The sequence below is a fragment of the Camelus dromedarius genome, unplaced genomic scaffold, assembly GCF_036321535.1.
Source record: "Camelus dromedarius isolate mCamDro1 unplaced genomic scaffold, mCamDro1.pat HAP1_SCAFFOLD_180, whole genome shotgun sequence".
Lineage (NCBI taxonomy): Eukaryota > Metazoa > Chordata > Mammalia > Artiodactyla > Camelidae > Camelus > Camelus dromedarius.
Window position 1 is genome coordinate 264,268 of NW_026989839.1, and position 62,560 is coordinate 326,827.

General features: G+C 46.0%; 1 long non-coding RNA gene and 1 pseudogene across 1 annotated transcript; both read left to right on the plus strand.

Annotated features, from left to right (window-relative positions):
* Nucleotides 1-15,050: 15,050 nt before the first annotated feature.
* LOC135320894 (uncharacterized) lies at nucleotides 15,051-18,658 on the plus strand. Its single transcript, XR_010380238.1, has 3 exons — nucleotides 15,051-15,205; nucleotides 18,084-18,211; nucleotides 18,556-18,658. It is a non-coding gene; the product is annotated as an uncharacterized LOC135320894 (long non-coding RNA).
* Nucleotides 18,659-22,864: 4,206 nt separating this feature from the next.
* LOC135320897 (melanocortin-2 receptor accessory protein 2-like) lies at nucleotides 22,865-23,247 on the plus strand (annotated as a pseudogene).
* The last annotated feature ends 39,313 nt before the right edge of the window (nucleotides 23,248-62,560 follow it).

Below are 62,560 nucleotides of genomic sequence, written 5' to 3' on the forward strand. Positions count from 1 at the left end.
TTGGATGTGCACAGGGGGACACTCAGATTTCACGTCCGGGCTCTGCCTATAACCTCCATGCAAACAGCTGCCCTTTAGTCTCTCTGTGAGTCCTGGGTATCTGAAATCCGGGGAGAGCCTGTGCAGGCACTAGAAATGGGTCAGGGGCTGCTGAGGCAGGGCATTCGGGGTCCTGGTTTTCTAGAGCACGGGGTGGAGCAAATGACCATGTCCCCTTAGTCCTGCTGACGCCACCCGATGGAGGGAGTGGCCAGAGAAAGTATCAGGGCCAGGGGGACAGTCTACAGTGCAGGACCGAGGGCAGCGTGTCCCCTTGCAGGGGTCTAAAGCGAGAAGCCCTAAGGAAAGTTCTGAGGAGGCTGTAATGTATCATCATTCCCATTAATTAAAAAAAACAAAAGCTTACCACAGGCGTGCGTGGGATGGGTTTTGTTCTAACAAGGGAATGCACTTGCCAATGTCTGGCCATAGAGGGCTGGTGGGCTTGCCAGGTTGACGAGGAACTGAGAGGCCGTTATTCTCCACTGGGTCTAAACACTGCCTGAATTCCTCCAGGTGACACTTAAATGCAGTGAGACATGGAACCCTCTCAAGTTGTTAAAATATTCATGGTGAGCCATTCAACTCTCTCCTCATTCTTGGCTACGAAAGCACGATAAACACAGGTGGGAATCTCATCAGCCTGTTGGTTGGTTCACTGTCCATCTGGCGCCCCCTCTTGTAGGAGGCTTTATCACATCACCCAGGGCTGACCCATCTCAGGATCACAGCTGATTTTCTGCAGGTGGCATCACTTGCTGGTGACACGAAGGAGACATGTTAGCCACCTCCCAAACACTGAGGCTTCTCCTGGGAGGAGCCTGCAGACCACCAGTCCAGCCTCTGCACAATGATGCTCCTCAGTGTCACTCCCGGCTTGCTGCCCTGGCCTCTAACTCTGGCCAGAACCTCGCTGGATTGTCGATAAATGTCAGCCATGCACCACGTCTAAGCTTCACGTCCAGATGAGACCATGGTTCTTCTTTACTTCCCATCGATGGATTGTTTGATCTTTGTGTAATCGTGTCGGCAGGAAGGCCAGTACCGCCCTCTTGAGGTCTCCCCGTACCGCCTCTCTCTGTAACTGTCCTAGCGCCCCAGGGGATCGGGTCTGAAGCCTGGCACTCAGACACGAGGATGACAGCTGGAGAGACAGGAATCCACTCCTGCTGTGGCTTCTACTGAGGCTCGATGTGGCCATACAAATGGATCCCACAGGCCCTGACTTCACTTGACTCACTGCAGGGATGCTCCCACACTGCCCCGTTCCACCCAGAGACCGAGGGCTTTCTGCTTGTTCCCGAAAGCCCCACCCCCGAGGGTCACTGGGTCCAGTGGAGCGTCCAGCCTGGTTCCCCGCCAGCCCTTAGGGCTTTGGTGGGGCCTGGAACATCAACTACCCTCCCCTTAGGGGCCCGTTTGTCCTTTCCAGCCAACAGACCTAGGTCATAAGCACTTTAACTCACCTGAGGGTGTTTTCCTCACTTCAGGGGCAGTGAGGACGGGGCTTCTTCACACTCCAAGTGCCCCCGGTCTGGATGCAGACAGTCTGGCTCTCCCCCAAGTCCTGCAGTTCCCGGCCACACCTGCTGCTGGTCACATTCTGTGCTGTGTTCTCTTCCAGGACAAGAGGTGCACTCTGCCCCCAACCCCGCCCCCACCAGCGGTGGCAGAGTCGGCGGACAGGCAGGTGAGCTTGGGCCTGAGACAGTGCCCGCAAATCAGTGCCCCAGAGGCCGCTGGTGACTAGAGGGACCACGCGGCAGAAGCCAGCATGGGAAGGGAGGAGGATGAAGGTTCAGGATAAGGAGATGAAAGGGGGAACGGATAGCACTGTGAGTACCTCGACCATGAAAGGGAAGAGAAAAGACAGTGACAGCTGGAGCGGTGTCGGTGTTAAAAGCTGAGGGCTTTTTATTTAAATTTTATTAATTACCAATATATATTGATAGATTTCTTATTTTATTAAAGATTATGTGCCATGTCATATAACAAGATATAGAATGATATTATTTATTAAATAATACATAATAGAAGATATACTAGCATATTATGTTCTGTTTATTTATTAGCAGATAGTATATAATATATATGTAGGTGTTTATATACATAACATATAATTCATGCATCTATGTAATATATAACCCATAACAAATAATGTAAGATTATGATTAATATATAATATAACAAGATTACATAACAATTATGATGTAATATTACCCATTGTATGTCTTGGTTCATGACACATTCTCATCATAGGTGCCTGTCAGAGGTATTTATGTATTAAAATTAATATTAGAAGACACAGTTATGAACATATCACCCAGCATCATAACAGGAATATTGACAGAGTCATACTGTGTCCTCTTTCCCTATCCTGTACTTGGCCTCTTCTCATAGGAAATAACCATCATCCTGAATCCTGGCTTACCCTTCTCTTGTGTTATTTTCACACACACAATATTTAAGATCAGTTAAAACAAATGAACTGCAGGTACATGCAATGAAATGGATGAATCATACACTCTATGTTAAATTGAAAAAGTAAGCCCTAGAAGGTGGCCTATAGGGTGCTATGCTTTTAACTGTGTATATATATGACAACTAAACTCACTAAATTAAGAACAACTACAGTTAGAGTCCAGGTGGGAGAGAGACAGATAAAATTTGAGGTGAGCATATTTGCTGCAGGTGAGCGAGATCCTTTCCAGTAACATGTCATTCTCTCTGAAGCAGGAGGCAAGGCCATCTGCTGGGAGTCAGGGAAGAGGCAGAGGGAAGCTTCAAGGTGTGCAAAGAGCAGAGAACGTTAACACCACTGAGTGATAAGTGGGGAAATGTGCTCACTAGAGAAATCCTGGAGGATTTCCTGGCAGCGGCAACATGGTGGGAATTGATTTGTAGTCTTAGAAACCTGTGCTGGGAGAGCCTGCGGCCTGCAGGCTCAGAAAAAGTAGAGCTGGGTGAACCGAGATGGAAGTCGGCCTGGTGAGGAACTGAAAAGTTCAAGGCTCAAGGGGGTTTTTTTTCTCACAAAGAGAGTGCTGACTGTGGATGCAGAGCTGGAAGGTGGGGAAGTGGAAGTAAGAGGAACGTGGACAGGCAGGAAAGCAGAGTCAGTGCATGATGCCCCAGTGAGGGTGAAGGAGTGCCAGGGAGGCTGGAGGAGAAGCAGCTTGACGGCTAGAGGTGGGCACTTAAAGGAGAGTGCAAGGAACTTGGGTGGAGACACGCCCGGGTATGAGCCCGGGGGGAGGGTGAATGGGGGGTGGCTGGCTCAGGCTGACGGAGAATGAGACCCTAAAATGACCACACTGGGTGGAGGAGGGAGAATGAACTTTGACGTCTTGATGGTAGGAGGCGAGGCAATACAGAGCTGGTGGTCCAGGTGCTCCTGACTGAGGCAGATGAGCAGGGAGGCCAGGGTGGCAGGCACTGATAGGAAAGGATCCGTGTTTTCCAGGTGCTCCCACGAGGGGAGGAGCAATCATCTGAAGGTGGAAAGTGAGCACAAGGAGGCCAACCCAGGCTCCTGGTCAAACTGGGGTTGTGAGGGGGCAAAGTGTCAACTCCAGAGATGGTTACCCAGGAAGCAGGGACCACGGGTGAAGTGAGGGGACACTCAGAGAAGAGAGGGAGAAGAGTCTTCTGGGTTTAGGGGGAAGAGAGGCCCCAGGACAAAGGAGCACAGAGGCACAGTGATGAGGATGGGCTGGCTCTATGGTGACAATGAAGGGATGGCTGGATCTTTGTCCTGAGGGCTTAGGTTGGGGGGACTACTGGCCTCATGAGGATCCCCTCTCAGCAGCCTGGAGAGACGCTCCCGCTCCTGAGGGCTGTGTGGCCACCACTGTTCCCGGAGGGGCACTGCCTCCATCTTTTCTTATCAGACTTTCCTGCCCAGCCCCCTACTGCCAGCGAGGGAGCCTGGGCCTCGAAGCTGCTTCCCGTGGAGGGACACAGGCTCCTCGGAGAAGCAGGCTGATCTTACTTTTCTCCATAACCCAGAGCCTAGCAAAGCGCCAGCCCATGTGTGGGCCATGTAGGGGCTCGGATACTTACTATACTAACTCAAAGCAGTAGAATTGCAGAGCTGGAGGAAGTGACCACTGAGCTCACAGAGTTCACTGCCCACACCCCCATTCTACAGATGAGGAATCAGAGACCAAGCGGTGAAGCAGCCTTGGCCAAGGTCACGCTGCTCTTAAATGCTGGCCTGTGTCGGGCATGCCAAGTGATGTGCTGCAGTGAAGGGGCTGAGAGGGGGCTCTGGGGCCAGACATCTTGGGTTCAATTCCCAGCTCTGCCATTTATTAGCCGTGTGATTAATGAATGTCCTTACCTTTAAAGTGGAACTCATAGTGGTGCGAACTCATTGGGTTGTCATGAACACAGCGTTCATGGTACAGCAGGACAGAGTTCTGTAAGGGTTTGCTATTGCTTTGGTTACTATTATTATCACCAATTGAACCCTGAAATGAAGAACAAAGGCAGCAAGAATTTTCATTTTAAAGGATTTTAAAATCCTCTGATGAATGCTTCATTTCATCTATTCAAGTTTGCATTTGACACTTATTAACACCTACACAATGGATGACTTTTGAGGCACTCTTGCTTCATGTCTTTAATTCTCACTAATGACACAGGCTATTTAACAGGCAGCAGTTTCTTTTCCAGGAAGAGGGACAAAAGGTTAAAATGTCTCAGTGCCTCTCAGTCCCAAGTGAGTTGGTTGTGACCTGTCAACCCAGCTTTGGGGAAGTGCCCGCTCCCCCTGGGCTCGCTGAGCTGCCCCGCAGCCTCGGGGGTGCCGTACCCCCACACGAATCCAGTCTCTTGGTTCCTATCTTTGCTTCAGATCCCTCAAGGACTGCCCATGCCCCAGGGCCCCATCTGCCCCACCAGCCTCGCCTGCTGGAATCCAGGACACTATCCTGGGTCTCAACCATCCTCTGTTCATATGACCGCCCCACTACTCTACACTTTGTCCTTCAAGTGTGGGCTCCTGTGGCTCGCCACACAGCAGGGGTCTCCCCGTCCTCCACGTTGGGTAACTGCATTGTCCTGCACAGTGCCTAGTGAACACGTGTGGAGGCAGGAAGAATACAGAACAACAGGTGCTCAGAGGGGCTGCCTTTCCCACTGCAGGGACCCTAGAGAGCTTTCTCCCAGCTGGTTATTCACAGGCGCTGAAGCTGTGGAATCTCGATCTCACCAATTTAAAGGGCACCATCACTAATTACAAAAGCAATCATTTCTTCAGTAGCCAAAGGAGAAAAGACTTTGTTCCCCACCTCCAACTTTTTTCCTCCACCTTCAGATGTTTCTCATCTCTGGACTAGGGTAGAAAGCAACTCAAAGAATATTATTTTTCAACGTATTTTCCCACTCTGAAAATTGCTTTCCCAGAACCGATGAAGGCTAGAATGGACTTAGCTTTCCTGGACCGAGTATTCAGAGGCCTGGGGTGGAAAGGGGAGATAACTCAGCAATATTGAACCTAACAGAGACATTACAATGTTCTATTCTAAACAGAAAGGAAGCACGGTGCTGTAGAAACAGGAAAACCATAGTTGGAAATGCAATAAAGAGTTACAAGAGAATAAACATAAAGATGTAAAAATGAAAAAGGATATCAAAATAAAAAAAGGTGGGAATGGGAGAGGGGAACAAGAAAATATAGATATTTTTCTTTCTTTTTTTTTCTTCATTATACTTAGGATGTGTTGGAGCCTACACGATTATCAGTCTAAAGAAAATAGATATAGTAATGGGTTGATATATTTGAAGAATAAGGGAACCACAAATCAAAAGCATACAATACAGTCACAAAAAAACCAAAAAGAAACAAACTCAAAATGGCTTAAAGACTTAAATATTAGACAAGACACTAAAAACTTCTCTCAAGAAAACATAGGCAAAACATTATTTGACATACATCTCAGCAATGTTTTCGTAGGGCAATCTAAGCAACCCAAGCAACAGAAATAAAAGCCAAAATAAATAAATGAGACCTAATTAAACTTATAAACTTTTGCACAGCAATAGAAACCATAAGTAAAACTAAAAGACAACCTATGGAATGGGAGAAAATATTTGCAAAAGATGAGACTGACAATGGCTTAATTTCTAGACTATATAAATTGTTCATACAACTTAATAAGAAAAAATAAACAACCAAATCCAAAAATGTGCAGAACAACTAAACAAGCAATTCTCCAATGAAGACACACAAATGGCCAATAGGCATATAAAAAAATGCTCAGTATCGCTCAATTATCAGAGAATTGCAGCTCAAAACTACAATGTTATCATCTCACACCAGTCAGAATGGCCATCATTCAAAAGTCCACAAACCATAAATGCCGGAGAGGCTGTGGAGAAATGGAAACCCTCCTACATTGTTGGTGGGAATGTAGTTTGGAGCAGCCACTGTGGAAAACAGTATGGAGATTCCTCAAAAGACAAAAAAAAAAAAAAAAAAGACTTATTACCTAGTCCAGCAATCCTGCTCCTGGGCATATATCCAGAGGGAACCTTCATTCCAAAAGATACCTGCACCCCAATGTTCACAGGAGCACTCTTTAAAATGGCCAAGACATAGAAGCAAACTAAACGTCCACTGACAGATGACTGGGTAAAGATGTGGTATTTAGATATAACAGAATATTACTCAGTCATAACAAAGAAGGAAATAAAGCCATTTACAGCAACTTGGATGGAACTGGAGATTATCTCACTAAGTGAAATAAGTCAGACAAAGACAAGTATAATATGATATCATTTATATGTGGAATTTTAAAAAAAATTATACAAATGAACTTATTTATAAAACAAAAACAGACTCACAGACTTATAAAACAAACTTAGGAGTTTGGGATTAACAGATACAAATTACTATATGTAAAACAGACAAATGACAAGGATTCACTGTAGAACACAGGGAACAGTATTCAGTATGTTCCAACCTATAATGGAAAAGAACCTGAAAAAGAATAGACTATGTATATTTACAACTGAATCACTATGCTGTATACCTGAAACTAACAAAACAGCACAGGGAGTGAGTCCTTCTGGGACAAGGCCTCTGTGGCAGTGGCCTCCTTGTCACCGCTCCATCTCACCAGGAGGCCAGGGTTTTCAGAGCTGAGCGGACATAGAGCTCATACACTTCAAATTGATTTCCTGAAAAAACTATGGAAAAACCAAATTCACCTGCAGTGTGGGAAACATGAGCAGGGCCACTAAGCAGACCGACAAACCCAAAGTAAGATGGCCCGTTGTTCAGAACGGAAACAGAAAAACGACCACCTGACCCCAGTTAAATTACCACCTCACCTGCAATGAACTGCTCGTACTCAATGTCAGGGATGTTTCTGTTGAGACTTGGGAGGTCAAAGGAGTCGGACCAGGGATCGGGGCTCTGCCAGTGGTAGAGGTGGCCCCAAGGGAATAGCACCAGTACCGGCTCCTCCATCTTCAGCAGGGTCTTCAGGAGGAAGGCAATGTGGATGCAGATGTTCCTACGGAGGCTGAAGCCCTCTGGATTGTTGACGTCACACAGAAGGTACCTGGCAGGGAGCAAAGGAGAGCGGGTCATCAGGGCCAGGCCTCTGCACAGGAATCCCGGCTTAGATAGAACAGATACAACGGGAATCCCTGCACAGCCCATGGCCTACAATCCAGACACATTCAGCAGCTTCTGGTTTGTAAAGTGGAGGCACTGCCCACCCATCTCCATGTGGCCAATTACTTCAAGTCCGGGAGCAGTTATGGAAGACATCTTGGCATCCGTCTAACACCACTAAGCACCTGACTAGCAACTGAGAACCAGTTCTCCAGGGGCTCTCAAACTTCTTGTTCTACAGAACCCTATACACTCTTAACAATTACTGAGAACTCCAAAAGGCTGCTATTTATGTGAGTTTAATCTATCAATATTTTCTGTGTTAGAAGTTAAATAAGAAGTTAGAAAAAGTGTATGAATTCACTTAAAAATATTAACAATCTACTGTATGTTACCATTAATACTCTTAAATAAAATATAATTCTATTTTTCAAAAGAAAAATCATTAGTGAGAAGAATAGCAGTGATGTTAATTTCTGCAAATCTCTTTTGGACTGGTGAGAGCTGAATTCTCCTATCTGCCTCTGCATTCCCTATTTTGTGATATCACAGGCCAGGTTTTCCCTGGAAAACCCCACAGGAACTCAGGAGAGCAAAAGTGTGCAAAAGGCAGGTGACATCCCGGCGTTTCTATGAAAATGGTCTTGCACCTCAGGGGCCTTGGATACACTTTGATAACTGCTGCCCTATCCAAGGCGAGACTCTTCTACACAAGAGCCAGGCAAGGGTCCTGGATTCTGTAATGAGTTACCGCCACCACACCCCTCCCTTCTCTGTGTGTTTCTCACAAGCTCCATTACTGCAGATGAGGATGTAATCCTCAACTGGGGCCTCTAATCCCAGAAGACTGCTAACTTCAAGAGGGAGGGTCCCATCTACCATCCCTACACCCCGCATAGTTTATTTTGAGTCAAGCCCTAGATAACTGCTTATCGGCACTGACCCTTGTGTCTTATTCCTGAGGTTGACTGAAGGAACCAACATCTGGATGGAACTGAAATTTCCCTGCAGATAAACAAGGCTGATAAACCACCTCATTCCAACATCTGACTCTGGGGCTCTTCAAAACCCGGGTAAGGACCTGCTTCATGTAAGAGGGGTCCTCCGCCTGCCCGTCCCGGTGGGTTCTGGGAGGCTGCGGCCACCAAGGGCGACCCAGACTCGCGGCCCCAGCCCCAGGGCCTGAGAGTGAGGAAAGCTTGAGGCTGTGCCCAAGCCCTGCCCCGCCCCGCCCCAACACGCTCCCCGGCACCACAGCCCTCCTCGGCCACCACCCCAACACCGATCCCACCCTGGTTCATGTCCACCGGCCCCGCCGACTGCGCGGATGTACGTTTACCATCTGTGAGACGCCGCCCCAGAAAAGATGTCGGCCGCCTACTGACCAGGCCAGAACTAGTCGCCCGGCCGAGCAAGCCGCCATCCCCAGCAGCAAACACCGCCATGGTCCCGGGCAGCTGCACACTTCCGGAGCCCGCTGCACGCCCCAGAAGCTCAGGCCAGCCCGCGCGGAGCGCGGCGCCTGTAACCATGGCAACGCCGCAGGGCCATCCTCTAGCGCTTGCGTCGTGTGTCTTCCCGAGTCTAGATGTGCGAGGGCAGAACTTGCGGAGCCAATGAGAGCCAGGGCGCGGCCAGGACGGAGGTGGGGGAGGCTTATGTGGCAGCCGGGCGGGGCCGGGGCGGGCGGGGCCGCGCGGAATTCCTGACCTGCAGGTTGCGCCGGGCGGAGGCTGGGGCGGTGCTTCCACCTGTGGGCGGGGCAGCGGGGCAGCAGGGCAGCGGGACGGGGACACCCTCACCAGTCCCTGTGTGGGGATCAGCCTGGGATCCGTGGCCTCCGCTTGCACCGGACGTGGACCCAGTCTACCAGTGGGCAAGATAGAGGACTGAGCCCAGGCACACAAGGCTGGCCAGGTAGGGCACCTGAAGTGCAGATCCGCCAGGCCCGCTGCCGGCCTTGAATACGCGCTGCTAGGCAGTTTCCAAGAAGACGGGATCTGTCATAAGAGGGGAGGTAGGGCTGGGGTGCCAGATGCCGTGTTCGGTGCAGTCTGACAGGAGAGCCATGGTGAGAGGAGGCAGAGCGGCCCCTGTGTCGGCGGGGCTAAGAGTTTGGGGTATAGGGTGGGGGTGGTGTGTGCCTTGCTCTGTGGTCTCCCCAAGAACCCTCACTCCAGAGCAAGGGCCTCTGCTCCCCCCACCCCTCACTGCACTCCCTGCCTTCCCCAGCACCACCTGGGGTGTGGTCATGTCGGGGCAGGGAAGGCCCAGGCAAGGGACTCATTCAGGGACAGGGGCCAATCTGCAGGGATGCTGGACCTGACAGCGATGTGGTGCTTCGGAACTCCCCTGGGATGGGTTTCTAACCAGTGGGATGGAAGGGCCTCTCCTTCCTGGGGTGCAGTTGGGGGAAATAGATCCATCATGAATGTCAGCCCTGAAAATGGAGGCCGCGCTACATCCATTCCTGGAAAGAAAAATCAGGCCCCTCCAGCCCAGGTGACTCAGAAAGTCATTCAGCAATGTTTGGGGTCCCCAGTTTAGGGTTTCAACTAGAGCTGAGCTGCTCAGGAGGCCAGATCTCTGTCCGTGGCTCCAGGAGTAGGCTTTCTGCTGGGGGACAGGATCCTCACAAACACCTGCTTCTTTGTGGGTCACTCCCCTCTGACAAGCTGGGAGGCAGGGTGCAGTTGTGGGAAATCGTGTTTCCATGAGGAGAGGGCCACCAAGTGGTGGGGGCACAGGAGACAGTGTGAAAGAGTCCCGCGGCATTTCTGGAATCAAAAAACTGGCAAATATGAAACAGTGCATAATTTGTTTTATTGAACAGGCTGCTTATGTACGTTTGGATGGCCAGGTTCAAGGACTCTGCATCCCTCCAGGACAATAGCCTCAAGAGAAGAACAGAGCAGGAGGAGATATGGGGTTTCTCCCAGGAATGAGGCAGAACAGGGATTTCTGCAGATTTGCAAGGAGACCCCGACCACTGAGCACGGGGTTACAACCCCACGTGACCCCTGTCGTGTTTGGCTTGGGCTCTGGGTCTGGCCTGATCATGTATTCTTCCAGCTGAGTTCCAGAAACTCAGAGGGTAGACTTAGAGAGGCTGCGTTTGGAACCCGGTGTGGAGACGGAGGGTCGTTTATCCTGAGTCCCTTCAGCCTAATCACTGTAGCTCAGTTCCAACACCACCCAGGCCCCCAGGGTGGCCGTGGAGGGAGAGCAAGCCTGGCAGGTGACCCAGGGGTCCCACTGCTGTTCCCCTCCTTTATCTTTGTTCCCTTTCATCCCGGAAGGTGTGATTGTCACATGTCATGGTGACAAGCCATCTCTCCTCTGTCAGGTGGGGTCCCCACCCCCACTCAGCCTTCTCTCTGCATGGATGCTGAAGGACCAGGCTCACTTGAAGTTCTGAGCTTGAGCAGTAAGGTGGAAACAAAGAAACCAATGGAAACAAAGAAATAAATCATTGTGGTAAATCTCCCCACCACAGAGAAGCTGCCCTGAGTGGAAGGGAGGTTGTGGGCATGCCCATTTGTTTCCTGTCTCCCAGTGCTCTTCGCTTTCTTATTGCAGACCTGCATGGTTACAACAAAATGATCTGCAAAACTGAATATATTTACTCTCTGGCTTTTACAGAAAAGGCTGACCAGCCTCTGGTTCCCGTACCGGTCAAATGATAGGAGTACCTTTCCAGTTTGGAAACATCTGGGCAGGCCCAGGTTTGCAAAATTCTTTAAGAGTAGTTATGGAGTTTTGCTTCTAAACATTTTTACGGCTGTATACTTAAATGTGGTTGTGCTGTGTAATTCTGAGCCAGGATTTTCTCAAACTGTTTCTCATTTCTTATACCAGACACCCCTAAATTCCAAGGGGAATGGGATGTTAAGCAAGCCATGTAGTTTAGGAAAAAGATACAGATTTCATTTCCATTTAAGCATCGATGTATCTCCATCCTAGGCAGTATCGGGTCTGTGGTATTGATAGGGGAACTAAATAGCAACCAATTTTATAGAAAATAGTGGGTAATTGGGTACACAAGTTCTTCTTTTCAACATTTTTGTAGTGTTTGCAGTTTAAGATGACCATTCCTGAGAAACAGGCAGCCTCTTAGAATGAAATAGCATTTTCCCTGAACCATACTCAATTTTTATTTCGTAGACAGCCGGAAGGACAATCACACATCCAACAATTGGGGACCTCAAAGATAAAATGTAACTTTCTGAGAGCACAATCCCCCCGTCTCCCTCTGCTCTTTTCACTGTCCCATTGTCCCTGAAGGCTCTTTCGTATCTTCTGCTCATGACTCCAGTAACTCTTCCTCCTCTTTCCTCAGCTGGTAAGTTTACTTTTCTACTTTAACCAAGCAAACTGAAGCCAACAGAAGAGAACTTTCACCAGCAACTCCTAGCACATCCGCTCACCTTCTGATGTCTGTGACCTCACTCTCGCTTCCCCACCTCTTATTACAGGTGACATCAAATGCCATATCATCCAAAAGTCGCCAGGGGGCCCATCCATCCAATCTCCGGGCTGTCACTCCCACATGCATCCTCTCTGTCACTACCTCATCTATTTTGTTCTCCTGCTAGTTGGCTCCCATCAGTATATAAAAGTCCATCCTCTTAAAAGAAACAAACAGCACTCCTTGACCCTAATTCGCCCCCACCAATTGCCACCCCATGTCTTTGCAGCAAATCTTCAATGAGTAGTTTAAACTCACTGTCTACATATTTTCTTGAGCCATCCCCTTTTGCACCCACTCTGGCTTTTCCCCTGATCCCTCGCTCTATGGAAACTTCTCTGTCAAGGCCATCAGTGACCCCACGTTGCTAAATATAGTGGTCAGTTTTTAGTCTTCATCATGCTTGGCCCTTTGGCAGCATTTGACCCAGCTCTTCCATCCCTCCTCCCCCGTGTTCCTGCTTTACTTGACCTCCAGCCTATCGCTCTGCTTTCGATCTTCTGGCTGGTCTTTTGCCAACGTCTCCTCTTTTTTTCCAAACATTTACTGCGAATGTGCCCCGGAGTTGGGTCCTGGGTCTGTCCTCTATCTCTCTGCTATAACTTTGGTGGAAGCAACCAGACTTGGAAATTGACATGCCATCAATTTCTCGATTTGTCCAAACTCCCTGATTCGCCCTTTCCATTTGGAACTCTCTCCCTGATACTCATAATCTTTTTCTTTCATTCATCTTGCTTTCACATTCATACATATGTTCTACTGTGTAAATTACTTTTCCAAATTTTGAATCAGTCCATACATATCATGTGAAATGCTCAGATCTCTATTATTACCACTAAGATGCTTATTCTACCTTAGAACCTTTCTGCATTTCTGTATTTATGTCAATAAAGTGAATAGTATTTCTACAAGCCTCATAGTTAAACAGTGTGTTTGTTTGGGGCTACTATGTAACATGGAATAATGATACATCAACATAGTCCTTTTTCATTTAATTTTATGTAACACCAAGATGAGGTTTTTGCACTGAAGACTGTTTCATTGAAATTTTACCTACGTTATGGACAGTCAGTTTATGTGAAAGCCCTCATTTCTCCCCTTTTCTGATATATTTTCCATTTGGCTATTATAACATATACCTTGGCATGAAATAAAATTCCAAATGCATTCACATAATAAAATTAATACATTTAAATTATATTTTTTAATGTTAAAAAGAAAGAAAAAAAAAAAACCCAGACTCCTCTACCTATTAGGCATTTCTGTGGAAATATCTAATAGACTCCTTAATCATGACATTGAAGAACTGAGCTGATTCCAGCCCCTTTCCACCTGCTCAGCCCCATCTTGTCCCATCCCCTGTGGATGGAGAGGACATCCATCTAATTTTCCAGGTCCAGATGTTGGAGCCATGTTCTTTCTCTCTCTTTCTCTTACACACACACAGACAGCAAATCCAGCTTGTTAGAAAATTCTGGCTACTCTGAATTCATTAACCACCTACTCCATGTTCCCCACCCTCCTAGGAGCCACCTTCAACCCCTTCTTGGACACCAAATAGCCTCCTTCTTCCATCTTTGCTTTTCTACAATCTCATCCACACAGAGTCAGAGGGAGCCTATAAAAGCATACATTGAGGGGGTGGGTGTAGCTCAGTGATAAAGTGCATGTTTAGCATGCATGAGATCCTGGGTTCAAACCACAGCACCTTCACTAAAATAAATAAATTAACCTCCTCCCAAGAAAACCCAAAACAAAAGCATAAATTGGACATCACTCATCCCATCAAAACTCACTAAAAGGGTCAACATTCCATTAGGAGCCAAATTCGTCCCAAAGTCTTCCAGGACCCGGCCTGCTCTGCCTCTCCGCCCACACTCTCCCCATCACTCTGGGGGCCTCTGTCTCCGGCTCTTCCTTCTTCCTCCGGATCTATTCTGCTTCAAGTTCATTACTCCTTGAGATCTGCCAGGATTGCCTTATTCCCTCCTGCATGCCTCCCACCCCACCACCATCACCTGAGTTTGCTCATATCACTCTTATTTTTCCCCAAGCTCTTGCTACCCCCATCATGTTGCCTGTTTTCTCTGCTAAAACTCTGAGCCCCCAGTGATGGGGAGTCGTGTCTATTTTGTTGACTAACAAAGACCAAGAGCCTTGGGAACGGGTATAATTACTAGATTCCCATAAGTAGTAGGAGCTTATACAGATTTGCTGAATGAATGCAGAGGTCCTGGTCCAATTCGATGGAGCACTTCTGTGTCCTGCTCAAAGATTAACTCTCCTTTCCTCCTGAGAGGGTGTGACCACTTCCTTGGTGATCAAAGGCAAGATCTATTTTCTTTATGCTGTTAACCTTAGGCGGGGAGACTGGGGGATCTTCATTTATATTTTAAAATTTGATTCACTCTGCAGTTTGTCTCCTGTCTATGTATCCTTTTGAGAAACCGTTTATGAGTGATCATTCTTCCAACAGATTGAACAGGATCCAGGGGGAAGTACCAAGCCTGTCCCATCGGCCATCCTGTGTGTCATGTCCTGTGACCCAGTGGATGCTCAGCAAGTAAGTGAACCAACAGGAGTGAGTGAAGTGATTGGAACAACTCATTATTGTGGTGGCTGCACTCTGTCCGATGCCTTGAGATTTGGGGAAGGGTTTACAACTGCGGAGGCGAGATGTCAGGTCCTCTGTGCTCTTCCTGAGTGCCCTGGCCTTACCCATTCCCCCAGCCCCCTCTGGGCAGCCAAGCCCAGGAGCTGGGCCCCCGGCGATTGTGCTGATCAATAATCCACCTCACCCAAAGTCCGGGGGTAAGAGCGGCCAGCACAACTGGTTGTAGACTCTGAAGTCAGGTCCTTGGAGGAATTCCTCACTGAACAATGTTTTGGACCTTTTATTATTCTCTATAGCCTCCAGCTGAAGAAAAAGATTGCCTTAGGTACATGAAAGGTGAGGACACCTACTATCCGCATGGAGCCCAGGTGGGGCTGGGAGTCTGCTGTTTGTACAGCCGGTGGGCTCGTGTTGCTTTGGGCATCCCTGTGCCTGAATTCCTGCAGTACACTCGGTGGTAAGAACGGGGGTGCCTGGCAGGGAGGGAAGCGGGTCGGGGGACTACACAGCTGGGGAGACGTTAACCTGGGGTGAGCGGGAGCCGGCTGATGCATGGAATCTCGGTGCAGGGAACTCTCCAAACTCAGAGAGGTTCCCACTCCCGCAGGGTCCCTTTGATCAGGGTGCTAGGCTGTCAGCACTGCAGGGTCCCTGTGAGTATCATGGTGCCTTCAGGCAGTGGGAAGTGAGGGGTCCAGTGGCAATTAAATTAACTGTGCACCCAAAGCCAACCCCCGTCTATTTCAGCCTGTTTCCTATCTGGAAAACTGGAATGATGTTAACCATCCCGCAGGTTTGTTGATGGGCTGGGACACACTAGACAGCCAGGAGCTGGAATTCCTCTGTGCCCTGATTGTTAACCTTCCTTCACACTATTTTCTCTCACAAGTTCAGTCTCTCTGTCTCTCTCTCATTCACTTGTAACTTTCTCTCCTGCTCTGGTTTCATTTGATTCCCACCCTCCTCCCAATCCCCAGATGAGTGAAATTAATTTCTGTGTGTCAGTTCCAAATTCCCGGGAAAGATGCTCTGTCCCCTCTGGATTGGTTGTCCAACCCATCAGTTGCAGTCAGAGGAGTGAGTCCCTCTGTGACCAGAGGAGGGTCTCTGCCCAGCCCCCCAGCCACCACTGTGGGAGCACATAGCTCTCCGAGGAGGAGGTACTGGCTGTGACTTGGTGTCACTAAGTGTGAATTTATCTCTCCTCTTGCGCCACCTCCATCCTCCTAAACAAAGATGTAAATTAAACACTCCCGAGATTTGTGTCATGGAACACTCAGGGTGGGGGCTAAGAGGGCTGGATTCCCTGCTGAGTGTAAGGGGCTACAGTGATCCCCCAACGAGAGCCTGTAAAGGAAACAGCACCGGCCCCACCGGACACTTAGGGTGCTGAGTCTGCGTGACATTGAGCCAGGCTTCTGACCACAGCTCAGGGGTCTGGTCTGACCGGTTAGTCTTTGAAACCAACCAGCTTTGGATTCCTCAATCCCTCCCTGAGGTTTTACCTGAACCACGAGCTTCTGTATCTCTGAAGACAGATGATGAGACCCTTCACTTAAGGCATTTGCACAGCCCTGTGCGGGAATTTGTGCTGCACGGTCTGCCCGGCGAGCTGACCAAAGTTCGTATTTTACTGATCTTAGAAATAGTCTGGTTTCCTGATGCACTGTTTCACTGAACAAGCAACAGAAGCCACCTCTGGCTGATAAAAGCCAAAAAGGGACTTAATGAAAAGATACTGGGAGGGTGCATGTAGTGGCCCAGACCAGAGCCGACCCGGGGTCCGTAGGAGATGTTGGGGAGCCCCAGGCACCAGGCTGCGCAGGGTGCTACTGGGCCCCCTGCTGTCCCAGCAGGGACCCCCCCTCCTCCTGACACTCCACCTCACTGCAGGTTCATGTCCCGGCAGAGCCAGGTCACACTGAATCCACCAGCACACACCTCAATGGGGGAGTTGGCCCCTTCTCAGCTGAGGGCGTGCCTGGTGTGGGGAGAGGCCCAGTTAGAGGAAGGCGGTTCCCCTACTGTTCCGAGTTAATGCGCAAGTCAGTGCCCATCACTCAGGAGAGCCGGGCTGGTCTGACCTCATTGTGGTGACTAGGCCGTCTGAGTTCACGTATTTATTTTTAGGTTGGAAGGCCCAAGAGGGAGAAAATGTGGAAGTTCTAGTACTTATTTTATATTTCCCATGTACCAGGTGCGGTAAGCAAGCCACTTCAGACAAGGCCCAGAGCAACCACGTTAATAGGCCACGGAGAAAGTCCTGCAGTCAGGCCTCTGCAGCCCTGAAACCCGTGTCCTCATCAGCTCCGTAGTTACCAGTGGAAGTTGTAGGGACTTATGGGACTGTGTGATCCTGTGGGGGCTTGGATGTATATGTTAAAATCCACATCTTCAGAAACTCGGCTAGAACCACAGCCACTGATTGTCTGCACGGAGGCAGAGGAGGGGAGAATTCCAGCCTCTGGTCCAGCTTGTGAGGAGCTCAGAAATTGCTCCTTCTGTCCTGAAAACAACACCAGAGCTGAGGGATCTGAAAACCCACTGCTCTTCTTAGATCCCGAAGAAAACTGAGGGGGAAAGCTGCTCCCAACCCAGAGAGGCAGCTGGGCAGGCTTGGAGAGTCACAGCTCCCAGGGCAGAACCCGCTTTTGTAAGAAACTCGGGGGAGGCAGATTTAACAGTTCCCTAAGGCCAGCTGGAGGCTCAGCGTGGGGAAGTCTGAGTGTGACAACTTCAGGGGGCCAGTCAGAGGTGGCCCCTGCTCTTTTTCATGCATTTTACTTCCAGGACAGTACCCTGTTCTCAGAGTGAAAATCATAGGAAAACTCCTCATGCTTCCTGCCAGGAAAGGATAAAATAGCTCTAATGAAATACACCCAGAACATTCTCTTCCATTGTGGGGGGTTGGGTTTATTTTTTTAAATGAGAAATTATTTTACCAGAGCCTAACCAGCCTGGGGGAAGGGAAATCATTTCTGTCTCACCCAAATTATGGTGAGGGGAAAGAGACACACTTGTGGAGGTCACAGCTCAGGGCACAGGCTCAATGAGAACTAATCACAGGAGTATAGATGCCCTGCTCTGTTCCGCTATCCCAACACCTTACCTCCATGTCAGTAGGGCCTCTGTGTAATAAAAGGAATAAAATTAAAAGAAGTTAATGTCTCAGGAGTGTCTAGGGAAAACCCAAAGACAGCGGGCGGATGAAAACAAGGACACACAGGCAGCTTTAGCCTCTCACACCAATGGCTGTAGCAAACTACACACAACCCATCCCAGTAGATAAACAGAAAACCTCACAGAAAAAACTTTATTTTGGTTCTCTTACCCAGTGCATTCCATGGTGCATCCTCACCTAGAATTGAGTGGAAGCAAGTCCATTTCAGAAGGGACATACCTGAAGAGGAATGGCTTTCCAGACTCTGAAGGGCAGAGAAACAGCAGCCTGGGTTAGAGAAAGGTGAGGGGTGGGGTAGGGGGTGGGCTGCCTTCTTCCCCAAATAAGGAACCTTCCTGAGGCCAGCACAGTGGGAGGGAGGGCCATGGGGTGGAAGCAGCCAGACTTCTTCCTGAGAACTGATGGGATGCCTCAAAGGGACCATTCAGGTGCCCATTCAGGTGTCTTGACGGTGGGAGCCAGTCGGTCTGCCTCAGAGCCCAGGACTGAGGTGGGTGCACAGCAGGCAGGTCTTACTTGGCCGGATCCATTTCACTTCTCCGAAGCCCTGTGTAAAACATGAAGCGTGAACGGCCTGGTGAGCACAGCTCTGCCCTCAAGACCGGTTTCTACTCCTCTCTTCCCAGAGAACAGCATCTCTGAGCCCGTCCTGGGTGACCTCACAGAGATCACTCTAGTGGCCCAGGCTAGTGACCGGGAACATGTACCTTCCTGCAGCCAACCACAGACGTCCACTGATGCATCTTATACTGGCAAATATGTGAGTTCCTGTGCATTGGTCTAACAGCAGAGACTCTGCCACAGGCCCAAGAGGTGGTGTGTGGGACATACAGGGGTGCAGGACTGTACGCAGTGCAAAGGTGTAAGTGGTGGCAGGGTTCAGGGGCTGTGGAGGGTGAAGGCAGTTCAGGGGTTGTGGGGGTGCAGGCAGTGCAGGGAGTGTCAGGGGTGCAGAGGTACAGGGAGTGTAGGGGTGCAGGGAGGTGCTCAGGCAAGTGCACATCCTCGCAGTCAGCCTGACTACGGGAGGCTAGTACAATGGTTTGGGGAGGCGGAGGCGGCGGCGGCGGCGGTTGGGAGGCTGCCAGGGCAAGCCGGTCGATTTCTTCTCTTCCCTGCAGCCTGGCCTGGGGGGGCCTTGGCCGCCGGAGATTCGCCAGATGTTGGACTCCAAGTAAGCTTGCTCCTGGGAGGTGGGGCGGTTAGGTCAGCAGGCGGGGGCAGCGGCAGGGGGGCGGAGCGGGGCTGCCCCTGGCGAACTGGTGGAATAGCTGCCTTCTCCCGGCTGCCGGGCCTGGGAGCGGCCTCTGCTGCCCCAGGTCGCCGGACACACCTGTCCCACTCAGCTTGCTGAGTGGGGAGTGGAGGCGGTGCCGTTAATGTGTGGGGACCACGGGGTTAGGGGGGCTGCCGCGGGGGAGCCGGTCAATTCGCTCCGCTCTCCACCGCGGCGGAGCCTGGGGGTGGCCTCCGCTGCCCTAGAGGCGGGACGCCGGTCTCCAGGTGAGCTTGGTCCTGGGAGGTGGGAGCAGCGGCGCCAGGGGTAGGGGGTCCTTTCCAGGGAGCTGCTCCATTTCTTCTCTCCTCCGCGGCCTGGCCTGGGGGCGACCTCTGCCGCCGGAGATTTCCCTGAGGTCCGACTCCAGGTAAGCTTGCTCCTGGGAGATGTGTGCGGTGCGGTCAGGGAGCTGGTAAGTTGGTGGCTGCGGGGATAGGGAGGCTGCCCCGGGGTAGCTTGTGTATTAGCTCCATGTCTGCACCGCATGGCCTGCAAACGGCCTCTGCTGCCCCAGGTCCCGGGACACCCCTGTCCCACTTAGCTAACTGGGGGCGGGAGGCAGGGTAGTCAGGGTGCAGGGGTGGCGGGTTTCGGGGGCCTGCAGCTGGGAAGCTGGCCCATTTGCTCCCATCTTCCCCGCGGCTTGTCCTGGGGGCGGTCTCTGTTGCCCTGGGTTACGGGACACGTGTATCCTAGTTGGCCTGACCCCGGGAGGCGGGCGTGGTACGTTGGGGGTGGTGGCAGCAGCGGCGGGTTTTCCCATGAAGCTGGTCCATTTGCTCCCATTTCCTCTCATGGTTTGCTCTGGGGGCGGTCACTGTTGCCCCAAGTTCACCGGACGTCCATCTCCAGGTCAGCCTGCTCCCTAGAGGAGGCCACCGAGAGGTCAGGGGGCAGGAGCGGTGGCTGATGTGGGGGATGGGGATGCCTTGGGGAGTTGGTGGATTGGCTCCCGTCTCCCTGATGGCCTGGTGTGGGAGTCGTCTCTCCTGCCCTAGATCACCAGACACACCTGTCCCATTCAGCCTGCTGGGAAGGGTCGCCCTGGACGGTGCCTTTAAGGTGCGAGGGTGGCAAAGGCGGAGGTAGAGGACCTGCAGCGCGGAGCTTGTCAATTTGCTCCCCTCTTCCCCGCGGCCAATCCTGGGGGTGTCCTCTGCTGCCCAAGAAGCAGGATGCCCGTCTCCAGGTCAGCTTGCTCCTGGGAGGCGGACGCGATGAGGTCGAGGGGCAGGGGCAGCCGGCCGTCGCAGCTTCCTAATGGGGCCACTTCTTCTCCTTTCCCCTGACCTGGCCTGGGGACGGCCTCTCCCGCCCAAGATTCGTCTGACACACCACACCAGGTCAGGTTGCTCCTGGGAGGTGGGCGCGGTGAGATCAGGGGGTGGGGAGGAGAGGGGTGCTGCCTATTGTGAGCTGGAGGATAACCTCCCATCTCTCTGGAGGCCTGACATGGGGGCGGACTCTGCCGCCCCTCGTTCCCAGGTCACACTTCTCAGGGTCATATTACCCCGGGGGTGCGTTAAGGTGCGGGGGTGGCGGGGTGATGTCGAAGGTATGGAGCCTGCTGCTTGGGAGCTGGTGGTTTAGCTCCCATCTCCCCAGCAGCTTGGCCTGGGGGCAGCCTCTGTTGCCCCAGGTTGCAAAGCACAGTTTCCCTGACAGCTTAGCCACCTGAGGTGGGCAGGATGTGCTGAGGGGGCAGAGGCAGCTGCCAAGGCAGCGACGGAGGGGGCTGTCCCAGGCCAGCTGGTCTATTTGTTCCCATCTCTACCTTTGCTGCCCTAGTTTTGCAGGACGTCCTTCTCCAGTTTTTCCTTCTCCTGGGAGGTTGGCGAAGTGCATGCAGCCCAAGGTCTGGGCTCTCCCCTGGGGAGGGGCAGAACTCTTTTGTTCTCCTTTGTCTTTATTCTTCAGCGAAGGGGTTACTGGACCCAATTCTTAATTCTGAGAAAGTGTAGCCTATGTTAAGGAAGAGCTGCTGGACAGTGTGTTTTCTAGGTGGGTTTTCACATCAGCTGATGCCCAAGGCAGGCAGGAAAGCTATTACTCAGAGCTCCTTAGTGTGGAGTTGGGGGGTGGCCCTGCTGTCCTCACCATACTTTTTAAAAATGTGTCACTCCCCTTTTATTCCTAGGTGACATTTTAGGTTATTGGGTCACAGATTCCTGGCACAATCATCCCTGTTCTCAAACATATTTTAAACTTGGATGAAGTGATAAGTAGGGGAAGAAGATGATTTGCTGAAAGGTAAGAATACTTAAATTTGCATTAAAGCTACATTCTGTCAATCTTTCTCAAATGATTTTTCTCGGATTCAAAATCCACGACCTAATGAATGTTGTACTCCTGTGTAAATCATTGATCTTCAGATCACATTTGTTAAATGGTCAATGAGATTTGTTAAGTAGATTATTCCTGAAAGGAAAAGCTCAGGCTTTTGAGAATTCCTTGTCTGATGTCACCCAGGCAGTCACAGTAGAAGACAGAACTGATATAAAAATCCCTCAGCTGCCTGAACTGCAAAGCTTCTGGGATTACTGATCCCTGAAATGCAGGTGACTCTTGATGATATTCTGGGGGGTGGTTTACATGATCAGATTCTTCCAGTCCTGTAAATGGGTTCCGTGGCCCCAGCCCTGGGAGAGCTGGTCATAAGGTCCATATCGTGAGGGGTGGGATGGGAAGGCAAGGTCTAAGAGCTGGCATCACTGAGATTCCACACTCGCTAAACACAGACCCCAGAGCCTAATTGTCGTCAGGTTCTGTTCTGGATTTGAGAGTGTGTTCAGACATGATTCTTGCCCTTCAGGGGTCACTGCCTGGGTGGAAGTAACTTTTACACAAATCTGGGAAGGATGGCAATTAAGTAGATGGGCTGTTATGGTCCTCAGTATGCCCAGGCTCACTCTTCCAGGCACTCGTGGGACTAACGAGAGTCATGTTATTCACTCATTCACTGATTTATTACCCTTGAATTGATCATTTGTCCCATAGTAAGTGAAACAAGGGATCAGGAACATGAATTTTGTCCCCTCTCCCATCACTGATTTTATCTGTCAGTCGGGCGCCCTGTGTATGCATTGTGAAATGGTGGTATTTTTTGCCCAATGGGGCAGCACTGACAGTTCTGAGAATCAGGGGAGTCTCGTGGGTAGGACAGAACCGTGACACACATGGCAACACGCCACCATGTGAGACTGCATTGTCGATGCTCAGGTGACCCGATGTAGACCGCGGTGCTAAACCTGAGCGTGTTCAGTGATCTTGGCTGCTCTAAAAATACAGACTACAGGTCCCAAACTCTGGAGACGCTTAGGGTCTGCACCCCAGAATTCTGCATTTTAAGAAGCACTTTAACTAATTCTGATGAAGATGATCTGAGTGTCCCAATGAAAAACACTGGTGTGCGATTCAGCAATACTGAGGATTCTCAGGGAACGATGTCTTTTCAGGTTGGTCCAAGGTCCCTCACTTGAGACTTTTGCCTTGGGTTTAATTGTATGTGTTCAGAAGTGATGTCTCTCATTTCCAGTGCTTGTCAGCATGCTCTGTGCAGGGACTTGCACTCAGTAGATGGCAAAAACTATGATTCTTCAGGTCACCGAGCTAGAGTGTGAGTGATCTTTTATTTTGGTTTTCTTTATAGCAATGCAGAGTCTCCCGAGAAGAGATTCAGACTGAACAGCTTTGTGTCAGACTTTGGAAGACTGCTGGTGCCCAAGGTGTTCTCTGGCAGGGCAATGACGAATCTAGGTCCCTCTTTCACTGCTACGTCAATGATGTGGGCCACTTGGACAAGGCCAAATTTGCTATCCCAACCATAGCCCTTGACAGAGATATTCAGCTCCAGGAAGCCATCAGATGCAGCAGGTGGCCAGAGGAGGAGGCGAACGGGCTCATGAAATGTGACATCCCCAACTTCATCAATACGGACCAGAACTCTTCCTTTGGGGAAGATGATCTCCTGATTTTGGAACCACCAATTGTTCTAGAAGATAAGCCAGTTGCTCAGACCTCACGCATAGAATTGAATTGAGAAACGTGCTTTGTCAAGTGTCTTTCTGAAGATGTGAAGTTTGTCTTTGTATGGCAGGAATTCCCCTTTCACAAAATTGTATGTGTTTGTGTCTGAGAGAGAGAAATGGAGACAGACAGAAAGACGGAGACAGAAGAGCACCCCCTCAGAAGAGAGCTAGTTAAGGTGAGTTTTGTGCCTTTAAAAACATTTGGGGTTTTGGGGGGAACAAAGTATTTACATTGTCTCATTCTCCTAGTTGGAAACCTTGGCCCCATACTCAGTGTTAGCGGCCTTGAATGGGGATTGGCACGGTGCATTTCATCTGGCGCTGCCACATCCATGCTCTGCCTTTAGCACGTTGCTTTGCCTCTCAGGGCTGCCACCCTTTTAACTGTAAGGAGAGGAGTCTGGAGTAGGTGATCCATCCCAGCTCTGCTGTTTTGCAAATTTCTGATTTCGTATTCGGATGAGGCTGGGATACACCCAGAGCAGTATAAACCAGGCCCTACCTCCTGTCTCTTGCTGGGGCATCCCTTAGGCCTGTGCCTTCTACCCAACCCTTTACTGAGCCCAGCTTTTGTCAGGAGCCCAAGAGCCTACCGAGATGGCAGGGGACGTCTCTCGTGGTCACGGTGGCCATCATTTCTATTGGTTGTGCTGAAACAGCTCTTCTGAGATCCTCCGGCCACCCTTGCTCCAACCTGAGGACAGACCTACCGTTCCTTTCCTAGGAGGAGGATCAATCCATGGTGCATTTTATGACAATCCTGTCCCCAGGAATGCACGGAAGGTTATCAGCTGAGTGAGGGGAGGTGCCTCTGTGTCTCTGCGTCCCTGTATCTCGGTCTGCTCACAGTGCCCTGCCACCGGCTACTGAGCAAGAAAAGTGCTATTCACCATGATGGGTGTTTTGCAGATGTGTAGGCGATGGTCGTGTAGCTCGTGTGTGGGCTTTGAGCTGGGATGGTGAAGAGCTTATAAATACCTCATCAACATTTATTCGAGGTGGCTTGGTGCCACACAGACTTGATTCATGAAGGCATCAAGCCTACACACTGGTTTGGAAACAACTTGGTTTTGATCAGTCACACTGCATGCATGACTCACTGCTAATCTCTGGGTGGTTTTTTCATTTTAGATTTATTCACCCAGTGTCTTGCTTAAGCTGAAAAATACTTTTATTTCACCAGAATATTCTCTGATTCTTTGTTTTCACTCATCCAGTTTTTTAATTCCTTTAAAAATTGTTGTGTTTATAATGCCTCCTTATTTCTATCATCTCTAGGTTCCCAGTGGCCTGAGACATGCCGCAGACTTTATGTAGGAACTGTACCACCAAAAGAAATCCCCTCGCCATAATATCTTTTGAGGAAAATATTATTCTTTAAGACTCTAACACTAAATCGTAGAAGAAAGCATGGAACATTTCTTGTAGTTAATACATGTTCATGCAAAAAGAAATTTGATATTTTCATTGAAAAATGTTGACTTTAATAACTTTTACTAATGTGAATATTATTATTCATTATTTAATTAACCAAATAATACCACAGTTATTTATTATTAAGATTGAAATCTATTTACACTGTCTCTCAATTAGAAGACTGAAGTGTATTTAAAAGATGGAAAAATACCCATGATGACACCATCTTTTTTATTAACTAAATATCAAGAACTGTGCAGGGTTAAGATTTGTCCCCCTGCAAGCTGCCATGTTAGCATGAGGTAGTCTGTGGATGCTGCCAGAAGACAGGACACTCCCACAGGATCAGAGACAAAGGACTTCCTGCCGGCACAGCAGGCAGCCTGGGGTTCATGTTCATGTTGGTTCCTGAGCTCTTTTCCTATTGCTGTTGTAACTATGGACCACAGACTCAGTGGCTTAAAGTAACACACATCCATTGTCTCACTGTTCTAGGGTGCAGAAATGCAAAGTCAATGTCAGTGGGCTAAAACCAACGTGTGGCCAAGGCTACGTTCCACACTGAGGCTCTTGGGAGGGATTCATCTTACTACCTTTCCAAGCTTGCAGTGGTGCTCACACTCCTTGGCCCAGAGCCCTGTGTCACTGTGACTTCTGCTGCCACATCACATCTCTGTCTCTGACCAATCTGCCTCTCTCCTCTAAGGACCTCCATGATGACGTTTGCTTCCCACAGTGATCTGCCATCCCAAGGTCCTTGACAGTCACACCTGCAGAGTCCCTTTTGCCATGCACAGTGACATTCCTAGGTTCTAGGGATCAGACCGTGGACATATTGGGGGCCATTATTCTACCGAGTTCTTCCCTTTGGCCCCACTGGTTCTTGTCCATCCCACATGCAAAATGCATCCACCTCATCCCAACACCCTCCAGAGTCTCATTTACTACACCATCAACTCAAAGTCCAACATGTAGTCTAACTATTATCAGCTCAAAAGCCTAAATATTTTCATCCTCATCACCTAAGTCAGGCATGATTGGGACCCTGGGTGTGATCTTCTCTGCTCAAAATCCTGCAATGGCTTCTCATTTCACTCAGTGAAGAAGCGAGTGTCCTTATGGTGACCTTACAGCTTTCCTCCCCCTCCCGAAGCTGAGCTCATCTCCGGTTTTCTCCCTTGCTCACTCCGCTCCAGCCACACTGGCCTCCCTGCTGTCCCTTGGGGATATCAGACATGCACCCACAGGCCTGTTGCCCTGGCCAGTCTCTGTCCAACTCATATGCTGAAGTCCTGAACACCAGGACTACAGAACATGACCCCACTTGGAAATAGGGTTGTTGCAGATGTCATTGGTTAAGAAGAGGTCATTAGGGTGGGCCCTAATCCAGTATGACTTGTGTCCGGATAAATAGGGGCAATGTGGACAGAGAGACACGTGTACATGGGAGATGACGTGATGAGATGTGGAGAGAAGACGGTCTTCTCCAAGCCAAGGAGAGAGGCCTGGACCAGCCTCTCCCTCCCAGCCCTCAGGAGGAGCCTGCCCTGCTGACACCCTGCCTGCAGACTCCCCACCCCCAGGGCTGTGAGACAGTGAGCCTCTGTGGTTCATGTCACCCAGTGTGCGGTGCTGTGTTAGAGGGAGCTCAGCAACTATCACCGCGTTCTCAAGGTCCTCAGTGAGCCCAGCTCTGGCCATCTCATTTTAACCTGGAAACTGCCTTCCCCTTGTCTCTGCCCCAGAAACCCCCTCTCCCTGATCATATTATTTCTATCACCTTCTAGAATACCATATATTTCACATGACTGTCAAGACTGTAGTTTATGTTCTGCTCCTCCTCAGTCCTACAGGGACAAGGATCCTTATTTGTTCACTGACGGACCTCAGGTGGCTTGACCTGTACCCGTGGCACAGCAGTCAATACAAATTGGCCGGATGGAAGGAGGGATCGTTCCTTACATTCACAGGTGAGTGAACGAAGATTCCGGGGGACTGAGAGTTTCGCTCAGGCACAGAGCTGGTAAGTGTCAGGCCAAGGTGGGTTTCAGGTACCTATGAACCTGAGGGAGGTTTGAGTGATTCCCTTTCCATTGATTAGTATTTCTCAGGTGTCTCTTTTTCTGGCTCTAACTTTTGACTTCTTTCTGTTATTCTTCTAAGCTTTCAACCAGTTTTAAGTTTTAATTCTGCTTTGTCTCAGGTAAACAAATGAAATCTGTAAATCTTTTAACTCATTATATATTTCATCTAAATACATTGTGATTAGTGTTGATGTTTTATTTCTGGCATCTTGTTTTGTGATTTCTATTTGCTTTGCTCTGCTTTTCTCCTGCCTGTTATATACCTTGCAGTCATGGTTAAGAGCATGGCGTCTAGAGACAGCCTATCCGGGCTTGGTTCCCTCCCTTGCTAACCATGTAACCAGTATATGTAATCCCTTTGAGACTCACTTTCTTCATGTACAAAAAGTGGTACTATCCGCCTCAAAGACTGTGAGCATTAAGTGATAAAATAGATGAAGATCTTAGAATAGTGACCGGCCTATTTTGCGTTCTTCATTTTGACTTCTTTATTCTCTTTTTAAACAATTACTTTAGAGATTACTGTTAAATTTTAATGAACACCCTAGATATTGAAGATTAAAATGTTACTTAACCCATTCATTGAATTTTATATACCAAATGATATCTGTGTTTTATTTCCATAAGTTCTGTTTGGTTCTTTAAAAAATTGATCTGTTTTCTTTTTCATGATGTCCTGATTGTTCATTATGTTATATAAGATTCATTTTATCTTTTAATGATTCAGTCATACTTCTTTTATGCTCTCTCTTAGATTGTTTCATAATTTTATGCTCTGGAATATTAATCATCTTGTGTTTTACGGTTAGATCTTTCTTCCCAGTGGCACTGATTTCCTTCTGTTTTTAGTTGTGTGTCTGTGTGTGTGTAGAGTTGTCGGAGCTTCTCTATAGTGAGTACATATTTTTTCCTATGATTGTCCCTTACATCTTGGTTTTTAAAGTTTCCCTAGAGAACAATTTTGTGTTGCTTATCCTAAGGCTCCAGGTGATATGATCAACCTTGAATTATTATATTTTTGGTTTGGGAATTCCGGAATCTTCAGTGGAGTATCAATTTGGATTCTACATTCATATAAAGCAGGGGCGTGGAGATTAGATTTTTTTAAGGGAGACTTTGTTTTTCCCTAGAGAACCGGTTGTTACACCCCTTTCCTGTGTGCACATGTGGAGAACTTTGAGTCTCCCTTTCAGTGAAGAGGCAAGTCTTCCAATACGTCTTATGCAGAGGTTTCTATAAAGGAAGACTCTTCTACATCTGGTATGGACCCTGTTTCCTAAATGGACATTGTATCCCTATTTATGTGCAGATGAAAACCCCTTCCCTCCAGGGTGAGGTGGCATCAGCTCACAAGATTACCATTTTGGCGTTAAGTGTCCTCTTTGTATTGTCACCTGGGAACTTCTCTCTCCATAGTTAGCTCTGTGTTACTTTTGTTGTATTTTACCCGGCATTACTGAAAGTTTTACTTAAAAGGGATCCTAATTAGCTCTGTTTACCTGTTTCCAGAGCTGAAAGCTTCAGTTCTTGAGTATCTGTTTGATTTTTCTTAAAAATTCATTCCAGTATATTTCTCTGATGAAAGTCTTGACCCTGTTATATAATCTCCCATCATTTCCTTATTTTCTTGAATGTGTTAAAAGCATTTTATAGCCTTTATTGGTAACTCTGATGCCTACATCACCTGGGGTTTGCATCCTTTGTCTAATATCTCTTATTCTCATTTTATCCATCATATAGTCTTGACATGTTGCATGTCTAGAAATTCTTTATTACATGGCAGACATTGCAAATGAAAAATCCATATCTTATCTTCAGTAAGAGGTTTTCTACCTTCCCGTTAGGCAGAAAGGGTGAGGGACTTATCATCTCACTCCAATCAGGCCCTGAGTTGTGTCAGGACAGAAGTGCCGTTTTTCTTAAGACAGCTTTGAGGTATACTTGGCAAAATAATTTTCACACATTTAAAGTGTACAACTTAATACATTTTGACATGTGTATCCCCAAGAAACCATGACCACATTCAAGATAGTGAACATACCCATCACCCACAAAACTCTTCTCCTGCATTTTGTTGTCCCTCCCTCCCTCCCCATCTATTCCCCTGGAAACCATTGATCTGCTTTCTATCACAACATACTGGTTTGCATTTTCAAGATCGTTGTATGAATGGATTCATGCAGTATCTACTCTATGTTGTCTGACTTCTTTCATTCAGTGTAATTATTTTCAGAGTCATCTATGTTCCTGTATTAATAGCTTATTTTTCTTATAGCAGAGTATTGCTTAGTGCTGAGTTTTTCCTGAATAGTTTATTGTGAGCAGTGTTTGGATAGAACATCCTTTGTTTCTTCATTTACTTCTTGATGGATGCATGGGTTGTTTACAACTTGAGCTATTATAAATAATATTGCAGTGAATATTTAGTTACAAGTCTTTGTATGGACATATGCTTTTATTTTCTAAAGCATCAGATGAGGAATATCTGGCTTATATGTCAGATTGGTTTTTACCATTTTTAAAGAAACTGTTAAAGACTTTTCCAAAATGGTTGTGCTATTGTAAATTCCTCGTGGTGTGTATCAGTTCTGGTTGCTCTATTTCCTTGCCAGCACTTTGTAAGGTCGGTCTTTCTAATCGTATACATCCTAGTAGGTATGTGTACTACTATCTCACTGTGGTTTTTAAAAGCATTTCTCTAATGACTAATGGCATCTTTAATCAGCATCTTTTCATATGCTTATTATCCATCTGGATATCTTTACTGAAGTGTGTTTTCTGGCTTCATTCATTCATTCAGGTGTTTGTATTATTATTGAGTTTTGAAAACTTTTTATTCTGGATCAGACACAAAGAAAGACCTTTACCAGATATATGATTTGCAAATAGCTTCTGTCTATGGCTTGTCTTTTCATTTGCTTAGCAGTGTTTAGAACAGCTTTGAAGAGTCTTCATTTTTGTAAAGTTCACTCTATCAGTTACTTTTTTTAAAATAGATTTTACTTTTGGTGTCATAGCAAAGAAATATTTGCCAAACCCAAGATCATAAAGCTTAAGCCTATGCTTTTTCTCCTAGCTGTTTTATAGTTTTAGATTTCCTATTAAGATCTATGATCCACTTAGAGTTAATTTTTGTATATTTTGTGAGGTGTGGATCAAAGTTCATTTTTTTTTTTTGCATATCACTATCTAACAATTCCAGCACTAATTGTAGAAAAGATCATTTTCTCCACTGCATCCTTTTGAGAATCAATTGTCTATATAAGTGCTCGTTTAGTTCTGAACTTTCTATTCTGTTCCATTATTCTACTTCCCTGTTTTACACCAACACCATACTTTCTGATTACTGTAGCTTTATAAAAAAAGTCTGAAAATCAGATAGTGTAAGTCTTCCAAATTTGTTTTTCTTGTTCAAAGTTGTCTTGGATATTTGGGATCCTTTGCATTTTCATGTGAATTTTAGAATCAGTTTTTAAATTCCTTACACCCTCTTCTGCCAAAATTCCACCCATGTTTTTGGCCATCTCCAAAGCCACATTTTCTGAAGAGGTCTCTCTAGATCCTAGGTGAAAGTAATTTCTCTTTCATCTGTGCTCCATTCACATATCTTAATATTTGATTACATTTATTCATATTTGGCTTTATGCACTTGTCTGATCTTTCCTGCCATATAGTAAACCTCTCAAGATTAGGAATCTTGACTTGGTTCCCTCTGTCTGCTGAGAAAACTAGTTCTATGCTTTGCAGGAGTGAGCCCTGCAGTAAGAGGTATCTGCAGCACACATCTATCTCATTGTTTGCATATTGTCAAGGAATCCTGCAGACTTGGAATTGTTTATTGATTGTTGTCTCCAAGACGGCTCAGTCTTTTTTATTTCTATTACTACTGCTGCAGTTTCAAAGAACAATGGGCTAATTATTTTCCAAATATGAAAGCATACTGTAATTGAGTTGTGATGCAAATTATGTGCTGCTGTGTCTTAAAAATCTGCTTAGTGTTCACAGGCTCCTTCACTCATGGAACTTTTGGGAGAATGACATATCCTTAGAGATAGCACTGCTGACTTTGGCGACTTGAGCAGCAGTATCTGAACTCACTCCTGCTGTTTTTCCAGTGCCCCTCTAGCCCTACTCCAGCCCTCCATGCCCGAACCTGCAGTTCTGCCCTCGAAATGCCTATTACTTCTCAGGAAGACTTCCCTATGAAACATAATCATATCCTTCTTGTGGGGACATTCAGTCCAGTGACCAGACAGCAGGGGAAAATGTTTAGTCTGCTCTTGGTAGAGCCTAAACTCTTCCATACTTATTAGAAGCAAATCCAATGAGGAAACTGTGTTGGCATCTAACAAATCAGCATAAATGTCTGATGAGGAAGATCAGCTTCCCCATCCCACTCAGGTGTCATGTTGGTGTGACACTCACCGTGGCTAACATTTTCTCCTGTGTGCAATGTAAGTTTCAAGACATTATGAATGGCTTTTTGTTTTTCTTCCTTGGTCTTTCCACATTTACTGTGTCTGGTGAGATTATATGAATCCTGCTTATTTTCAGCCCAGCACTTACTCTTTTTAAAGGATCACGTGTTTAAAAGGCTAGTGGACAATTTGTTAGAAGATAGAAATCCTTAGATTTTGGTCCTAGAGTTGAATCTTGGTTAGGGGTGAATGAAAATTCCCATTAAAATTTTAAATTCAGTGTTACAAAGTTTTAAAAATAGTTAAATATTACCCAATTCCATTAAACACTTTAGCAGTTATTTACTTTTAATCCTGCTTCTGGGGCAATTTTGCAATGATTCCCTCCCTTTGTTGATTCCCTCTTTGTCAGAATCCTTGAGAGGCCCCTGTCATCACTGTCAGTATCATCATCATCATCATCATGGAACTGATTCCTCTGGAAAATTCTAGGAAAATAAACAGATGGGTGGGGTTATGTGTAGGTCAATGTGTGCATATACAATAAGAACAGTTATCAGACATTAGATGCAAGATATCCATTTTATTTAGAGAAGAATGTGGTCATGAAATCCTGATGTGGTGAATGAAGGAAGCAGTGGGAACAGGATAGTCAGTGGAAAGGAGGAAGAGAGCGAAGCGGGGAGCATAGATCCTTGGTTAGCCGATCATCAAATTGGTGTGAATGAGGGGAGTGTGGTGGCAAAATCATGTTCCTCCCCTGCCACAGGTTAGCCAACAGTGACATGTTTCTGTACATGGCAAAAGGGATGACAGATATATTAGGAGAAATATCTTAGAGGATTTCTGTATTCTAAATTCTCTATTAGCCTTTTAAACCCATGATACATTATTAAAGTTTAGTGGAGGGCCACAAATAAAAAGGATTCATATAATCTCACCACACATACTGAAGGTAGAAAGACTAAGGAAGAAAAACAAAAAGTCATTCATAAGTGCCTTGAACCTTAAATTGCTCATGGGAGGAAATGTCACACAAGGTGAGTGTCACAGCCACATACATAATGCCTGAATGGGAGGGGAGAAGGGGATCCTGAGATGAGACAATAGGGTGAGTAGCCTGGATTGTCCAGGTGGGCCCAATGTAATCACAGGGGTCTTTAAAATTGAGGACGTAGCCCAGCTGAGTTTAAAATCAGAGGGAGGTGTAGCCATGGAGCAGTGTTCAGAAAGGCTGCTGGCCATGAAAATGGAGGAAGTCGTGGGACACAAGCTAAGGAAGGTGGGTGACCTCTGGAAACTGGAAAAAAAAAAACCAAAAACGAGGAAAAATTCTCTTCTAGATCCTCTAGAAGGAAGGAACCCTGCTGGCAACTTGAATTTAGCTCAATGAGAACTGTGTTGGATCTCTGACCTCCACAGCCATAAGCTGATAAATCTGTGCTGGTTTAAGCTGTTAAGCTTATGGAAGTTTGTTACAGTGGTAATAGAAAAATAACATAGTGAGCCATAGTGTAAGGGATTAAAGTTCTAGGCTGTGGTGTGGAGAGGATTCTGACATTCACACCTAAAAAACAACCAGGTGCAGTGGAAAGGTGTTTTAAGGAAGACCTACCTGGCAGGGCTGTTAATAGGACTGTTTGGTGTGAGGAGAGCATTGGAGTAGAGGAATCAATTAAATCTCTACCAGAAAAATAAGGAATAAAATATAACAGTGCTTCAGTGTTAGTGGATGCAGGAATGGAAATGGGCACAGAGATATAAACATTACTTTGAAATTAGCTACAGGTTTGATGATTGCATGTTGGGGAGAGTTAGCCGATGTGTGGACTGAATGTTTGCATCCCCTTAAAATCCGTATGTCAAAACCCCATCTCCCAGGGTGATGGTATTGGGAGGCGGGGCCTTTGGGAAGTGATTACTAGGATAAAATAAGGTCATGAGAGTAGAGCCCTCATGAATGGGATTAGTGCCCTTATAAAGGGCCCCAGATTGCTTGCTTCTCTCTGGCCCATGAAGATAGTGGGAAGACAGCCATCTTCGAGTCATGAAGGCTATCATCTCCCAGATGCATTGACCTCAGCCTCCAAAACTTAAGGAACATGCTGGTTGTTTAAGCCACCTGGCCCATGGTAATTTGTTACAGCATCCCAGACTGACGAAGACAGTGGAGAATGCCTCTGAGTTTGACACTGATTGCCTGGAGAATGCTGAAACCCAGGGAAGTGGGCAGCACAGACGTTTACTCATTTAATCCTGGCAACACGGTACGAGATAGAGTCTACATATTCCTCGCTATATAAAAGGGAAGGAAAAAGAGGCACAAATAACAACAACAACAACAACAACAACAACAACAACAACAACAATTTTTCCAAGATTCACACAGAACCCCTGGAGGCAGAGTGAGAACTTATACTCAGGCAGGCTGACCCGAGAGCCCCTGCTCATAACTACTAAGTCAGATCACCTTGCTTATGTGGATCAATTTTTTTCAAGTGTGATATGAGGGTACTGTGTCCAGTAACTTATAATTTAAAAATAACTCACTGTAAGGGAAACATTAGTCGCAGGCATTGCAAACCACAGTAAGCTACACATACAAAAATAACTCGTTAGGGCAAGATAACCAATAATGTTTTTAAATATTATACTTGCTGTACCTTTGCAATAAAATGTGTATTTATAATTCTGTCTGCCTACAGAATAACTTCATAATACTGAATGTGGCTGGTGGCTCCCATGGTGGACAGCACGGGCCTAGAAAATTTAAGTGACTTGTCCAGCCTTGCCCAGGAAGCTAGTGGTGGGATCAGAGATATAGGTTGGGACTTTTCCTTCCTATCCAACAAGTCCCTCATGGAGGCTTAGAAGCTTCTCCTTTGGTGCCCAGCTGTCTATTCGTACTTATGACATCTTGTCAGGTGTCCCACCCTGCTCCTGAACATAAGCCAGTAACAACATTTGCTCTTTTCTGGCCAGGTAATACATTCTAGCAGCTTCCATTGACTCCTTGGCATCAGTTCTTACCTGGAAGGGTAGTGGCTAGAGATGCAAATGTGTCCACATGACAGGGTTTTCATAAACATAGCAGGAGTTGTCAAGAGAAGAAAACGTCAGGAAGACGAGTGGAAGCAGGTCATTTAATATACCAAATCGGTACTTTCAATGAATGTTTGTGTTTCCAAGTCCAGACTTGTTCTGCTCGTGCATTACAGGCCAATAAATCGGGAGACCAGGTTTTGGGGCAAGAAATAGCGACTTTAATTTGGAAACCCAGCTGAGAAGATGGAAGTCTATTGTCCTGGAAAACCATTCCCCAAAGTCAGAATTCAGGCTCTTTTTATATTAAAAAGGGGAAGCAGGAATGCTTGGTTGCTGCAAACTTGGTTTATGAATTCTTTGTTGTTAGAGCCTTTTGTTCTTGCAGCTCTTAGCCTGGGTCAGATCCGTGTAAACCTCCAACAAACAAATGTTATTTTCTATTCTGTAACATGTTATCTTTATATGAATGGAAAAGTGTTAATATCCTTTAAAGTCAGAGCCTTGAGAATAGGGTCTCCTGTATATTTCAGGCTCTAGGCAACATTGTTTTACAAAAGGTGCAGAACAAACAACACTAAACCTAGGAAACAGGGCACAGGGTTAAACTCAAAAGAACAGATATAACATGGAGTCAGATATGTTCTTTCCTATTTCAGTAGTGCCATGGAGAAGGCACTTTGGGCAGCTTGTTGTAGGGTCCTGGAGGCTTTCTCTCTCAGCCTCTGGGCGCCTCTATTGCAAACCCTTCATAGCTGTTTGGCCTGTTGGAAAACCACTCCGACTGTTTTGCCCGTAAGATGCGTTCTGTTTATAACTCATCTCTACTCCTTGGAAAACAACTCAAGAAAAACTCAGTTGGCTTTCCACCAGCGTTGGGCAGGGGTGAGGGATAGCATGTAATTATTTTATAAAATAAAAATTAAAATTAAAATAATAATAAAAATAATAAAAGAAGTATTAAAACAGCACTGGGCACATAGGAGAGAGTCAATAAATATTTCCTGGCTTAAATTAAAAGTGATGGCTCAGTGATTCTATGGCTGCTGTATTTGCTGAGCTTGTTACTCTTTGCTCCATTACAATTTTTTTAACTGAAAAAGAAATACATGCATATGGTTAAAAAAATTCGAACAGAGCACAAAAATACACAAGTGAAAGAAGTTTTCCCTCACCCTCTGTTCTTTCAGCCCTCCCTGGAGATGTCACTGTTTATTATCCTTTGTGTGCTTTTCCAGATAGGCTATGCACATTCCCACCTATGTATGTAAATTCCTTTAAACTTTTACTTATTTTTAACTTAAAGGGGTTTAAATCCTCAAGTGCCTTCTGCCTGGGTAATAGAAAAGAACAAATCTGACTCCATACTAGATCTTTTCCTTTGAATTTAACCCTGTGCTCTGTCTCCTAGGCTTCATCTTGCTTGTGAAACAGTGTTGCCTAGAGCCTGAAATATACAGAAGAGCCTAATCTGAAGGCTCTGACCTTTAAGGATATTTAACACTTTTCCATCCATATAAAGATAACAAGTTGCAGAAAAGAAAATAACGTTTGTTTTCCTGGAGGTTTACAGAGATTTGACTCAGGCAGATAGCTGCAAGAACAAAGGATTCTAACAAAAAAGAATTCCTACACCAAGAAGTTTGCTACAACCAAGCAGGTAGGAAAGGAGCCTGAATTCTGACTTGGGGAGATGGTTTTCCAGGACATTAGTTTGCCATCTAGGTCTACAGAAACTTGCTATTCCATGCCCCAACACCTGGTCTCTGAAGTTATTGGCCTGTCCTGCACTGAGGAGAATGAATTTGGACTCGGTAACACTCCTATCTACCTAGCAAGCTGGGCACTGGATCTGAGGACAGCTCTCCCACACCCAGGGAACTGCTGTGAGCCCTTGATGGTTCCACTAGGGTGGGGTGTGGTTTACTCAGGAGGGATGGGCACTATGCACCAACACTCAGGCAGTCTGCTCTGTCTGGGGCTCTGATCTTATACCTCCCGCTCCCCACCAGCCCAACACCTAGAACAGTGGAGCTAAGACAGATCGTGCCTGCCTGTTTCCCAGCGTGTAAAAGGGGAATATGAACTCTTCCCAAGGTAGTTCTGAGCGACAACACCTTCGGGTGCTTGGTTCCCAGAGCAACAGGGAACCCAGCTCTGCGTGGGGTCAACGGGTGTGATCCCGTAGGGGTTCTGCAGAGGCCTCGGCTGGAGGGCTGGACCAGGGAGGGAAAATTTGAGCTGCGGGCCTTGAAGTGTTAGTGAAGGGTACAGAGGCAGGACTGACTTCTGTTTCAGGATGCCACCAGAGGTAAACCGTTTTCTCTCCATCTCTGCTACTCCCCTCCCCTCTCCAGATCCCTCCCTTCTCTCTGCACTTCCTGTCCATCTGTCTCCCTCCACTTTTCTCCTCCTCCCCTCCTCCTCCCATCTTCTCCCTCCCTCACTTCCGCAGCTTCTCTCACAGAAACCAGAGGATCGCTGGCCCTCCTGCGCATGCGCAGTCAGTGCCAGGTGGACCGCGGTTTGGAAGCTCCAGCTCCGAGCCGGGGATCTGCCCCAAAGTCTTCTCAGCTATGTCGCCCGGTAAGCCTTTAGCTCCTGCCCCGGGGCCGGGGCCTCCGGCTGTGGAAGTGCAACGTGGGGGGCTCACGGGAAAGGTTCAGGCGGCTGCGGGAGGGCGGTCCACGTGTCACAGCCCGCGAGGGTATGATTCAGCGTGTGTTCAGCTATATTGCTCGGGCCAGGCCCCTCTGCCTGATCCACCTGCCCCGGCGCCCCGGCCACAGCTGCTCAGGGCCAGGTGTGCACCTGCCGCCTCTCGCCCCAGCTGGTCTCCCCTCAGTCTGCGGCTGGAGTCCCCCTCCCCTCTCCCGCCCGTGAGTCCTCTCTTCCCGGGATTCCTCTCCTCAGCCGCCGGCCCGTCCCCGTCCCTGGGTGGGCTGTGTCCCGGGACGGCGGGGTCTGCGGACTCGGATGGGGCAGCTGGGACTGGGGCTGGCCTCCGAGCGGGGCTGCAGCCCGCGTCCCCAATCCCCCACTTTCCCTGCCCCGTGACCCCTGGGCTGCCCTCCTCTCCCTTTCCCGCTCCCTCAGGACCAGCTCGGTGGCGTGGGCGCTGCTCCCCAGGCTGAGAGCCTCCGGCCGTAAAGCCCAGCTTGTCCTGGTGAAGTCTGCAAAAGGGAGCGTCAGTGCTGAGGGAGCTTCCGTCACCTCCCTCAGTGTTTCTGCCCCAGGTAAGTTCCTTGAACACTTTCAGGTGTCATGATGGCGGTGCTTGATGATGTCACGTGGTTTTATACTGAGAGGGATTACAGTGTTGAAAGCAGGACTTGGTTCAGTTAAAAATGAGCTGAAGGCATGAGTATGTGACATCCTCCAGGCTTCCCTCTCCCAGGCTGAAACGTGTGACAGTCGATTTTAGAAAGATAGTTACAGTCCCTAACTAGCCCAGCCCAGCTTGGGTGTGTTAACAGGAACAGCACCACCAGAGGCGTTGGAGACCTAGGGACATTGCAGTCCTAAAGAGCTCCTGGCACACAGTTTGGTTTGTTTTGGTTTTTTCTTTTTCTTAAATTGTGCGGCAGACTAGTTGTATAGAGGGGAAAATAATTGTCAAGAGATTATTTTTCATATAACAGATTTATTGTGATATTGTTCACACACTGTGAAGTCCATCCATTTAAATGTTACAATTCAGCAGCTTTTAGCATATTCACAGTGCTGCAACCATTATTATTCCAGAACGTTTTCGTCACTTCAGAAAGAACAGTGGAAATCAATGACCTATTCACCCTTACCCAGTGGTGGTTCTAAAGAAGTTTCTTGGCTGTTCCTGACCATAAATTAACTTGCTATATTCCATGAAATATCTGGTAGTAATTCTAATTAGAATTGCATTGAATCTGTCTATCAAAACAGGAAGAATTAATGTCTTTATGGCATAAACTTCTTCTAACCATGAATATATCTGAGACCCTACCTTTTCATCTGTCCAGAGCCTGGCCCATGGGAAGTCCTCACTAATTTTGGGGCTTGTGAATGATGAGATTCTATACATTGTTAGTTGCAAATGTAGCCTTTCACAGAAGAGAAAAGTAACCTCAGTGAAGCCAAGTGACTCTCTGATAGTCAGAAAGGGTGACAGTCAGTGTTGGAGTGATACAGTGGACTTGCTGCTTGCAGCCAGAATTCTCCACCACCTACAGCTACGGGGATTACAGTGTTCTTTTATTTTTTTAAAGACTTGTTTTTATTTTTCTAATTATTTTTTATTGAAGTGTAGTTAACTTACAATGTTAGTTTCAGGTGTACAGCAGAGATTCAGTTATAAACATATTCATATGTATATACATACGTTTTAGATTGTTTTTAGTACAACTCATTACAAGAACTTGAATATAGTTCCCTGTGCTATACAGCAGGTCCTTGTCATTTATTTTATATTTATTAATGTGTATCTGTTAATCCCCCTTTTCCTGCCTACTAACCACAGTTTGTTTCTATGCCCATGAGTCCATTTCTAGCAGCACCATTTTTCCTAGTTAATATATGCTGCTTGGCTGCTTTCAGTTTCAGTAATTCCATCTTATCTGTGGGCGTTTTTCTTCTGGTGGACCTGTATGTGGTTTGCACACGTGGTAATAGAGATCTGTATTTTGGAGAACTCCAGGCCTCGTGTAGTCCCTGGTAGAGAGCGCCCACTGAGCTGATGCTTGAACTGGGAAAAAAGCATAGTAAATGTTGGTATTTCCACTATAGTTGAGACTTCCAGGTTTCTATAACCTCTCTAGCCAACCTTAATGTTGGCTGCACCCATACTGGGTAATTTGGTGGAACTCCATGGTATGGTGATGTAGAGACAGGGCTTTGTATGCTTCTTCTCTTTCCTTTTTCTAACACATAATCTCCTGGGCCTCCCAGATCCTCCCACAACAGTGCCCAGGGCTGGCTTGGTGCTGCTCTCAGGCAATATTTGTTAATAAGGCCCTTTCCTCATCTCTTCTGAGCCTCCGTTTCCTTCTCTGCACAATGAGACCGTAGACTAGATAAGTCCTTTTCAGTTTCTTTTAGAGCCATGTTTCCTTTGAGAAACAGAAAATGCAAATCTCTCCTCTCATTCCAACCCTTTAGATTTTGATATGTCCTCCAAGGAGTGACATAGCTCTTTGTGGAAAGCTGATGTGATTGTGATTCCAGGTGGCACAGGAAAGACTCTTCAGAGATTTATTGCAGGGAAAGGGCAGGAAGGGAGCAGTATGTCACACTTTCTGGTGTGAGCAATGGAGCAGGGGATTGGGTTTAAATACGGTGTCTGATGTGGCCTCTCTCTAATCTTGCACAATGTGATAAACCTCTCTCCCTCAGTTTTTTCATGTATGAAGTTGGGGTGATAGTATTTTAGGGTTTTTGTGAAACATTATACACATAATCCATTTGTTTCTCGGTAGAAACAAGAGCTGCTAGGGAGTCAGTGATTTCTTTAAAAAAAAAAACATCTTGTCCATAGCACTCTGTCTGTGTGTATTTTGAAGTTCCTGGAGGGTGAGTGTTGAAACTAAAGTCCATCATGGGACAGGTGGCCCATGGTCCTCTGTGCCCCAGATTGCCCCTTCCTCCCCAGTCCTCTTCCTCTCAGTCCAGAATGACGTTCCCTAGTAGATTTATACAGAGTTCTTGTGGAAATAGCCTTTCATTTTATTGTTTCACCAAGAAGGGCTGCCATCATGATCTCTGTGGTCAGGTTTTGCTGACCTGAAGGCTATGCAATTGGGGGTTTCTATTTAATAAAAAGAAAAAAAATTACAAATACAAACTTAGACATAGGGTGGTGACAGGGGCTCTTGGAAGTGGGGGCCATTAGCTTTGTTAGCTTCAGGTGCAGTGGCCTTTGGCCACGAGGACCCATCCTTGTGCTCTGAAATTGGAGGGACCAGTGGGTTCAGTGGGAAATTTAACTGAGTGTATCTCATGGTCTAGGGATTGTCCTATTTGTGCTGTGTGTTCCTTATTTGAGACAGTGAGCTCATTTAACCTCAATAGCCTCTTTAAAAATTAGACTTTTAATTTTGTGATGTAACTTAGATTCCCATGTAGTTGTAAGAGATAATATGGAGAGGGCCTATGGACAATTTGCCCAATTTTCCTTAACGGTTCAATCTTGCAAATTTCGGGTACAATTCATTACTGACTCACTAACCCTTTGAGGTTTGTGTTATTGCCCTCATTTCTATTCATGATTAAACTGGGGCTTAGAGAATCACACAGGCCTGCCCAGGTCACCCACATGGTTAGTGTAGAGTCGGGTGAAAGTGGGCTTGGGATTTCCAGGCAGTACCATTATGATGGTCTGTGGCAGGGAGCAGCATTCACTTTGCTTGTTTATTCATTCATTCAACAAACATTTATTGAATAAACTCTGTGTGTCAGATGCTTTAATAGGGTTATCAGATTCTTCAGCGGTACTGAAAATCAGGTAAAATTTCTGTTTTTTAATCGGAGAAAATTAGCTCTGAGAGGTTATAACCCCCCAAAAGGTAATATAGCTGATAAAGGAGGGATAGTAAATTTGTACAGTCCCCCCTTTTTATGCAGGTTGTAACCTAGGCATTTAACATTTGCAAACTTCCGTAATCCAGATAATTTCTTCTAAGGTAATGATTTTTTTTTAATTGAATTATAGTCAAGTTTACAATGTTGTGTCAATTTCAAGCTATTTTTTGAAATTTGAATTAAAAAATATTTTTTGAGGAGGGTAATTAGGTTTTTTTATTTGTTTCATTTTTTAAAATGAGGTACTGGCGATTAAACACAGGACCTCATACTTGATAAGCACGTGCTCTACCACTGAACTGTACCCTCCTCCCCAAGGCAAGTTTTCTTATTCATTATTCTGCAGCATAGGAATTCAAATAAATTGGATAGAAATCCAGATATTTTGATCCCACTGTGGTTCTTTTCTTTATATTCTGCTTAAAGGTGTGTGGAAAGCAGTTCCTTTGTTCATTTATTCAGCAGTTTTGAGCACTCTCTTTGCATTAGGGTTTGGCTAGGTGCTTGGAACAGAAAACAAGAAATGACCCTGCTCTGCAGGGGCAGGAAGCCTAGACCAAAAGCTGGGTAATGTGATCCGACCTACAGTAGCCATGTGCAGGCACTGAGGACAAACTGTACCCCCGTCTTTGCTTGGGCTTCCCTTGCCTTCTGGCTGATACACACCAGGTCACCGCAACCCAGAGGGGCCCACAGCCCACAGCAGAGTAAGTATATCGATCTCCTCTCCCCTCTCGGCAGGGGCTGCAACATGAGCATCCCTGACTACGTGCAGTGCGCTGAGAACGACCAGATTCTCCCCGTGGTGGTCCAAGCCATTGGGATCATCTCAGAGGAGAATTTCTTTTGCATCTATAAGCGAATCACCTTGGTGAGCCAGATCAGCCCCTGTGGCTCCCATTGGGCACTCTGTATCCACTACAGGCACCACTATGCACCCGAGAATGGGTGGGGAATCTTCCAGACCCACAGCAAGGTAGTGGGCCTTGTCACCATTGCCGACTGCCTCTCGGCCAAGGCCTTCGAGAAGCTCCACGTGCAGAGGAGCTGTATGGCACATCGTTAATGACTCTCAGCTCTTTGTGCTGAATGTGTAGGTAGCCGAGCAGAAGCGCACCGACGTGGCCTTCAATCTACGAGGACTGCAGGATGGTGGAGAATAGTATCGAGGACTTCACTGTCTCTCTCTTCATCATGCTCAAGTCCAAGTGGCTGGATAGGTCCCCCAACAAGTCTGGGGATACGATCCCCCTCCTCTGTACCTTGTTTGAGAAGGAGGACTTCATGGGATTGGACACAGATAGCAGGTAAGTCTACCTGGAGGCCCGGCCACCCTCTATGTATGCCAGATTGCTTCCCTATATCCAGGAAGGGATCATTAAGGAAGAGGGCTGTCTTGTAGCCAAGAGTGGATGGAGGGGCAGCCCGCTGGTTTACAGACATTTAAAAGTGAATCCGCCTTTGTTTCAGAGAGATCCTTTTAGGGATATTGTGGACACTTACTCCAGCTTTTCAGCCAGGACCCCTGGTGGAACCCCTGGAGTTGCTGTCCAATAGAGTAGCCACAGCCACTGATGCTAGGAGAGCTGGGGAGGAGGCTGGTCTGAGCTGACATGTGCTGTAGGTCAAATGAACATCAGATGCTGAGACATCTAATAAAAGGAATGTAATCTACATTGTTCCTTTCTATATTGATTACATGTCAAATTGATAGTATTCTACGTACAGTAGAATAAGTAAGATCTGTTCTTAAAATCAGTTTCTAGTATTTGTTTTTGTTTGTTTGTTTAGTTCTTTGTTTACTTTTTAAATGTGGCAACTGGGAAACTTTCTTTACATGGATCTCATTTCATTACTGATGGGCAGCCTGTCCTGGGATAGTCTCATCCCTTTGCTTATAGATGAGATGCTGAATCCCAAGATGCAGAATGAGGCTCCGGTTGAGGTGGGTGTGGAACTGGTGTCTCCTGACTCCTAGGCTCAGCACCTGCACAGCTCAGGCCCTCTCTTCATGCCTGACAGTCACCATGACAGGTTAAGACATCAGAAACACCGCCAGGGACTTCCGAAAGAACTCCTTAAGCAGGAAAAGGCTTGTCACGGAGTTTGGGACAGAGCAGGGAAAGGTTCATATTCACTTTGTCCCTGTGATTATGTCAAAGGCATCACTTTGCCTCGAAAGTGCAGACGAGCTCTTCTGGGCTGCCTAATCCCCACCTTCTGCTCTGTTTCCCCGTGTGTCCATTGTGCCGTCCCTCGGGCAGAAGAGGTTGAGATGCCTTTGCCGAGAGGTGGGACCCCTTTGCTGGGGAAAGTGAGGGAAGTTGTGTACCCCCGGCCTACGGCCTCGGGCCTTGAGTCTGGACAGCACTCATGGCGGTCTCACAGGTGATGGTCGGAGAACCTAGCACGTGCAGCTGGATCCGCTGTGGAGGCGGTGCTCTGTGATTCTTGAACTTGCCCAAGATCAGATCCTACTTTCTGGTTGTTGGTCAGTTGGAGGAGAAGGTGCCAGAGAATTGAAAAAAAGAATGTCCAGACCAGCCCTGTGAGTGAGAGGCACAGGGGACCTGAGTCCCACCTGCGTGTGGATGCCTGGCGAACTCTGCATGAATTTTCAGTTCCTCCCCGGATATTCCTCTCTGGCTTAAGGAAGGGGCAAGTAATGTCGTGGCCATGATCTGTACTTGTCCTCACACTTCCCTGCGATCTACATGTCCGCAATCCCCTTCTGCTCCTTGGAGATGAGGTGGCAGGTTTAGGAGCTTGGGCACTGCTGAAGGCACAGCTGCCAGCACCGGGCTTCTCCCAGACTGGCTCCGTTCACCTCACCTGTCACCTCCTGCTGAGCCCCCAGGCATTAGTCCAGGTAGGTGCATCGGTGCAACGTAAGAAGGGACCAACTTCTCCCCCTGGACAGACTGGTGGGTGAGCAGTGGAAGCCTGGAGCCATGCCCCAGCCCCCAGGCCAGTGCTTCCTCTTTTGTCATAGGAGGCACTGGTGACATTTTTGCTCAGCAACTGCTTGGTTCTGAGTCTGTAGACACACCAGAGAATGCCAGCTTGTTTTTGCCTTTTCAAGTCTTTCCTTGGGATTTCGCAGGGTAGTTGGATGTGTGCTTAGCCCATAGTGTTTGACACTGTCACCATTGTTTACCCAGAACCTCGTGTACCAGGCATGGTTCTCAGCATCAAAATACAGCAGCGCATTAAACCTCCCTCCTGGTGGGTCTGTCTGTTGTGGTACAAAAAGCACCCAGCCAGCATCTGAACGTCAGTGAGATAACGCGGCCAGTGAGCTCGGGTCAAGCACGTTCTTCTCCAGTCACTTTTACTCCATTGTTCCTTTTACTATTCTACAGTCATTAATTTATAAAACAACACTTTGGTGCAGGAGCAGAGCCTAATCCTCTCCTGCTACTCTTGGTGGGAGTGAGTAAAACTGTCCAGCCTGAAATGTGACCACAATTTGTAGCTCAAAAGCTGTCTAGACGCATGTAGGTGGAGTTTTGGTTTGGGGCTCTGACCACGTTGGTGTCCCCTGGCAGCGCTGCTCCACACAGGCCCCTGCCTTCCCTGGAGCAGGAGGTGAGGATGGGTCTCACTGTCCCTGCGTCCCTGGCCTCACACACTCACGTAAATTCTTGTACAGGCTGTCAAATTCATTTTTGTTCTTGTGTGTTTCTAATTTTCGCTTGTTCCTCTTTTCCTTTTTCTTTTTTCCTTTTTCTCTTGTACTGCCCTTTGTGTATGTTGTTGCATCTGAAAAGGTGGGCTGTGCACACCCTGCATTGGAAATAGCTGGATCACCCTCCGTGCTGTCTCCATCGCTTTAAAAACCAAAAACTTAACAGCTGCCTTGATCCATGTATTATCCTAGACATCTTTTATTTTTCTAATTTTTTGGAATATTTACTTTGTTAGCACATCACCCCCTGGTGTTTGATACCTGTTAAAATCCTTGCTTTGAGGAACCTGTTTGGTCCTCCTCATATTTGGTGATGAATGCGCACTTATTAAATTTTTTCGTTTGTTTTGAGGAAGTGAGATGGGAATTGATTTAGGCGGCTGCTGAAGGATTCTTTTCATGGAGTATTTAAACTTCTAAAGTCAAAGTCTGCAGCATCTTGCTCGATATCTGCTTTTACACAAAAGTGCTCAGCACGCGGTTACTGGCTGTCGCTGTGTGACGTGCGTGATAGCCCTTCTTGGCCGGTGGTCACTGGTGAGGAAGTGGCAGGCTCGGGGGTGAGCAGCTGCAGGGCACGCTGTTGGAGGAAGCAGTCACTTTTTTTTTTTGCATTCAAATTCCCCTATGCCATTTACTTTACTTTGCCTTCATAAAGGGGCAGTATCGGGTCCAAAATCCATGCCACTATTTTGTTCCCTGTATGAGGCTGTTTTTTCTGAGTATCAGGACAACATGGCCTTCTCCAAAGAGGCTGGCTCACCTGGATCTGGTGGACACAGTGACCTCTAAAGGGGACCGTATGTTCCACTCTGCTTCATCCAGTGGGCATTCAGAACCGGGTCTGTGGTTTGCCTCAGCAGCCTTGGAGGCCTCCCTGCACTGGCCTTTGCTTTTAACCCACGTTGGCAGTAAATGGCTGACTCAGTGTCTCTTGCAGCTGACGTCCACCACTGACGGCCGTGTCGTTACTTTTCGGTAGTGAGACCCCAATACCCTAGTCAGCCGTGAAGGAAGATGCTTTGGCTGACCAAACCTTGCATTCTCACCCCTACCATGGTTCATCTCACCCAGGGGAAGGGTTTGGCCACCACCATCATGCTGACCTTGAGGCTTTGTTTCTCCTTTCATGCTCTGGTCCAAATGTCGACACTGCGTTTTTCACTGACTTGGTCTTGCTTGAGACAGGCCAGAATTTATGAAAGAGTCCACCACATTCTGGGTGGGGAACAGAACAGAAATAAGTGTCGCAAATAGAAGGAGTCTAGGCTGTCCGGGTTGGCAAATGCAGGCTGGGATCTGTGATGGCTGGGCTGTGCCCTGGACACAGGCCTTTCCCGTGGCTCCTGAGAGCCCAGGGGTCGGAGTGAGAACAGCTTTGCCTGGGTTCCTCCATTCTCTTCTGCTCACTGGCAGGTTTGTCTGCTAATTAGGAGCTCCCCCAGACCTCGGGTCCTTCAAAGCTCAGACCATGGACGAACCTTGAGTCCCTTCTCCTGGGCCTCCTGTGTGAGAATCCAGTGCCTTCTGAGGTGACCAGCGGCAGGAGATGCCTCCTCCTCCAGGGAGCACCATTCGGAGGACTGTGACTCACTGCACCATGCTGTGAGCTTATGGGGTGACGGCCATGGTCCCTGCAGAACCAGACTTGAGATGGGCTTAGCAATGGAAATATCAGGACTGATTCCAGGCAGGGCTGGTGGGAGGGAACAGGGGATATTGAATGTGACCTCAAACACCTAGGTGGGTGATGGTTCTGTTAGTTAAATGGGGAGCCTGGGAGGTACCTGCCAGGAATCGAATTCCAGAGTAAATGGTGGACATGAGGCATTTTTAAGATGCCATTTGTCATCCAAGTTAGGACTTCAAAGAGGCACTCGGGTCTATGAGCCTAGGGCTCAGGTGAAGGTGCCGGACTAGAGACACACGTTGGGATTTGTCCTTCTTAGCTGGATTTCACAGCCTTACATGTGGGTTAGCTCTTCTCAAGAGGTGCAGACTGAGGCTGAGGGAGGGCAGGGCTGTGCCTCGGTTGGAGGAAAGCCCAGATAATGCAGCTTTGGTGTGTCAGTCAGTGGCATTTGGGATTTTCACAGCAATGCCATTTATCCTTAAAGGGCTGGGTGGTGGGCAGGGCCAGCCAGGATGAAATATAAAGGGAGGGTTGTGGCCACGTGTGCGTCTTGGGAAGATGCAGAGGCTTCAGGGTCCGGGAGGGGATACTCCTCAGAAGCTGGAGTTGGATTGGGGAGTGGGGAGAATGTAGTCACACTTACCTGTGATGGTGGGAAGGAGTCCTAGGGAGTCCCGACCCTACCGGACTCTCTTTCCCATGAACAGAAGGCAATTAGACAGAGGATCTGAGATGAAAAGGGATGGGTGCTCTGAGGGAAGCCAAACTTGGGAATGGTGCTTGGACAGTTCTGGAATAGTCTTCCTGCAAAATAGAGTTAAAAAAAACACAGACTCTAAAGAATATTGACAGTAACTGAGGAGGAGGCAGTTTTTCTGGCCTCCTAAGGGTAAGTCATGTATACCGGGATACACAGAAGAATCGGGCAGTCTCTTGCGGGGGCTTGATCCTTACCAGAGGCAACAGTGCAAGTTTAAAGGGGGAGAAGGACAGCGGAGGTAAACTAGCCAGGCCTTGTGTCAGGTACCAGTCGGCCGCCCTAATTGCGTGTTCCATTCACATCCATCCCTCCCATGTGGGCGGTGGCAGCCCCCTTTTGCGGAATGACAAGACTTCTCAGAGGGGTTAAGGTATCGGTCCATTTAGCGGCTAGTAAATGCTGTAGCAGGATTCAAGCTGGGCCTTGTCAGACTTAAAGGGCATGTTGTATCTACTAATTCCGGTACCTCCCTGTTGTACCTGGAATGGTGAAGTGGGTCAGTTTTGGAGCCTTTCAGAAAAAGTGCGATTTAAGTGCCTCAGGACTGTTTCACAAAGCTCAGTGTTCTTTGATTGTTCGGAAACAACGCAGTGCTTTACGCCCCACCAATGTAAGGTCTTACTCCTTTGACGATGATGTGGTTGCAAATGACATACAGGTGCAAAACCAGACTTAGCAGCTTCTGAAGGGAAACTCTCCAGTTCTTCCTTGATCCGCTGTCTTCTGCGGGATGTAACTCTGCTGCAGCGTAAGCCTGAGTTTTCCGTATGGATTGAGGGTTTGATAACCAATGTTAACATAAAACGATCAGATGGAGAAAATCGAAGTTGGCACTTTATTTTTGGGTTTCATTAGACAAGATGCACTATCGGTTAATGGCCCATATAACGTATGAAATTGAGTACAGAACATTGCATTTCTTACTTTCTACTTAGAACTGTGTTCCATTGTAAGGTTGTCTGCTTTGAAAATTCAGCTCAGCCACTAGGGCGCCTGTCAGTGTGTTGGTGTGATTGCATTTACACAGTGCATGTAATCTGGGCTTCCTCAACCCCAAACACTCCAGTGCAGAATCATGGGCTGTAGCAATCACTTAGTTATACAAATACTTCTGAAACTATATGATTCCAAAAAAAAAAAAAAAAAAAAGGAGAGAGAGATTGCCTTTATCAAAGTTCCTTTGGAATTAAACTGCAAACTGTTGTTGAGCAGTTCTGGCTTGCTTTATATATGAATATATACATTTCTTTGCATGTAACTTGGTTTTTGGACTAGAACACCAAGCTCTTGTTTTCCATGAGCCACAAAAAATCGTAGCCAAATGACACACGTATGAAACATTTTATTCTTTTTTTCTGAGAAAGGATACTTAAATTTTGAACTTGGGCTCTGATTTTGGTTTTAGCTCTTCCCTACCCTCTTGTCATCTCACTCCTATTTCCCACGTGGCCTCCAAGATGTCATGGTCTCAAAGGAGTGGGTGGACAAACACCATTTGGTCGCCATGCACTGCTGCTCTAGAGGAAGCCCAGCCAAGAACTAAAGGACATTATCAGAGAGGACTTCCTGGAAGAAATGGGCTCTACATACAGTTCTGAGGACAGAGTAAGAGTCAGCCAGGAGAAGGAGTCAAGAAGGTGGCTCAGGTGGCAGGTGAAGCCCGGGCAGAGACATGGAGGCTTGTGGGGTGGGGACCCGGGGAAAGTGCCCTCTGTGGTCCAGGGTGAATCGTGCCCCTACTGGGGAGGACAATGGAGAGGACCTGGGAGGAGGGCTTTGGAGGAGCTTGGGTTTTACTAAAACTGACCCAGGAGGCAGTGAAGGGTGTCAGCAGGAAGTGACTCTCAGGAAAGGTACTTCTGGTTTTGCTTCTGATATTCTACAGAAAGAAGGGCAGGGATGGGCGAGAGCAGGTAAGTCTCTCCCTTTGAGACCCATCCCGTCATTCATTTATTCATAACATGCGCAGTTCTGAGTGTCTAGGGGAGAGTGGGCCCACATTAATAAGTAAAATTTATTAGCTTCTTGGGAGCTTAGCAGTGTCAGAAGTTGACTTAGCCTAGAATGTTCTAGGAACAGAGGAAGAAAGTGCGGAGGTTGGAGGGAGGGAAGGCTTCCTTGAGAAATAGTCAAGATGAGCCTGGAGGCAAGTGGGAAGTAGGAGCAATTCAGGGGTCCCCTGAGGTCACTGGGGACCATGGTGCTGAGGTGAGGCTTGGCGAGCAGGGTCAGGGTCAGGGTCAGGGGTGGGGCTAGAACTCTACCAGGGAGCCTCTGAAGTGTTTGAAGTGGGGGTTGATGTAATCAAATTTGTGCTTTGGGAAGGCTGCCCTGGCTATGTGTGTGTGTGTGTGTGTGTAGCGGGGAAGAGGGGGAGGGTGCCACCAACTGGGGGGGCATTAGAAGACCATTCTCAGGCTGGGAGGCGACCAGTGGGAGAGGGACGTCGGGGTTGCTTGGGGAAGGCAGGGGCAGTATGGATGCCGGATTTCCTTTTGGGGAGGGCTTGTTATCGGGGCCGCCCTAGCAGCACCTTGTGGCTGGAAGAAAACAGATGGAGGTCGCCAGGTGGACTTTCCACTTCTCTCCTTCCCTGCCTTACCTGATGATCTTAGCTCAGCCAACATTTGGAACAGAAGAGGTAAGTTCTAGGGTAGCCCAGTACTTTGTTCCGCTCGTTCGAGTGAGATATGATAGGACATAAGTTTGTGTTCAGATCTGCATGTTCACTTAGCTAGAAACGTCCCGTCTTTTGGATTTCCATAGGGGTTTTTATTCTTGATAAAGATTGCTTTCTTGGTGAGAGGAAATTTAATACAGCTGTTGTTTTTCTCAAAAAGAAATCATATCTTTTAAGAAATTTAGTATTCAAAAGAATCGGAATATTTAAAAATGATAAAGTAAGGTTTTGGTGTAGTTTCTTTGGTTTCTGAGTTAATGTGGAGTTAGAGCATTTGCATTACTTAATAGCACATCCTTGTCAGTATTTAAAGAGCAGTTAGTGAGCGCCACAGGCCCCACCTCTCAAAGCATCGTTAAAGTTTGCTCTGAAATAGTGAAGTCATACAGTTCTTGTTTGTAGAAGCCAAACAGTTGGTTTATAATATGCAGCATAGATCCCTTTATAAAATAAAAATAGGATCAACATTAATAAAGTGGAAGATAATTGATTTTTTTTAAAGCTGAAACAAAAACTTTCTTGTTCTAATGTTGCAACTGGAAATTTTGAAAAGAAAAATCCTTCTGTAATATCATCTACGTGGAATACATATATACCTTTCACGTTTGAAAAGTAACTGCGCAGTGGTTTTTGAAGTCAGGAGCATTCCACATCAGATACTGGCAGTGATGGTTGCTGGTTTTCAATGGAAGAGCCCAAATTTGCCTTCTTAGCTTTTTTCTTTTTTTTTTTTTTGTAGTGAGCGGGTTGAGTAGTTCTTTGCCAGCATGATTTTGGGGCAATTTGGGGGCAGATGTCATGCACCAGCAGTGAGATATTTCCATGCATTTTACTTTCTTGACATCAACAGGGAACATGTTGGGTTTATACCTGCAGGCTGGGATGCTGAAGTACTCCCTGATCCATCACCGTTATGTCCTTGAGCTACTCCAGTCAGTGAATGATTTTCTGTGGCTTGGATGTAAGGTGGTCTGATGCAGATGATCAGATGTATAGTTAAAGTGCTATTACTTGAAATAAGAGAAACTAAGAAACATGGCTCTAAAAATACAGGATGAGGGATGAGAATTACCTGAGCTGCTTGCAGTAGAGAGTCTTCTCAGATGACACCCTAACCGTGATTCCTGCCAATATCCGCCCCAGCCATGCATGGTAATCCTGCCGAAGCAAGCATGCACTTTGCTCAGAAACGCAGTGAATTTCCTTGTGCCTCCATTGGTTGGCTTTTTTTTTTTAAGTTACATCTTGCCCTTTGTTTAAATGCCATCCCTGTTATTCACATTTTTCACTCATTGTTCTGGACCTCGTCCATACATAGCTGCTGAATGGATGAAAAGAATGTAGTATCTCCATGTAGTGGAATATTATTCAGACGTAAGAGTGACAAAAAAAGAAAAAATAAAAATAAAAGGGCAGATGAAAAAGGCCTCCTGTTCTGGGAAGTCAACCCTGTCTGCTCAACCCGACCTTTTATCTTTGAAGCCCAATCCCTTATATTCCACTATACTCTTTTTGACAGTACTTACCACCTTCTAATAAACTTTTAACATTTTCAAAAAAAAAAAAAAAGAGGGAGATGCTGATACCACTTCAACATCTACGAGCCTTGATAACAGCATGTTAAGTGAAAGGAACCAGACACAAACGGCCACATATTGTTGATTTCAGTGATCTGAAATGCCCAGAAAAGGCACATGCAGAGGCAGAGAGCAGGTGATGGTTGAAAGGGGCTGGGTGGAGGGGTGTTAGGGAGTGACTGCTAGTGACAGGGGTGCTCTTCTCGGGTGATGAAGTGTTCTGGAGATAGATGGTGGTGAGGGCTGCACAACTGTGAGTGTGCAGAAGACTGCTGAGGGCTGTCTCTGGGAGTGCCTGTTGTTGGGGCGGCTTTATTTTGACCTCATCCTACAATGTGAAGAGTCACCTTCTGCTGTGGCCTTTCTACTCCTGTGAGTGGTGAGGGTCAGACACTTTGCAGAGTCATGTTTCTTTTTTCACCCTTGCTAAGTGTAGGCAAAAAAGGTTTAAGCCTGAGAAAGTGCTCCATCTGCAGAAATGTCTTTTAGTTTTGCATGGTGTAAAAATCTTGAGAGCTTTTTAATCGTTGAGGACAGTCTGTGGGGGGAAAGAGCCCGTGAAGCCTGGGTGAGACCTGGAAGAGCCACGCTTCCCTTCCAGACACGGGTGGGGACTTCACCCCCGTTCAGGCAGTGAAGGGCCCAGACACCTGAGTGGAGTTGACACTCATGAATATATACGTGTATCCACTGCTTCATCTTGGATATTAATTTCAAGCTGAGTCAGTTTGTGGCGGCAGCCTCATCCTACACCAGGAATTTATAGTATCTGCTCTTTGAGGTGAAGACCAGACAGACTTGATTATTTAACAGTCTCTCTTGAATTGATATCTCAGATTCCTTTGTCAAAAGCAAAACAGCAGAAATACAGACGTCCTTTAATGCCGATGTGACCTGGAACGGGTTTAGTCTCAGTGCCTCAGTGGCCTTGTCTGCGGGTGGAGAACATGATAACAATGCTTCCCTCAGAGGGGCTGGGGAGGGGGGAGTGAGAAGCACAAATGTAGGACTTACACGTGATGCTCATGAATGACCGAATTTAGTGCTCTCAGCCTGGTGAGGCCTCAGGGACAGAGATGTCAGAACAGAGCAATCCTAGCCGGAACTCGATCCGTGTTGGCAGCTGTTACGATCACTATCACCACTGTGGGTTATCAGGTAGTTTTAAGACTTGGTAATATGAATTCTTGAATAATGTTAAAAGACTAGACATCTCAGACCCAGTTTACATAGTTCTTAAGAATTCCTCTGAGAAATGGATGTTTTTTCCCCATCTTAAATCTGAGTTGAGTCTCTAAAAAATTCTGTATTCCTCCATCATTTTGCTTTAATTCTCCATTTCTTAAAAAATTTTTTTAAATGGAGTTACTGGGGACTGAAGTGAGGGCCTCATGCATGCTAAGCACATACTCTCCCAAATGAGGTATAATCTCCCCCCTGTTTTTTTTAAACTTTACTTTCTTAATATTCAGAGGTTAGAGGCCTCTAATTCTTTTTCTGGAGACTTGTCCATGAACCTGTAAATCTATAATTAATGGACAAAACTTGTTTTATTAAAAAAATCAATAGAATATTCTGCAATCCATCCAAAAGGAAATACTCATTGACATAAAATGTTTCTCCTTTATGGTGATTTCTACTTTTTGGTCTAGCTTAATTTATTAACAGCCATCCTCATCATCATAATGACCAAACTCTCTGTGAGTGGACACTTACCTAAGGCTAAAATGCTTTCCTCATGTTTTACTTCATAGCAGGTGTTTGAGGGTAGGTATCAATGTCTCCTTTTTTGCAGCTGAGGGATTGATAGATGGGCCTACTTGTCCCAAATTACACGCAGCTGGTGGTGTCTAGCTCGGTGCTGGAATCCAGGCTGCACAGGATGCAATCTCATTTGCTCCTCTAATCAGCCTCCCATTGAGTGGTTTCCCGAACTCCTCTGAGTCCATAAATGACCGATTTTAGCGATCTCAGCCTGATGAGGTCTTCAAAGGAGAGACACCAGTGAGAATGTGAGACAGACTGGCATAAATTAAAATTGTACATTTTCACAAATGTTTTATTCTCAGGTAATGACTTAAAAAGGTAATTATTTTTTATTTTAGTGCTTTGTAAGCACTAAAAACAAAACTTTTAAAATAATTATTGTGCAAAAGAGAAGTGGGCTTTGAAAATCCAACCGGTGCTAATGATGTTACAGTTTTTCTCTAGGGGAGCTTATTGACTGAAAAATTTACAAAGACTGAATTGTTTTTATGTAGTCTTAGTATGGAAGAAAAGATTGTCAGTGAGTATTGTAAGTAAAATCCTTACTCTTTTCTTTCCTGATGATGAATATGTTAGTTGTTTTCATGGCTGAAGTACATTTCGTTATTTGTGAAATTTGAGTAATATCGTTTACCTTGTCTGACTGTGAGAGTTAGACGCCTTGTATACAAAGCACCGTAGAGGTGCTTAATAAAAATGTGCTGTCACAATGACTGATACTTTAGAAGTATCAACTCTGAATACTAAAAAGTGTAGCTTATTTCCGATGCATATTCAGTATGTATATATATGATATATATGAATATGGCTTAAAATAACGAGGATTTATTTTTTTTCCTTAGTGCAGTATGAAGTTTTAATGAAATCTGTATCATTCTTGTGAGACAGGGAATACTTAAATTGCCTTAAGCAGACGACCTAGAAGATTATTTACACAGAATGTGTAGTGTTAAAGCTCAGAATTCATGTTGCCGTGTAAACATCCACTCAGACTTTTAAATTCGTGGGATTCTGACCAGAAATATTAAGTTTAGAAAAATCCGCATTGATCACTTTCAGGGAATAAGCTTCTCTCATTTGTGATTAAAGAAACTTTTGATATTTTTTCTGCACTCTTAACAGGTTTTAAAATATCAACATTTTGATTAGACATGTCACATTTTTAATAGAGAGAATAAAGCTCAGGCTGTTATAATATGTAAATAAATGTTTTTTTATTTCAACAAACTTGTAAGATTTCCTGGCCCTTTGAGAAGTATTTTGCAAGATACTTTGATTACCTGCTGTTGGAAAAATACAGACGTGACTTTTATGAATATAGGCCTAGTACAGATCTGTTGGTTTTTGCTACAGTGCAAGACATGAGGCCTAGGAGAGCTTTACTGCGGATTGCCAGGAGGACATATCCAAGGTCTCAGTCTCCCCTCCTGTAAAATGAAGTGGCTGGACTGGATTCTTTCCTCTTCTAAGATGAGTTTCCATGAGCTTGTGTCTTTTGTTTATATTCAGGAGTATTAGCAATATCAGATTAAATACTGACTACCCCTCCCTTCCCCCAAAGCAAAGTGCAGTATGTGGTAAACAAGCTTTTAGTTACCTGATTCTATTTTCTGATCTTACAGGCAATTTTTGTGTTGCATGTTTCCAGGGAACCTGGAAGGTATTTTTAGCCGTAGGTGGCGCTGTTGCACCTTCTTATAGTCTTTATTTTCCTGTTTATAAAAGAAGGTTTAAAAAACATGATTTTATTTTGATTTCTTCGCTTAATGCTTCAGAATAGCACAATGTCCATTGTGTCTGTCTACCTGGAAAAATTATTCTGCTTATATCTTAGTTTTATTCTGTCATCTCGCTGTGAACATTTCAGACTTGCTGTGCAAACAATGGCAAAATCGGACTTTTCTTCCAGTGTTAGAAATTAGTGGGCTGGGATTTTATAAAAGAGCAAGAAGCGGCCTCGGGAGCAACTTAAAGCTAAAAAGTGTGTTGAGTTCCCTGAGAATTGACCCCGCTGATGTGTGTTAATTGGTGGGAGATGACTTGGTACATATACAAAGGGGTGTAGTTTTTTGACTTGGATTTGTGTGTACGTGCTGCCACTGAACCACGTGAGCCTGAGTCAGTTCGTTCTGAGTTTTTCCCTCGTCTGTGAGATGGGGACGCTCATATCTGCTTTGTAGAATTGTGTGAATTAGAAGTTATGTGAAGTGTTTACCACAGTGGGTATGTCAAGAGGGCTCATAAACTTTAGCTGCTGTTTTGTGTGAAGCATTCATTTGATGGTCTTTGGCAATTACTAAGAAACAGGAAAATAAGAAAAGCTGGTTTTATGACGAAAGATATTTGAGGAGGTTCCATAGTTCCTATACCCATAATTTAGCATCAGCAGAGTCAGAAATGTTACACAGTCGCCCTGAAACAATGTTAAGCCTCAGAATTTTTTGTTACTTCATATATGTTGGGGCCTAAGGGGATCCAATAATATACATATGTTGTCTCCAGCACCAACTGAGAGATGACACAAAAGAGTAGGCAGGCGATAAATGTCTTATTTTTTACTGATGAAGCCAAGTACTCCATGAACTTCAGGGCTGTGGGTAAATGAGTGTCGTGATACTGTGTCCCAGAAGTAGAGACTTACCCTGTCCCAGGTATCTCTGGGCCACAGCGAGCCTTCCCTTGAGAGGATCTGCCCCATCATGCACAGGGATGTCCTGCCATGGAGTGGAGCATCCCGGGTGCTTCCCAAGGGTGGCCAACCCTGGAGAGAAAGGAAGGGTTTCACATGCCCTGCTTGTCTCCCTGGAATCACACCTCAGTCTGTTAGTGTGAGGAGGGCTAGCTGTGTGCAAGGGGTCAGGGGTGTGAAGGGAGATTCACTCTCCATGGCCCAGAGGAGTGGGGAGGAGGCATCCCCTCCCTCATTTTAAAGACGTGGTGGGATGGAACAGAATGGTGCACCCCAAGATTTTATAAAAGGAGAAATAAGTGTTTTCTTTGGGACTTAGACTAGCCAGGAAACACAGAAGATGATTAGAAGGGAGACTTGTAAACCACTGTAATATTAAGTTGACATTTGTTGAGCACCAAAAAAGTGCTACATTCTTTTCTGAGCGTTTTACAGAAATGTATCCTTCAATCTTCTCAACAAGCGAGTAAGAAAAGTTTGATTTATATCCCAGCTTTACAGTGTGGAAATTGAGGCACACAGAGGGTAAGTTGGCCAAGGTCACAGAAATAGTAAGTGGCAGAGCTGGCATTTAAACCCTGGCTGTCTGGCTTTGAGGCTCACAGAGACGGGCTTTGGGTGTTTAGAGGTACCTGCATCCCTGGATTTCTGTATATCTGTGCATCAGTTAGCCCAGAAAGGACAGAGAAAGGAGAGTCACACAGTTGCTCACAGTCGTGTCTCGGCCACTGTCCACGAAGAGTGCACCGTGATTACAGTTGATTGTTTTCCAGGCAGTAGATCTGTTGGTATAACAGAAATTCAGTCCATTGAATTAATCTAGAAATCCTTACTGCTCTGCTTCTGTCCACGCTTGCCATGTGACTGCCTTCCCGTGATTGGGCCATGGAGGAGAACATGCACTCATGGTTGAACTCTGATATTTCAGTCTGGTTCATATTTTCACGTCTTCTGTTACATTAATAAGTTAAATTTCTGGTTTTCTTGCATCAGTGTCTCATGAGTTTGGTTAATTTGAAACCAGTCCATGGGAGCCCAGGGGTAAAGACAGTATAATTTCTTAGCACGTTGTGGCACTTCTAGCAGTGCACACCTGAGTGGAGGATGTTCGCCTTCCTCAATGATTTCTCCCAACTGCAGGGTCCTCTCCCATCCCTGGATGTGATGCTGGGAGCTCTCTGAGTAGGCCAGTCAGAGGCCAAGTCCACCAATCAGAAAATGATGAAGTACCTGGAGGTGGGTTTAATAGAAGTAAAGGGCTTCCAGGTAGTCCGAAGGGCTGTTCGAGTAATTTAGTGAAAAGCTGTCCACTGTCTGTGGTTGAGCAGCTTCATTGCTGTTGAAAAGTCTGGAATAGATGAAGGGATTTTAAAAAGCAGAAAGGAATGATTTCAGGTGGTATATCCACACCGGGGAGAATTGATGGATGACCGCCTGTGTGAGGCATAGACAGAGTCTTACAAACTTAATAAAACAGCTTTAAAAGCTCTGCCATCTGAGTGCACTTCATAAGGGGTCCAGATCATCACCGGTCTTGCTGAGAGGGCAAGTAACTGATGATGGCAGAAAGGACACGGAGGCATCTAAAAGTTCTCAGTCATGTTCCCTTTTTAAAGAATGTGGCACAGTGTAATATATTTGAGCTGGTTTTCCACTGAAAAACTTTTAGTGTTTTCTGGGACTCCCCAGTTCCCCAAGGTTCCATGCAGCTGGGTGTCCCCTCAGTGCAGCTCTGTCAGCTCTTGCCCTGGGCTGACGTGGTGTCATGGGGAGCAGGACGGTCAGCGTCCCCGGCTCCTCCGAGCTTCGTCTCCTCATCCTCAGTGCCGGGTTTCTCATCTGTGTCTACTTAGTAGGGTTGCTGAGAATCACACGTGATGGTTGTCAAGGGTGATTTGTGGTTGTCTCTGTGATTGGCATATAGTCAATATTTGATAGAAACACTTGTTTTTTTATTCCAATTGCGGCTCCTAGATTGCAGTGGTTTTTAGTCTGCATTTTTTTTATAACTTTACTCATTTTTAAATAAGCACTTATTTTTATTTATTTTTTTGGAGGTACTGGTGACTGAAGACAGGATATTTTGCATGCTAAGCAGGTGGCCTACAACTGAGTAACACCCACCCTCCTTGTCTGCACTTAAAAATAAATATTGCAATACACAAAAGAACTCTTAACACCATCATGGGACATAGTCTCTGTATAGGCATTTGAACATGTATACTATATCAAGAAGAATAAATGTTGTTGGGACAAACCATTCTGAATCTGTTAATGTGCTTAAAAACGATCATAGCTAGTGATAAACACGAGCCTTGGATCCAGTACTTCTTAGGGTCTGTTTTGCCATCATGGGAAATTACATTCTACAGAGAAGGCTAATTGGGTCTCTTTGATAATTGGATGGTTTAGCAGATGATCAAGGCTTTCAAAAGCTGACAGTTCTGTATGTTAAACTAACTACAAATTTATCTTCTAGAAGTTGGAAGTCCTAAGCTTGTGAAGTGCCCAGTAATCCAGGGGGAATATGTTTGTGTCTCTGTGAACGATTGTGTGTGTTATTTCAGGAATGTAGAAAGAAGTTCCATATAGACTTCTGATATATTTCTCCTCTAGTTTAAGCTGTAGGCATATATTTACACAAATAAATTGATATTCTTTTGTCATTTGGCATATTGGGAATAAGAGGTTGTCATACTTGTTTCAGAAGGGTTGGGGAGCATGAGCTTAGAAAACGGGAGGAGAAAGAGGCCGGGAGGCACTTCACACACTGCAGGATGTGAGAAACAGTAGCTTTTGTTTTCTCTTTTATTCTAAAGCAAACTGGCACTGAATCGTAACATACTATTACTCAGAATTGCTTTTCTAATCAGATACAAGTGCCTCAGATTTTTCTGAGATACAAGTGCCTTGAAGCAACATGAATGATGAAATGTGTTTTAGCATTTATCTTTAAAAGTAGTTTTATTTTTCAAGGAAAAGGGTATAGTTTGTTCTTTCTTCCAGCGGTACATGAAGTTCTCATTGATCCAGGTACATGATCTATGTGCTTAGTTTCTTTGGGCTTTTTGTTTTTTTTTTTTAAGTGCTTGTTTCATTGTGGTGTGAATGAATGTTTAAAATTTCTGGATTTTAATCTTTACAACATGCTGATTTATCAGAACTGTTAAAAAACTGATTGTTCTTTGGTCCTTGTTTGGTGGGGCACCCTATTGATTTCTGTTGTCTGATAAAGAGAAAAATTCTTCCTCTAGCCTGCAGATCATTAAGTGAATGGTTTTCAGTGTGCCTTTAAATTTCCTTGAATGCATTGAACATGATTGTCCAGTGAATTTTGAATTGACTCATAATAATGACTTTGCTTTGTTTCTGTGGCTTTTGCTCCTCTCCACAAGAGTTTGAATTCTCTGTTGCATTTTGTATACGTGTTCTTAACAGTGGAAGAAATTTTGAATATTTTACAGAGGTGGGTTTTCCTAACCCCTCTGAATGCCTTCTGTAATTGATACAACAAAAATCTGTTATTGCACTGCTTCATTATTTCATACACTAGTTTTTGGCTTAATCAGAAACAATGACAGAGTGGTAATAAAAAATAGGAAAACCTTCCTTCCTTTGAAGAATATAAATCAGGTGGTCAGGCCCACCCATGCTTTACTCTCATGTCATTGTGTATCATGATTCGGAGATGGAGTTGCTTCAGGTTTATAGATTTTTGTTTAAACATTTGTGTTGAATTCTTTCTCCAGGCTGATGTATCCTGTTGGGTTTGTTGAAAGTGTAGAAGGGAAACAAATGCTTTTATTTTTTTTTGGTTTCCGGAGGCCTGAGTTGCTGATGATAAAGAGTTGAGGGTGAGCTGAGGCAAAAAGTGACACTCCCTATACTCCCAGCTGAAACTGATGAACAATGAAATCAATTAAGTGTATCGGTATTTGACCAATAGAATTCAGCGAGACCAAACTGGCTAGTTATGCCCAAAGAAAGTACTGAATTCACCTGCAGAATTAGTTGCTTTACCAAGAAGAAGCAGCTTAGAGCAATCAGAAAAATCAGTCTTATGATGAGATATAAAATGAATATAATACCTTTTATTTCTGAAACTTTTCTACGTTAAGTTGTGTAGAGCTAAAATTAAGTTTCAAGCACCAGGAGTTAAGAGTGTGGGTGGTTCTGTAGGATCGTTATTCAGGGATCTGCCTAGACCCTGCTAGAGAGGCTGAAGCTGGCAGGAAAAGGCCCAGAGCCAGGATTTGTCACCCAAGGGTGTCCTCCATAATGGTTCCATGTGGGAGCCCATGATTGGATTAACAAATTGAAACAGACCCCAGCCGCCTGTCAACTTTAAGGAGAAAAAAAAAAGCTTAGTAACTGCTTTGCAAGCAAGCGCCTTTGCATCCTCACTCCTGTCTTCTTGCCTTAAAAAGCAGAGACAATGTTTTGCTTGCATAGTTGAGATTTTAGATAGCACTCTGCTCATTGCAAAGCAAGGACCCAGGTCCTCAGCTATAAACGCTGGGCTTGTGTGCAGTTAGATAGTCTATTATCCCCAAAACAAGGACTTAGCTGGTCTGGTGGTCTGCTTTGTAATTCACATATCAAAGAATGTATCTTATTCCCCTCAACCCATGACTTCCCTAAAGATACAGTAAGACTTTGTACTCATGGTGGATTCTACAATCTCTTTCTCATCCCTTCTTTCCCCAAGTTCCTGCTTAGTATCACACAACTGTTAATGACTTTTTCCTTTGATTATACACAATAAATATGGGAGCATTTGATAGGCTCGTGGAGTTGGCTCCCTACTCCCTATCGATTTCTGGGTTTTTTCCACAGAGTCTTGAGTAATCATTTACTGTAGCTAAGACTTCTGCAAGCAAGAAACCACAGTTCCAGGTGAGTAGGATGCAGGTTTATCTCTCCTACCCGAGGGAGAGAGAGTAGAGAATTGAGATCTGCTCCTTCATGGTCCCTTCCTGCCCCAGGGCAACTCCAGTTCACCTGCAGCCTTCTGGCCTCTGCTTACAGGGCCTCTGTCCCAGGACTGACTGCAGCCTTTTCTTCCCTGGTCAACATTTCCTGTGCCTTTTAGAAGTTGGTCTCTTCTCTGCAATACAACATTGGCAGATGTGATGGTGGTCAGTGTGCTGGTGGGCAGTCACTTGGGGACAGCCAGGAACCATGCTGATTCTCCTGAGTCTCTCATTCGGGGTTACAGAACTGTCGAGCAACAGAGGAAGCCCATTCACGTGAGACCAGCACAGCATTGCGTCACTTTCATTTTATTTTTGAATTTTCAGTGGAGAAATTATTTGTAGCTAACTGTTACAGAATTTCGGCCACCTGCTTTCCTCACCACCATTTCCTTGTTGGCTCTGGTGCTTGTTTTAAGAACCAGGTTTCTTCTCTGGTCATTTTTAGCAGCTGGGCTTGCCGAATCCTTGATCTTCATTTGAAGCAGTATGCTTCTTCGTGATGTCAGACTGATTTTCCTATTTCTGAATATTTCGTGTACACTCAGCAAGTGTTTCAAATGAAATGCTCTTGTCCAATTTCAGTTTACCCACATTTGAAGATCTCCTGCTTTCATGCTGAGGGCAGTTTCTTCTTCCTGTGATAAAAGTTAGCAATTTGCATCTACTATTTGAAAGTACTGGCCCTAGGTGCTTTTGTCCTTAACAGTTTTAATACAATTCACCCATTAAAATGTACAGCGGTTTTTACTCTATGCCATAATTGTGCATTGCAGTCAATCTTAGAATATTTTCATCCCACAACAGGAAGCCCCGTATGCACAAGCAGTAATTCCCATCTTCCCCATCCTCCCCCAGCCCCAGGCAGCCACTGTTCTCTCTCTGTGGATTTGCCTGTGTTGGATGTTTCATGTAAAACAAGTCATTTCATGTAAAAGGAACCATCTATTATGACTGACTTCTTTCACACTGAGTAATCTTTTAAATGTTTGTCCACGTTGTTGCCTGGGTTAGTACTCTATACTTTGCTATTGCTGAATAATATTCCACTGCATGGCTGGGCCCCACTGTTTACCCATTCATTAGGTGATAGTCATTTGTGTTGTTTCTGCTTTTTGGCTGTGATGAGTAATGGCGCCGTGAATATTCCTATAGGAGTTTTTATGTGGACATTTGTTTTCAGTTCTCTTACGTGTGTGCCCAGAGAGCAGAAAGTCTGGGTCATTCATAAACCAAATGTTCAAATCTCTGAGGACCTGCCAGGCTGTTTTCCAAAGTGGCCACACAGCGTTACATCCTCACCAGCAAGGGCTGCGAGTTCCGCTTCCTCTGTGTCCTCATTAGAGCTTGTTACACTTTTTTTTATTATAACCTATTGTAGTGAGTGTGAAGCCGTTTCTCCTAGTGGTTTTGACTTGATTTCCATTACAGCTAATGATATTGAACATCGTTTGATTGTGCTTATTGGCCATTTGTAAATTTTCTTTGAAAAATACATTTCCAGATACTTTATTCAATTTTTAATTGAGTTCCCTTTTTATTGTTGAGTTATAGGAGTTTTTTTTTTTTTAATTTGAAGATAAAAATTCCTAATCAGATAAATGACTTGAAAAAATTTTCTCCTGTTGCTTTTTCACTTTCTGGATGGTGTCCTTTGAAGAAAAGATTTACATTTTGATGAATTCAAATTTATCATTGTTTTCTTTGTTCCTTGTGTTTTGGGGTAATATTTATAATCTGAGGTATTTTATTTAAACCTTTATATATAAAATAACTTAATTCTTAGGACCTTTCTAGGAGACGGGTTCTGTTGTTGTCCCCAGTCTATGGATAGGAGACTGAGATGCAGAAAATTTCACTGACATATCAGTGTGCTGTGGGAGTTCGGACACTCATGATTGTCCCAAGCATCTGTGCTCTTCACCACCATGCTCCACTCCTTCCTGGAATCGTTATGGAAAATGTCTTTCCTTTTTTGATTTCTTGTTAGTTTGTTTTCTCATTGGGGACCTCAACTCCTCATTTTCCTTGCAGAGATCAGTGTA